Raw genomic sequence first — 72,089 nt, 5'->3', positions numbered from 1 at the left:
CCTATCCCCTTTCGTGGTATGTGCCATAGTATCGAAGTCATCATCCAAATCAACATGCATACACGCTGCTTGACCGATCCCCTACACTGGCAGCCAGTGTAGTTGCAATATTTTGCTATAACTTCAGTTGAGCTGAGTGTATGACTTTATTATTACTAGTTTTCATGCTGAAGTGTTGCGCAGTGTTCACTAGTCATTACTAGTCATGTTTTGTTAACATAAATGGGTCAGACTAGTCAGACAGTTTAGTTTTGTACTGTATGTCATAACTGTGTTGTTGTTATAATGAAAATATTTTGCGACTGGTTTGTAGTGAGCTTATTTAAATAAAAACTGTTTCTACTTAAAATTTAATTAAGCCTGTGCCAATATTCAGTACTAATATTTGTGCATTGAGTATTGTTTTACTCTTTACTTTGCTTTTTAATAATAAAATGTCATTATGTACCCATTTCTCTTAAAGAAAACAATAAAAATTTCTTTTCTGATACTTTGTTGCAAATTTTACAATCATTTTGTTCAGGCAGGTAACCTGGGGCCAGCTGACTTGTTCTGATAGCTTAACTGAACTATGCCTGTAGGATATTCAGTGCAAGCACAGGGCTAAAAGTAAACCATATTATTGGGTATAAGTAGGTCACCGGCCTGAAATGGAGCATGCAGAAATTAGAGGAAATAGTGTGCGTTTATATTGAAATAGCATGCACAAATAGATACACAGTTTTGTTTGTACATGCTGAAACATCCGGCGCAGAAGCACTTTTGTGCACTTTATTATTTGGCTTTCAGCATTACCTTTAAGTCATCGTAGATTTGTACGTACTCGTGGAAGCATCCAGTGGAGGCAATAGATAGAATTTATTGACAGGAAAGATGGAGAGGTCGACCTGAGCTAGTGCGCTCTAGTGTGCTACTCTAATGAGTAGAGCTATGAGAGTTGTGCTTAAAACACTGCAATGACTGTCTGCTTGACAGATAACTCTAAGCTTCTGTGGTACTGCATTGGTTACTGTGACCAATCCATGCATTGCTTATGCTCTGTGGCATTGAATATGAGCTACAACAGGTGAGCTGCGGGTGGATTTCTCTCCTGGTGGAGCTGGTGTTGCTGCGAGAATTTTTTCGCACAAAAAGTGGAGAGCAATGCTTGTAATGTCATGCTTTTGGTTGTGTGCTTTCTCCATGGAGTGAAAAATACATGTGTGCCAAGCAGCGGGACATCCTGTGTCCTTAGTGCAGAATGCTTTGTTATTACGCTGTGCTGCCTGGTGGCAGGGAACTATCACTGCAGAGGAAGATGATGAAAAGCATGAGGTGTGTGCCTTGCTGCTATAGTGAAACCTTGAATTCTTTGTGTGAAAGGGACTCGCATTAAATATATTACTACATGCTCCAGGGGAGCAATGTGGCCACACCTCTCACATTCTGTCTCATACTGAACAAGAGAGTTGCATAGCTAAGGCTAGGCAGCATTTATAATGCCTAGGTGGTTTATTAACTACACAGCTGTAGTGAACGCTGAAATACTTGCAGGGATAACGCCTTTTTGGAAGGGTGGTGTCCATGCTGCACCCATATTAAAAGGATGGTGACTGTGTTACACCCGTATGTGAAGGGTGTAGTTTGCTTTACACCCATGTTTTAAAGGGTGCTTTTAATGTAACACCCATAGGCACAGTGACGTCATTTTAACACCCTTTGGTTTGTGGGGTGTAACTTAGCACCCTGTGCTTGGGGTGCAGCAATACACCCAAAAGGGTGTCACCCATGGGACAAGTCATTTACACCCTTAAGGGTGTTAAAATTTTTAGAGTGCAGGTGAACACAAGCCTGCACCAATGGGCACGCACTCTAGACTGATGTCGTGCCGCCGGACGCACTAATACGCGCTCGTTGGAGAGGGACTATTTCTTTAGACGTGGAAGCAATCGACTGCTGCACTTTGGTCATCCTGCCTTCTGAAGTTGTATCCGACTGTAGAGGATGCCGCTTTTCATACAACACACAAGGACAAAGTGTACAATTATTTGGCCTATGAAATGATACATCAGAAGTGAGCTGTGCAAGGGCTTAAGCTGTGTGAAAATTAGTATATGCAAATATATGACATTGTTAAAGAATATGTGGTATCGAATATGCATGTAGTGGCACGTTTGAATTGGGGAGTGTTGCAATCATATGCACAGTCTATAGGTGATAGCATTATTAAGCTCGTGCTGTTTCTTGTCTTTTCATTGTGAATTACGCACACAGTTCATCTTGTGGCTAATCAACACGCACTGTATTCTTGCACATAGAACGAACAAACAGCAAAATGACGTGTACGCTGAATTAGTGTATTTTTCATTTACATGGTCCGAGAGTGGCACAGGTTGTCTTACGTTTTTGCCTATGTTGAAGAGACACCAGGTGCATGTTACAAGTGTCCTAATATGCACATCACAATGTTTACTGCAATAATTTTATTCATGTTCTTGAATAAATAAACGAAATAATAAACTGAAAGCTCCTTTATAAGGTGTCTTCTGGGGGCTCGACTGTAGAGCAGTGAGGGCACCGATACTACTGCTGCAGAGCAGTCCTCTGCCACCAGGCGGTTGTGTGCCTCCAGCAGCAGAATGTTTTGCTGCAAAAAAGTGGATTGTTAGAATAAATCAACCGCATGTAAACCATTACAAAGAAAAATGCTCGTTGCACTATTGGTACTAAGTGCCATTAACTGTGGAAGCATTTAGTGTATTATGCATAATAAAACAATTTGTTGGGGCAACGTTACTTTATTTTTCATAACTGGGGTTGTCTTTTTCAGAGCCAATTGTGTTGATTAGTGTGCCAGCAGCTGAAGTGTCCCCGCACCTTCACGAGTCTCTACTGTGAGCACCACAAACATATTTTTGTTCACTGCAAAACAAATGCCTCTCCCTACAATCCCGTCTTATACGAGCTGATTGCATCCTATGCCTACAAACATATTTTTGTCCCATTGCGCAATTTTCTGCCATCCTCGGCTGCAGTTCTCTCTCCTTGACATCCATTCTGCCACGCTTATGTAATCACCTGTTATGAATTGGCAACAAGTGATTGAAGACGTGCATGGCCTGCCTGCCGATTCCATTTTTTTTCTTTATCTCAACTAGCATATCAGTTGCCACGGTTTACTACGCCACTGTCTTCTTGCCTTAATGCTATCTCCAACAATTTTTGTTTCTTCGCTTTCTTCATAGTCCTCGACTTCTCAAGTTTCTTTGTTAACCTCCACGTTTATGTCCCATATTGCATAACCGGTAGAATGCAATGATTCTAAACTTCTTCAAGGATATTGGTAACGTCGCGATCACCCGCCGTGGTTGCTCAGTGGCTATGGTGTTAGGCTGGTGAGCACGAGGTCGCGGGATCGAATCCCGGCCACGGCGGCCGCATTTCGATGGGGGCGAAATGCGAAAACACCCGTGTACTTAGATTTAGGTGCACGTTAAAGAACCCCAGGTGGTCGAAATTTCCGGAGTCCCCCACTACGGCGTGCCTCATAATCAGTAAGTGGTTTTGGCACGTAAAACCCCATAATTTAATTTTTAACGTCGCGATCACGATTCGGTAATGCTTTCGATGTGCTGTTCAACCCATGAAATGTTTGTATAAGTTTCCTGCTTTATATCAGTACCTGCTATTGATATTTCACCTGGATAAATATACTCTTCCATAGATTCTGCGGGCTTAATGTCACTCACGAATTTCGGTTATCTCACGAAGTTAGTGAAGCTTACCTTAATATTTTCCATATTTTTGCGGACCCACGTGCATGTAAAAGCACGAACACTCATTGGTTCTCAATGCCTTTTTTAAACTTCTGGACATTCAGTTCGTCACTACGAAAGTGATTAATCCGTGGACTATTATTATGCAAAATGTGAAACAGTAGAAATATACTTATCTGCAGTTTGTCGATGTCTTTTCGGCACTGTTTTAGAATATATTTAAGCGGAGTGCATGCGGTGTTAGCGATGCTACGAAAATAGGAGTTCATTGCAGGGATCGTTCGCGTCTTGCACGCTTGACGCGGGTACACGTGTACGCGTTTGTTGCTCAACACACGCGGTTATTCCGTGCTCGTGGCACGCGAAGGCACACTTGTCGCGCGAGAATTCCGCGTCCTCACGTGCACCAGGTACTCGCATGATTTCACCGCGCACGGGAGTCGAGTCACTCGACTCCTATGGCACTTGTCTTTCGCAGATCGTGACGATCGCAGTCAATAAAAACATGGTCAATACGAGGCCCATGATACTTCCTTTTTACCACTTATCCTTTGCTCATTTATACATACGCATTACGAGCTTGAAACCAATGGCCAGGTGATATTCACAACACATGCTTAAAATTTTGAGCTTGTAAGCCAAGCACATGCAATGAACTGAGGTCAGCATACATATTATGTTTTATGTTGAAATGCTACGGTGCATACCCAAATAATGTTGTGCTTGATGCATAACAAGAAATACAGTACAACAGAACACCCAGTAGCTTTAGTTTCACTCTGTCACTATGCCTGTTACATAAACCGCTCTAAAATCACAAGAATTTTATACATCGCCTATGTAACTTAGAAAAAAAAAGTGCTGCGTCACCAGCAAGGGTTCCTGCTGTTTTTTTTTTTTTTTACACAGGCAGCAAATCTTGGCAGTCTAAGAAAACAGTCATAAATAAGTTGAGAGGAGTAGCCGCTCATGGAACGCACTAGACAGCCGCATTCATATATCGCAATGTAGCAAACTCTCGCTCATTATCAATGTACAGAAGTATATGTACGTTGCTGTAATCACGCAAATGGCTCATATTGGCCTTCCACAAGATTTAGTGCGCAAAATGGTCATCGAAGTTGGTTTTTACGCCTGCTGCGCACAGATCGTCTCACGATCACGGCCAAACACCGGTGCGCACACGGCAGTCGCAGTGTGTTGTGCGTATACGGCGGACGAAGTCACCCGGCAGGATCGAGAACGCGCGGTATCCGTTCACAAGCTATTTACATTTTTTTTACTTTATTACCCACAGCGCCTTAACAGGCATTAGAGTGGGGGAGGATATACACAAAAAAGATAAAGAAATACATATAGTGTCAGTCACACAAATAATAAAAATAACCACTAATCACAAGCAGTCACGAAATACACGTCATTGGCACAAACTTAAATGCGGTTATGCTAACATAGAAAACTAAATTAAATGTATCCGATTTAGCTTGTGAAATTATACAATGAACGTACGTGCCTGTGACACAGTTAGGTGTTAGTTTCGTCCTGCTTGGAAACATTCAATATAGAAGCCGACGGCGGTCCACGATGTTCATGCCCAAGAGCACAAGCTTGCTCATTCCGGCTCGAAGTGACGAAATGTTTCCTTCGTAGCTCGCTCCGCGGAAGGGGAAAAAAAAAAACGAGTGCATAAGCTCCCGATAGCAGCGCTAAGCTGCTGCCCACAGCCGTAACAGTTCCAGCAGTAAACACGATCGGCGTGCAAAACAACCACCGGCTGCATTACTTCGCACAAAATAAAATTTTATTTTCGTTCTTAGCAACCATTATCTCCGGGCACAAAGTATTTGTACTTCAGTAAACACTCAACCCGATGTGTCACTGAATATCAAGCTCTTCCAACACGGCGGTCTTCCCGCGACGCAGTCGGCTTGGAAGGTATATGGCGGAGGACGCTCAGTGTTGCCAGTCAAATCCCGACCTTTGCGGTACTCTGAATTTTTTTCCAGTGACTAGTGATGACGCCACCACAGCGTTCCCTCGTGGCATAATGCGAAGCGTACTAAATTACAAATTAGTGTAATACACATTCAGTGTACATCTTGTAAGCTTTAAAATGCTTCTAAACCACGTTAAAGTAACTAATAATATTGTACTAAATGCATTTGTTTTATAACTTGCTTGTGCATATAATGCACTCGGTGGAACAACAAACAAGTGAAAGAAACTCGTTAAAACAGACGTTTGGGCGAGTTGTTAAGACATATTTGAAACAGAACAGCGCGGTATTCACGGGGACAAGCAGGGAGAAACGACAGTACTCGCTCGTCCGTGTCGCTCGACAGTACAGCGCTCGACAGTACAGCGCTCGTCCGTGTCGTTTCTCCCTGCTTGTCCCCGTGAATACCGCGCTGTTCTGTTTCAAGTGAAAGAAGGCACGACCATGCACCGATGGTATGATCACGTGAGCCCCAGTTTGTCGACCGCCCAGAAGGCAACGCCCAAGGAATGATAGCCACCCAGAGTGAATCTAGACAAACCAATGAAACTGGAGGCTTGTCGAAGGATAAACTGTGTCTCGGTACCATTTGTGCTTTTATCTTGGGGTGTCGCCAGAGCTCGTGAAGATCCCAAGTTTCGCCAAACTCGGCGCATCCTGCATAGCACCCGAGGGCTTTTTCGAAATCTGTCCCAGACCTAGTCCTTATTCCGCGCAGTTTCGGTCATTGTTCCACATTTGTTGATTGTGGTATCTCGGATCACTACATTGTCAACGTTTTCTTACCCATTTTTGCTTGTAACGCGCAGAAGCAGAAAACAGCGGCTCAGTGCTTTAAAGATTATTGCCGGGCCGATGACGCATCCGTACCTGAACACTCAGAAACGTGTATTGCGGACTTTGATGGCTCAGGCACCTTTTCTCTCTGGTATCGTTCTGAGAACATATGCCGTTATGTACTGACAATTTTATACCCGACCCGAAAAAAAAAAAAAAAGTCGCACTTTCGCCGAAAAGGGAAGCATCGATTGCGATAGCAAATTAGTGGACAGCTGTACAAGATCAGGATAAAAGTTTTATCGGCCGTATAAACTTGTAGCAAGCAAGCATACATACTAACTAAATTAACAAGCATGGTATCACGCGCGCACAAGAAAACGAGCACATTTCATTCATTGAACGCGGAAAGTCGCTGTCAAAACGCTGGCGTAGGGAAACACCGCAGCAGCTACTCCACGCCACGACCCCCCCCCCCCCCCCTCCATTCATTCCCCACCCCTTCGCAAACGCACTCCACCAATTTTACGCCCTTCCATATCGCAACTGGAGCCGCTCAGTCAGGACTCAAGGCCACGACTGCCCATCTCCTCCGTGTATCTTCACTGCAGGCAGGTTTGCAAGACGAGTGGGGGAAGGCTCGCTGCGAAGCGCGATCACTGTAGCGCGATACATCCAGGCATATGTGAGCAGTGTTTTCGCCCACCAGGTTCGGTGGCGCGTGGATGGAGGGGCTTTAGTGTGTGCCTGTGTATGATCACCCTTTGACCTTTGCGGCTGAGTTGAGACATGGCTAGACAAACGCTACGGCGCTGTGGGCAGGTAAGGTCGACGCTTTCCGTGTTTCTTGAGTCTGGTAGGTTTTTGTCTGCTGCGCTTGCTCTACGCCCCGCCGGACGCACCGCTGTACTCCCGGCCTCGGCGGTCGGGCGCACTCTTCCGTCGTCTCGATGTCCCGAGGCAGCGCCTTCCGATCGGGTCCCCTTCTGTTCCTCTGTTTGTTTCTCTTTCCAAATTCTCTGGTGTGGACGTGCGCGACGGCAGGCGCCGGCTGAAGGATAGGCGGCCTCCATGGACTGGGTTCCTTGTCCTTTCTTCTCTCTGTCGCGGTGCACCGTTAGCGGCCACCTGCAACCATTTGGCCACGTTCTATAGCAATTAGATTCGCACTCGGTCGTGTTTCTTTACCTTGCGTTTTGTATGTGTTCCTTTCCGGCGAGCGCCTACGGTCTGGCCTTCGCCTAGCTGGGACCGGCGGGTCGGCGCACCGAGCGGACGGAGCAGGCACGGACGCGGTGCCCCGTACGCGAGGCGGCTCGTGGGGCTCGAACCCGCGGTGGTCCTTCGGCGCGCGTGATCGGTGCCTTGGAGCCGTTAGTGTAGTGAGAGACCACGGCGCTTAAGACTCTTATGCATACTTTTTCCTAAATATTTAGCGTTTGTAGTCCCTCTGCCTCTCCTATATATTAATATCGCTTCGAAGTATTTTAATCATCGATGTGTTAAGCTCACGAGAAAGCCTGAGTTTGTTTTATGTTTGTGGGCCAGAGAATGCATCTTTGAATACCGCGTAAGAGAAGAGTACAGTATGTATCACTGATCTGAAGCTGACAAAGTTTTAAAGCGTCGCGAAGGAACGCCTGCGGTTCTGTCGCGACGTCAGAACTTATGTCGTTGCAATAGAATGTGGCACACCTCTAACGCCGCGGCAGAAAGCTTACGGCACGTCGCGACAGAATTTTTCTGCTGCGACGTAACAATTTCCGTCGCAACTACGCTAACCTCAAAAACATCTGCCGTACGACAAAAATTTTCTGTAGTCGCGACAGAAACTTCTGTTGTCTTTTTAATGCGCCTTTGCTCTCTGATCCACACAGCTCTCTACCTGTCTCCTAACGTTACGCAGAACATTTTTCCTTGCATTGGTCTTTGCGCGGTCCTCAACTTAATCTCAACCTTAACTGGGTGGTTACGCTGTTTCGAGACGCGTAAACGTACAGGGCGTGACGGAACGTCCAGTTGACCCTGTATACGCTGGACTCTGCTAATTTTTGTAATATTATTTAAGGAGCGGGTGGTGTATAAATGTGGTGACAACTACTCCTCTTCTCTGGCATGTAAGTTGTGCTCATCATGTCCATAAGAAAAAAAAAGTGCTCGATTTGGTCATAAAACGAAAGTGAAACGTTTATATTAAGAAGCAGTGGGCAACCTCGTTGAGCATACAGAAAGTCCATAAATTTGCATAGTCCTTTGTTAATTACAGTTTCGCTCGAAAGGCGAAGCTGTGATTGCGATACCTATGCTGTTGTACCTGTGCGAGACCTGTGCTGCTGCGCAGCGTAAACAGCACCCCGGACGACTTTCCAACGGTCTGTCGCCCTACAAGCTTTTAACACACCGCGTAGAGCCTGTAATGGCATCCTATACGGGCGCCACTAAACTTGAATCGCTTTAAGATGGTGGGCACTAATGTTGTTTCGCACTTTTTAATTGTCTCGGGGAGAAGATTTAAAATAAAAAAGCATACGCTGAGAATGAAATTTTTCACGACTGTTGTTTGCGAGCGGCAAGTGTCAACAATTTTGAGGAATAATTCTGCCAGGACCATGAAACGTGATTTGAGCAACTGCCTGGTTTGAATTGTATAGCACCTCTATATCATATGCGCCGTAGACAAACTTGTAGCATTGTTATATACATATGTATGCACCACGGAGTAACATTAGCGGGAGCGTCGGCTCCGCACGTCTGGAAGGGGCACATTCTGAAACGCCAGTTCCTGCTTCATGGCGTGTTGGCCAGACAGTGCTACGGATGAGGAAAAACGGTGGACGGGAGAAACAGGTCCTCCAACAAACCGCAGGCGAAGAGGCGCGGGCGGGCCAAGCTCGGGTCTCTCTGTCGTTGCTATAACAACGGCGCACAGTCGTGCTTGTCCGTGTTTCTGCGCCTGCTTGCCAATCCGTTTTGTCGTCTGCTCAGCGCACGCACTGACGCCTGTAACGCGTACAGCTCTTGCGGTTCACGGACTGACGTTAGAAGAAGAAAGAAGTCTTTGTAACATTTTATTCTAACGTTCTTATTCTCGTGATCTATAAGTTATTTCGTAATATTGCACATACAGATGGCTTTGTTATTGAAACTTTTGTAAGTACTAACACTACTAGGTTCTCTGAACTCGATAATCGTCTTTTACCTAAAGTGCGCGCAAACTGTGGTAAGTTCACTACCACATTTGCGGGAATCAAACTGTGGAATTCTATTCCACATACTATTAAATAATCCCCCACAGAGCATATATTGAAGAACTAAGTTAAGAATTATTTTATGCAGCAACTCTCTTCATCCTGACAACTGCCTATTGTGATTGTAAAAATTATTGACTTAGCTATAATACTACATGTTATATTACTCCTATTTTCATTGTATTGTAAACTTGCATTGCTTGTTCACTACAGATGCTTTCTTTGCAATTTTCGTCTTATTAAACAGCGTTATATTTTCTTGTTTTTTCGCACTGCTCCTTATTTTTTATCAAATTGTCTGTAAAGTCACCGTAACCTATGCTTGACCTGTATAGCTTTCTTTTCATTTTGTTCCTGTATGGGAGTCCCCCTTGGCAGTTTCTAACCTTGGGGCTCCCTGTGTAGTGCTAATTTTGTGTACAATTCTTTGTAAAACTGACATCGTTGATGAATAAACTTGAACTTGAACATTAATAGCTTCTTGTCGGGTTTCTTGTTTCGACTGTTGCAATAAGGCCGGGAACCGCTCAACAAAGAAACGAACATTTTTAAATTACATCGTATAGCCGCAACTCGTGCGTTAATCAGTGCATGATTTCCAAGAGGAAATTTGCGGCGCATGTAGTCGCAGACAGTAACCACGTATTTTCAATGTCTCAAAACATTCGTCTTTCTCACTTGAGTTGGGCAACAAGCTAGGAGCACACAAATTACCATGTCTTTGTCGTCCTTCTGTGCATCTGTGCTCTGGTAGTCAATCAAACTGATGTCCACAAATCTTGAAAGGATGTCCTGCAGAAGAGCCAGAAGTATGGCCTGAACCTTGTGTACTTAATGTTCGTGTTCCTGCAGGCGGCAGTTTATTTTCTCGAAAGCAGGAATAATGTTATTTAAAAAAAATGGCAGTTTCGCCAGAAAAGCGAAGCATCGACTGCGATAGCAAACTGGCAGACAGCCATACTAAGTAAGGATAACACTTTTATTGGCCATATTAACTTGCAAACGTTCGCTTGCTAACTAAATTAACAAGAATGATGGCGGCGCGCACAGAAAACATGAACACATCGCAGTCGATGACCGCGGAAACTCGCTGTCGAAACGCTGGCGTGAGCAAGCGCGGCAGCAGCAGCGAGCGAAGGGACCTTCGTGCTGTCTATCGTTTCAACGCAAACTTAGCGCCGAGAACATACAGCACGCACAAATCTACGAGTTATCGACTCCCCTAGACTTCCCCCAATGCAGATCGCTCTCGAGACACAGCCGGGCCACCGCGCGCAGCCGCCACATAGGCAGCTGCAGCCGGAGTAAAACGCCGCCCACCTCCTTCCTCTCTCCCCAGTGCCTCGCAATGTTCGTTCCCCCCATGGAGGAAAAAAAAAAAAAGAACCAAGGAGGGGCCCTACGTCACCCTCTGTGAAGCTAAGTGAGGCCGGAAGTTATCGTTCCTCCGCCATCATGTCGGGCCAGTTCTCCTGTCTTGTTTACATTTCTCGCGAAACCACGCCGCGCTGCGCGCAACCGGGCTGCTCGGACGCGCGTGCGCCGCAACAACACTAAACAAAAGGATGCAATCGCGATGTCTCATTGCATTACCGTTGCCGAAGTCATGTTTAAAGAAGTTCATAATGAAATCGCAAATTAGGCCGTGAGGTCGAATCGGCTGCTTTTACCGGCTTTCATGAAAATAAACATGCTTCATAAGGTCAGCCAACTGCACTGTTCTCATCAACTGCAGATACCGGCCGCTTCCCAGCTCTTGCGTGTTTTTAAAAAAGGTCACCTTTATCGCCCCCTTCTACTTGCTTTTCTCTGCTTGGACTTCCTGGGGCTCTCATACGGACTTGCGAGTAAGGCGTCTGGCGATACGAAAAAAATGTACGCATTCTCACGGCACTGCAAGAATGCACAGGAGACACGTACGACACACCGATCCATTTGCGATCCATCTGGAGTTTATGTGCACAAATACGTACTGTCGCTGTGGCTTCAGGAATCGTCGTGCTTCATTGAAAAAATTTCGGGTGGCCGCGCATCACTACCACAGCGCACCGGCCAGGAGACAGAATATCATTTCTGCCAAGGGAAATGCACATATTCTGCGTAACGCTTTATCAGCACGTGTATTGTGGTACACCTGCGCAGGTGTGTATGAACCTCGAATGCGCTCTGCTTAAAAGATTTCGTGCTGTCGCGAGTACTGGAAGAAACAAGCAACTTGTGTTTTAATATGCACAAAAGCAACTTGTTACAGAACACGTAGTTCTAAAACCAGGATTATGCATTCTTGCATAACGTACGTTCTACGTGCCGCAAATGCACCATCCGCTGTCAAAAGCAGGAATCACTGACCTACAAGGCGTTTATACAGATTCTGGAACGCATTGGTTTCGGCCTGCGATGGCACGTTAGCATGATTCCGCCGAAGAGGGCAACATTTCCCGCAGATATTCATTCGTCCGTTGCCATTGTCGTGGCGTGGTACATTGCGCACAGCGTTGCGTGCGCGTTCATTTCACGAGCTCCTCCTGTTCCACCTGGCCACAGCAACATACGGGAGAGCACGGTCCCGATAACAAAGGGCTACAAAACACAGAGGCTAACGCAAACTTGCCCACACGACGCCTTTGCCACGGTACGAAACCTACGGAGCGACACGTGTGAGCGCATAGAACCATAACAATGCTGCCACTGTGGCCCGAAAGCATGGCCGCTGCACCAAAAGAAAGAAAGAAGAGGAGAACATAACACGTGTCACTTCCACACTTTTCTCCTAGCCCGGCCAGTGCCTCGCGTGCGACGAAAGACGGCGCTCTTCCTACCCGCTCTCCTCCCTTTCGGGCGGACGAGATTACATTTAGTACAGCGTAAGTGGCACCACACTAAACGCTGAAATATAGGGAGGCCACACTGCGCACGCACAGAACGTTATAGAAGCTTTGCGCATAGCGTACCTCCGGCAGATCGACTGCCGCGTCAACTTCTATGCGGCCGTCTCCCACATCTGCAAGCAATCAAGGAAAGTCGCCAGCGCCGCGCGCTCTCTTCTCGCGCGTGGACACGGATGCACGCCGCAACCCGCACTGCGCGTGTACAACTCTGTGGCCACATCGAGGGCACTCTACGCCCTCCCCACCACCAACGCTCGAGCGGCGAATTGGAATGCTGTTGACATGGCGCACCGTACTGCGCTGCGAGAACTATACGGCCTCCCTCGTTCCTCCCAAGTACACTCTTAGGCAAAGTTACACCCTTTGGCTTGCCCCTTCTGCCACACAACAACAATTGTTATCTGCCTTGATGCGTTTCCTTTCTTTAACGCTGCGAGCCCGGAACTTTCCAGTAACGAACGGCACGCGCGTTATCAGCATAGAACAGTTTACACCCTTTGGAGTGCCCCTTCTGATAACGCGCGTGCCGTTCGTTAATGGAAAGCTCCGGGCTCGCAGCGTTAAAGAAAGGAAACGCATCAAGGCAGATAACGATTATTGTTGTGTGGCAGAAGGGGCATGCCAAAGGGTGTAACTTTGCCTAAGAATGTAGGGGCGACACTCGCGGAAGTGGGCAACTGGCCGCCATCCCTTCGTGCTCGAAAGCAGGCGCTCCACCACATTGAGCGCCTGCAACGCTCACCACAGGGCCAGCGGCTCGTCTGCAGACTCCACTCCCTGCCGAACTCGGGTATGGGCCAGCGCGCCACCGAGTTCTCAAAGTTCATCGGGTCGTCGCCACAGTTCGTCTCCCTGCCGTATTACTCCAGTCTGCTCGACGTGAACATCGCGGTGCCTGGCGTCGCATCAAAGCGCCGAACGGCGGCGTGCGCCATGAGACAGGAGACCGCCTCCCTACTGCACGAGCGACTGGCAGGACGACTACTCGTCTACACAGATGGCTCGGTGACGCCGGACGGGTCCGGTGCTGCGGCTTGCACGGCACCGGGCATCTCGGAAACGCGCCAGTGCCGACTGCGCTTTGCCGCGTCGTCGACAGTGGCCGAACTTGCCGCCATCGATCTCGCTGCCGACCTCTTTTGGAACATCCGAACATTGTGTCAGCGGCCATTCTCACTGACTCTCGTGCGGCGCTTTGCATGTTGGCCAGGGACTACGCCGGAGTGCCCCTTGTTGTTCGAGTTGGCTGCAAGCTGCGACACATCGTCAATCAAGGCTGGGACCTGGCGCTCCAATGGATACCCGCACACATCGGATTGCCCGGCAACGAGGAGGCAGACTCCCTCGCCAAGGCGGCGCACGGTGAGCGCTTTCCCCTCACCCACTTGGTGACGAGCTTCGACGCGGCCAAGACAGCGGTTCTGCGCAGCCTCACTGCGCAGCATCCCGATCGGCGCGTCGCGGCGGGAACGCTCCCGCGCCTGCTCCCGCGTTCGGGCCTCTCTCGAGCTGACTGCGCCTTCCTTCTCCGCCTGCGCATCGGCTGCTACAAAACAGCGGCGCGCACACACAGACTCAAGGGAACCGACAGCCCCGTGTGCGGTAGCTGCGACGGCGTGGAGACACTGGAGCATCTTCTGCGTCACTGCCCGGCCTTCGGGACCGAGAGGGAGGCTCTGTACGCCTCCTACCGCCGATGTGGCTTGCCATCCACCACCCTGCAGTGCCTACTCTTCCCCAATGCTCACAGTTCCATCACCAAGCGTGCGTTTTCGGCACTGATCGAATTCTGTGAAGCAACACACCTCAGAGCGCGGCTGTACGCCCCGCAAACGCTTAGCTATATTGTCCTTTCTGTTTTTTTTTTACTATTCCGGTCTCTCTCTCCTTTTTACTGCCGGTCTCTATCTCCTTCATCTTTTTCTCCCCATACCCTTCCCCGTGCAGTGCTGTTGAGGTGTCCTCCTGTGAGAGACAGTTACGGCACTGCACTTATCTCCTCCATTTCTCTTTAAAAATCACTTCACACACACATTTTCGGGATTTAGCGGGAGACGCTAACGCTCGCAAAGCACGGACGCTAAGAAATAGCGTTTTTAAACATGGCGGCACCCATGACTCCCGCTTCACCGTGAATTCTCGTGATGGCTACGTACTCACTCTCGTTGATTGCCAGTAACTATTCAAATGAGCTTTCACTACCTCTAAACTCACCTGTAACGCTAGGTATGAGCGCGTAGCGCATCGTATTTGAGAGATCGTTAAGCGATTCTGGCGTCCGTAGGCCTAACGAGACGCGTCCGCATTGCAACAGAATGGTTGCTAATGGATTGTCTCGGCTTGGATACGTTTTTCACGATGCGCCAGACAGCGCGCTGTCTTTTAACGTAACTTCCCGGAAAGGTGCTTGCGTTTAACGTACGTAAAGCGACAAACGCTATTATAAAACGGTCTACTATAAAAAGAAAATGCTGATTTTACTACTATTAACTAGATGGCGAGCCAGTCAGCTTAAGAGCTTTGACTAGTCGCATGTAGATGGCGCGGTGAAGTTTTGCGCTTTGCGGCGCTTCGGTTGCTTTACGCTTACTATAAAGCTCTATCGAATAGCGTTCCGTAAAAGGTTTAGCGCGCGGAACACGCTGACGCTAACGCAAGCATTTTACGCTATACTAAAACTCTATATTTCGCCGCTCTTCGCGTTGAAGCGATAGACAGCGCGAAGATCACTTCGCTCGTTGCTGCTTCTGTACTCGCTCACACCAGCGTTTTGACAGCGAGTGTCCGCGGTCATCGAGTGTGATGTGTTCATATTTGCCTGTGCGCGCTGACACCATGCTTGTTGATTTACTTAGTAAGCGAATGTTTCGAAGTTTACACGGCCGATAAAACTACTATCCTTACTTCGTAAAGCTGTCTACTTATTTGCTATCGTAATCAATGCTTCGCCTTTCGGGCGAAACTGCGACCTTTTTTTTTACAGACGGGAGCAAATTATTTTTTGGGAAACCGGAACCGGTTATTGCGCTTTAGGCACTTGCGGAGCAACATATGTATTTCTTTAAAAATTGGAAGTGGTGAGCAGACACAAATGTTCCATTTTTCACTAAAACGCCCTAAATATATACGAGAAGAAAGGGGGTTAACCGAGGGGCCCGATTTTTATTGGTCATATCATAAGAAGCCAACAAACACTGACACGAAGGACAACACAGGGGAAATTACTTGTGCTTAATAAATGAAATAAACAAAACGATAAATTCATGGAAATGAAAGTGGATGAAAAAGCAGCTTGCCGCAGGTGGGAACAGAACCCACAACCTTCGCATTAGGCGTTGTTGGATCTGGAGGACAATCCCACCGCTGTACCCCAGGTATTGGATCTTGCCGTTGAGTGCGGCATTTGGCCGACGTTGAGGAGGACTTTGAGATTAAAACTGCAGGTTTATTTACATTATTTATAGTGAGAATACAAAGAAATTAACAGTAATAAAGTCATTGATGGCCGGCAGCAAGTCGGATGCTGCGGCCCGTGGCAAATATCCCCGAAAGAGATGAATGAAGGAATGCTTGCTCCCGGTCTCTGGCTTTTAACCCCTTAGGTGTCTCGAGGTCACGTCCTTTTCGGCCAATCGTGGAGCCCACTCAGGTGTCGTCATTTTCGGCCAATGGTAGGCGCTCGTGCGAGTGCAGTCACATTCGGCTCAGTGGGCCGCTCCATGGGCTTCACTGTCCGAGGGATGACTTGCCTCCGGTAGTGCCCTTCTGGTCTGCAACTGCTGTCACAATAGGCGGATGGGGGGGGGGTTGCTCCCAGGGCTTCACGGTGACTTACAGCCGTCGTTCCCTCCGGGTTTGCAACTCAGCGGAGGGGGGGGGGGCGGGTTGTTCTCGAGCGACCTTTCAGAGCCGCAAAGCAGCTTTGCTCGGGACCCAGGTTACCAGGAATCGTGCCAGGCTCTCGCTACACTTTCGGGAGGAGTCGAGCAGTAGGACAATAGCTCTACATGCGGTGCACGAGGTGGGCGACGCCAGCTTGTGTGGACGTGCTGTGCCTCGGGAACGTGGTAGATGCGCTTCTGCGCACCTTAATTAGGTGCGACGGCGATTCGATGTGGTCTGGTGAACTCGAAGGATGCCAGGAAAAGGGCCCGTATCTAACAGCGTGCGATTCTCTGATGTTCTACCAACTCAGCTACCGCGGCGCCGTTTCCCCAACCACTTTCTAGGGTACTTACGTTTCCTAGTAAAACCCTGAGAGTATTAGCCAGCTCCACCACTCACAGACCTTGACGGCGGATGTGAAACATCCTTTCTGCCACAGGCGTCACGAGAACGTGATCTTATTCGGTGAAGGTAACTGGCCAATAAACCCACACATGGTACCTTGAAGGCATCAATGATGCCGGATTCAACACCCTCATTATGTAATAAACGAGAAGAAGGGGGGTTAACCGAGGGGCCCGATTTTTATTAGTCATACCATAAGAAGCCAACAAACACTGACACCAAGGACAACATAGGGGAATTTACTTGTGCTTAATAAATGAAATAAAGGAACGATAAATTAATGGAAATGAAAGTGGATGAAAAAAACAACTTGCCGCAGGTGGGGAACGATCCCACAACCTTCGCACTTCTCGTAAGTGGAGAAAGTGGATGGGGAAAACGCGCCGCGGAAAAGGCAAGTTGTTTTTTCATCCACTTTTATTTCCACTAATTTATCGTTTCTTTATTTCATTTATTAAGTACAAGTAATTGCCTCTATGCTGTCCTCGGTGTCAGTGTTTGTTGGCTTCTTATGATATGACTAAAAATCGGGCCCCTCGGTCAAGCCCCTTTCTTCTCATTTATTACATAACGAGGGTCTCGAATCCGGCAACATTGATGCCTTCAAGGTAGCATGTGTTGGTTTATTGACCGGTTGCCTTCACTAAAAAGATCACGTTCTCGTGACGCCTGCGGCAGAAAGGACGTTCCACATTCGCCGCCAAGGTCTGTGAGTGGTGGCGCTGGCAAACACTCCCAGGGTTCTACTAGGAAACATAAATACCCAAGAAAGTGGATGGGCAAACGGCGCTGCGGTAGCTCAATTGGTAGAGCATCGCACTCGAAATGCGAAGGTTGTGGGATCGTTCCCCCACCAGCGGCAAGTTGCTTTCATCCCCTTTCATTTCCATTAATTTATCGTTTCTTTATTTCATTTATTAAGCACAAGTAATTTCCCGTATGCTGTCCTTGGTGTCAGTGCTTGTTGGCTTGTTATGACATGACTAAAAAAATACGGTATTAATTACGAAATGCGGCAATTACATACGCGCAGCATACGTGTTGTATATATTTCTTGTCTCCTGGCACCGTCAGCGACTACACCGAACAGTCTTTGAGGACAACTGCGCATTCCCCACAACCTGTAACCGCGGTCTCCCCACTAACCACTGGTATAGCAAAACCCGTGTCCTTTCTGAGTGGGGTGTATCGTGTATTGCAGGTAGACTTGGTCACGTTACAGAAAAAACGTAACCGATTTCAATTACGTCTTTCAAAAATTTAATTGAACAATGTTATTAACTATTGCGCCACGAGAGTAAGTGAACAATTACTTGAAAGTGATCAATTACTGCAACCTTACTTTCCCGGATTCTTTCATTAACGTTGCACAAATAAAGTAAATATAATGAGCCCCCCATGTTCTTTCAATGATCCCTCTGCCGCCCTTCACACGTTGTTTATCTTCACTGAGAATGGCTTTTCACATTTTTTTCAGTAATCTTTACTCGTTTTCGTGTAGAGACATCTAGCAGCGACACTAGAAACTCGCTCAATGTGCGCGCTTGAAAGTAGGGCAATTCGGTATCGTAGGGACACCTTTCTCAAATAATTGCGGTTACTCAATGCCGCAATGCCGCTCTGTGTTCTCTCTGAAGCGCAAAACTTCATTGATAATGGGGCTAGGCAAAAGCGCACCCGGTTTGGCCAGTGGAAAACTTAAAAATTGTATTAGGTGGTCCCCTGGAATGAACGCCTGAAGCCCCCATCGCTAACGTGGCATAAAAGCGCCGTTTAAATTTATAAGCCAGCACCTGGTGCACCTCCTATCGGTGCCATTCACTCGTTAGCCATTTCGACTTTGACAACTGATTGTAACCGACGCAAGCAAACACGCTCACTTGAAAAGGTGGCCAAATCCTGCAATGTACTTTCATATGTATACATATTATTCAGCCCTAGAAATATTGTTCGTCTGTTACAATCGCGAAAATAGTTATATCAGCATCGTCGTCATGGTCATCGTCAGTCTACTTTAATGTCCACTGCAGGACGAAGGCCTAGCCCAACGGTCTCCAGTTACACCTGTGTTGCGCTAGCTGATTCCAACTTCCGCCTGCCAAATTTCCTAATTTCAACACCCTGCCTAATTTTCAGCCATCCTCGACTGAGCTTTCCTTGCCTTGGCACCCAGTCTATAACTCTAATGGTCCACCTGTTATCTGCCTTACGCATTACATACGCTGCCCAGCTACATTTATTAAGGCTGAAGCCTTAAGTGGCGCGTTGCAATGGCTCATACCCCCTTAAGGCGTCGTCTAGCCGAGTGGTACAAAAATTATCATGATCAGCAATGGCTCATACCCCCGTAAGCCAGAAAAAATGCTATGGCTCATACACGCATGAAATCAACAATACAAGACACAGAACAGCATACGTTTCAATAACGAACAAGCTCAAATCAAGGATCCGAACCATCAATAAAGCATTGCATGCTCCCCTCGGAAGTACACGCTACGGCCGAGGATGCTCGCCAAGCGAGAAACGAGGTGCGACGTGCGAAGCGGCGGGAGCAAGGCGTTCGACCCCGTGTGCTGATTTTCGCTGCTGAGGGGATGCAATGTAGAGTCGAAGAGAAACGTCGTTAGCGCGAGTCTGACCACGCTATACGAGGGCGCGAAGCCGCAGCTCAGCGTCGAAAACGAGCCGAAAAAGCCGAACTGGGACAGCAGCAACGCGTCGATGCGAGATGCCAACGCAGGGAGGATGACGAAGCTCGCACACAGCGGATTGCCGCACGTGCATTGCATACTGGGACTCGTTATATCTTGCAAGACGTCTGACCCCTACGGTCGAATAACTTAATGCGTTAGCAAGTGTGCAGCAAGCTTTCGCCTTCACGTGTTACAGGAGTGTAACACGCTGCCAAACTTTTTTTCTCTTAATGTGAACTAGAATATTGGCTATCCCCGTTTGCTCTCTGATCCACACCGCTCTCTTCCAGTCTGTTAACTTTAGGCCTAACAGTTTTCGTTCCATGAATATTTGCGCTGTTCTGAAGTTTTTCTCTAGCTTATTTGTTAACCTCAAAGTTTCTGCGCCCTATGTTAAGACCGGTTTTATTTCAAACGACAGTGGTAAGCTTCCGGGCATGACTGAGCAATGCCTGCCGTATGCACGGCGATCCGTTTCTATTCTGCAAATTTTCTTTGCATTATCAGGGCCCCCTGTGAGTAATTGACGTAAATGAACTTACTCCGGCGAAGACTTTGAGGCTCAATGGTGATAAAAATTCTTGTTGCCTTGCCAGGCTATTGAAGATTACTTTTGCCTTCTGCATAATAATCTTCAACCCTACTCTTACAATTTCTTGGTTGAGGTGCTCAGTCATTTCTTTCAATTCATCCCCAGTGTTGCTGAACAGGACAATACCTTTGCAAACGGAAGGTTCGTCCCACAAAACGTCAGAAAACGACTTATAATCCCTGACTCAGTGGGTTGTGCAAATTCAGGCTGAAATGGAATTATTGGTTTCATGAGGGCTTCCCACCAACTTTGAAGAGAACATTACTAACGTGCAGAGCAACTTAGATGCACTACAGTCCAAGGTTGAAACTACATCATGGTACACAGAAGGCAGCAAGCAGTGTAAACACATAAAAAACGCAGGAGAACATTGATCACTTTGACAATTGATTCCGGCGAAATAATGCACTTATGGTGTGCCGAACACATAAAGAAATCAATCGTGGGAGACTTCAAAACAGTTGGTAGTAGAGTATTATACTAACGACCATCAAGTATGAGTTTCCTGGTTTTTTTAAGGCACATCAGTTGGGGCGCTTCGCACCGAGATAAGTGGGGCCCGTAACAGCTAAATTTTTGCAATAGCATAAAATAGAAGCCGTGTTAAACTGTGGGTGTAAAAAACATGGTTAAATACACAAATTTTGGTATATCACCTTATTACTCGGAAGGAAGCAGTACGGGATAAATGACCAAAGCCGTGGCAATTTTCAAAATGATAAAAAGAGAAAAACAAATATGGTGACCGCGTTTGCGTAATTCTTAAGAAGCTCTTGGTCATTCGGCACAGGGAAGCAAACTGTGCAGTGCGTGTGTCGCAGCAAGTTACGGAATGACCAGATAGACTTGAATCAATCCGGCTATTCGTTCTTTCTTTATTCATTTGCTTAGGACAATATTATGATTGTCTTAGCGAACGCGGCTAGAGGCAAACATTTGTTGGACTGTGCCGTGCCACCAGTGCGGTTGCAGCTGTATTCTGAAATGGCAGAAAGACACTCACAGAGCCCTCATGAAACTAAACTTAGTACACGTATATAATTCATAGAACGAAAAAGAAAAAAGAAGCTTGCCTTACACACTTTGGTGTCTCGAAGTACCAGAAAGGAGGTTCCTAGGGGTATTTTTCTAGAATATTGGAAAACCGTACTACCAAATTTCTATCTCCTCGTGTTCTGCAACGTCATTTAACTATCAGAATTTTTCTGGTCATAGCCAATCACTTTACCATTCGCCATCCTTTTTATTGCTGGAGAGATTAATAAAACTCTTCTTACTTAAGAGAGAGCTGGCTGAAATGGAATGAAAAAAAAAAAGTAATCGAAAAACAAAATTTTAGCGGCGCATAAGGTAGACGATGCCCAAAAAGTGGTCGCAGGGATCTAATTCTCGTTGGACATATTTTTAATTAATTAACTTATTTATTTATCTAGTTAATCATCTATTTCAGTATTATAAAGGCCCGAAGCTTTACATAGAAAAATGAGGTGTTCAATTTTTTTCATCTGCGCAAAAAGCTTCAAACGTGGCTTTCTTGAAGAACACAGCAAAGGAAGGAAGGACATGATCTTTGTGCGTCCTTTGAAGGAACTGGAAAAAAAAGTTGGCCCGGCATGGGGAAACTCTGACTGAATTTGTGGTCCCAGCGAGAAGAAATGTTGGTAGGTGGCACAGCAAGCTGTTTTTTAAGGACCAGTTCAATAGAATAAATGTTATTAAAAAAATAAGGGAGAGCACACACGACGTGATTCGAGTCTCGGTAGACCAAGTGTTGACTGTGTAGACTGCACTTGCTTAACATGAATAATTTGAAGCAAGAAAGCGGGCGGCATGGTTTTGGGCACTTTCGAGAACATGCGATAATGCAGTGGTTGGATCCCTGACACAACTGGCATTCTCGACTTTACCAGGGATTTATAAAATAAAAGCTTCACATGGTGAGGGGCGGAATGGAAATTTCGGCTAACGAAACATGCATATTCCAAGACAGTTCATGCGTGATGTGTATTACGAGGTATTTATCAGAGGAAACAGCTGCCAGAGGTGCGTCATTGACGGTGTAAGTGGGAGGCTGACTTAAATAAGAAATGCATGACACTCTCATTGTTTGGCACATTGAAATATTGAGGCTCGTCAGCCATTTATCACAAGTTGACAGCTTATTTGTGTCACCTTGCAAAGTAAAAACATCGTTAGGTTCCACGATTAGCTACTATAGGACGAAATCTTTGATTAATCTTGACAAGCGTTCCAATTAAAGTCCTCCGGCAGACAACGAGTTATTCCCGGCGTATATCACGTAACAAGCCGAGGAACCTCGCGCATGTGGCCAGGTGACCAGGGCGCCGCCGGCCACATGCCGCTGGCGCTTCTCTGGGTAAAGTTGTGTCACTGGCGCATGTCTGCGGCCGTTCCGGTGAAGGACCACCTCATTCTTAGCGTCGCGGAAAAGCTGCTCTCGCTGTAACAGCGCAGTTGAGAGCGCGTACTTGAGAAAAACACGGACAATAACATTGCCGTGATACCGTATACGTGTATACAAGGCGTCGCATTGCTTGAAACGAATCGCGTGACGAGTTGGAAGACGCGTTGTGTTTTCAGCTCCTCTCAAGCTGGGTCCTCTGTGTAACAAGGCGTCGGGTCGAGTCAGGCAGGCCTGCACAGTGGAACGCGGTTCATGCGACGACTTCTTTTCCGTGCTGCAGGGGAGTTGTGTACCAAGTGCCGCTGCGTAGCGATCGGTGCAGCTGTGTAGCGACCAGCTCAGAGAACACGCAGGCTCGCTGAAGTCCGCCCAAAGTAGCATCTTCGTATTGCACTGTCGCTTGTGTAGGTGCTGCACCGTATTAAATGGGTGCCGCATTTTGTTTCGACACCAAGACCAACGGACGTGGGAGATTTTCGAGACGTACGCGATTCTGTGTGAGAAGGACGCGTCTGTCACCAAGACAAATGTCTTCCTCTCGCAAAAAGATTTCCCCTACCTGAACAATTATCTTTATTTCTATTTAATATCTTTTTCTTGCTTTCTCTTTTATTTTATTTTCGAATCAGTAATTCATTGTATTTAGTAGCTCACAATTTTTATCCAGTAGCCTTCATTTTCTTTCTTTTCTATTCTGTTTTACTTGAATATTCTTTACCTGTTGCCCCGCTTATTGAACTCTAGTTCTAAACCTCTTGCGCGGGCCTTACTTAAATTCTGTGCAGGTCGCTAACGTCATCCCTTCCTACTGTCAAGCTTCCAAACGGTGCGGCGGGCCCCTAGCGTCCGTTTTTTTTTTCTTTTCTCTTCCAACGGAAGGCGTCTTGTGTACTTGTCGCAGTTCGTCTGACCAACCCTCTCCATCCCCTCTCCTATTCTCTGTTCTCAGCCTCTGTGCCTTCCCTCTCCTCTTCAGTGTATTTGTGTCGCGCAGAATATCCCTTCACTTGTAAGTCAGCGTTGCGTTTGTCTCAGTTTCTTGTATCGTTTTGCTCGCTGTTTTTGATTTTAGAGGTATAAGTACCAACTAGCCCAATAGCCCGACGGCAAGATCTCCAGCATGGCGCGTCTTTTTACGTTCGCGCTTCTTTCCGCGGGAAAGAATCTACGCCTACTGCGTCATTCGGTCTCCAAAAACCATTTAGCATGGAAAAAAAAAAAAACTGATCGGCAAACAGAGGCTTCGGAAGTATAATTAAGCGGGCAGTAGAGACATACTACACAGCGCGATGCACTCCTTATGCACACAATTAATGAAGGGCACCACCGTTGAAATTGACCTGCATTGTACGAGTAATAAAACTTTCATGTGAGAGCTACGCGAACAATTAGTTCCCCTTGGCAGGCTCCTTGAAGCCGAAACTGGCTGGAAAAAGAGCGTCTGCGCCGTCGATGTCGACGCCTCCCGCCTTTCGCCACGTCTCCCAGGTCGCAGCCGGTCCGGCCCCGCGAGCAGCTTGCGTTATCTCCCTGCTGTCTGCGGCGTTGGCCTAGCGCTTGAATGCCGGCGGGCCGCCAAACTTACTTCGTCATTCCGTTGGGCGCCACGTGCCCACTTCCACCGACTAAATGCCGTGTCACGCTTTTGGATGAGGACGACGTTTTGTCGAAGTTCACTTTTCCGGGAAATCCGTCTCTAACGGGCGCGTGGGACTTGTGTAAAAAAAAACAAAAAAACACGTATGATGCGACAAAAAAAAAATCGTTTTTTTTTTTAATGCGCTGGCCGAACACCGTGAAAAAAGTAGCATCAGATTAACTAGTGATGGGCTTTTATCGCTGCCAAAGAACTTGTCATGCCGGCTAGTATTAGAATCATTGCATATACAGGCCATTGCTCATGCCATAAAAAGAACAAAGGGCGCCCTTCTTGATATCTACTCAGAAACGTCACGTCGAGTGTATATAATCGCTGTTGCTGGGCGTTCGTTTTATGATCAAGTCATCCGCACGGATGCCGAAAAATCAATATAGTGTTTTATTTGAATTGACGATGTACCCTTCCTTGTGCTATGACCTTCTCTCGCCAGATAATGTTTCGTCAAACCCTTGGTTGCTAAATCCCCGGGGGATATGGGAGGAGCAACATGACGTCAGTCGCCACAGAATGTTCCCCGTCGATTTCCGTCGCAGGCGAGGTGTCGCGGTTTCTGCGCTTCTACTCTCGACACCGCATTTCACCACTAGCTGATAACAGCTGCAACAGCGCTCTTCGATCGTCTACGTGTCCTTTAGTCGACAGTCTGCAACCTAGCTTGGTCCAAGTAAAACAGAAGCCACCATGAGGAATCCGTATGCCGTGATGGTGGCTGTTCCGTTGGAAACAGGACGACTGTGACACCGACCTCAAGAGAACCCGTCATTCAGTTCCATTTGTTCGACGGGCTTTGGGAGCCACCCGACGAATACAAGACTGCTTCCGTTGCGGCAAGACACAGTTGACCAGCTTCTTGGCCTCTCTGCGACCCGGCATCGAACGACTGCGCACAAATATGGAGCCCGTGACAAGCGGAAGGACTCGTCGGCAAGTAACGCTTCGCTGCTTCCCGTGAGGTGCGTGCTAATTTTTATTCTAATTTGATAGTGCAATTTCATAAAAGAACTTCGTGCAGTAATCCGGTTTTCTTTTCACGGTGCACAGGCCAGCCTCGCGTAAACATTGCGGCAGCTTCGAGGTAAAGTTTTATATGCCGTGTGAGTGTTCGTCACTATTTAGAAATATATTGCTTCGACTTTTCACGACGTCTGAATGTACTGGTACACGCTGCCACAATGCAACGCAGTACCACCTTCGCCATCGTTCGTAGCCTTGAATAATTAAAGGTGTTTTAGTAAAGATAAGTTAGCCTGTGTTAAATATGAATCATATAAGCGTCACTTGTGCACCCTGCAACGGAGCGTATCGCCGAAATGGTCAAGCGCGCTGAAAGCGCAGCCCAGTGAAAGTGCTCCACGCTAGGCTGTTCTGCTAGGCGGAATAGCCCCTTCACTTTCTGCTGCGCTATCGTTTCCTCTTTTCGGTGCTTGAAATTATTATTGACGTTATACATGGCCACATCGAGCGCGTGAGCGTCACGGAAGTCGAGACACGCCCCCAGATGTGGTGGTTATCGCTCAGTTTGTCGCACAATTTCTTGTGTGCTTGTGTGTTTTGAAACCGTCTCTCCGGCCTTTATAAAACGATATACTGCGCCAGCTGCCACTCTGAAGAGTAGTTAGATAGCGGCAATGGGTATTTAAGATTGCCTTTACCGTCCGTATTGGCAGAGACTTGCGCGTCGTATAAAACGCCTACTGCAGGGCCGAAAGAAATGCGACTGCTTTAAATATGTAACTGTGCATACTTGTGTGCTTCAGTGCATGAAACGACGTTCTGTTAACAAATTAACTGGAACGTCAATGCATTTCTCCGCAAAGTTCGGGAATTTATACCTCGAAACTGGTGTCATCTTGAAAATTAGTTCCAAGTGGATACGCCTTGCGCACTACACGGCTAGAATTTGGAAATTGCAATATGGGTCACAATGTAATTAGTTAACTTTAGTCGATTTTGCATCCCAATTTTTTAAGTATTGTCCGCCGCTTCGAGTAGACCAGGTCATAACTAGAATTGTGATATCTGCCATAGGCAGCTTCTAAATATTTTTGAATGTGTTCGCGGAAACCCCTGTATACCTTACAGGCCTCAACAGAGGCATTGTGTATGGGGAGACAAATACAAAAGTTTATACCAGATTTGTCAACAGTAAAAAAAAAAAAAACATAACCGCAAGTACAGCAACATAGATGTAAGTACAACGCTAATGATCTGTGATATTAGATCTGAAGATATTGCAATTCGGAAGAAACGGTATGAAGTACAAGACGACACTTACACATAATAAAACACAATAAGGGAAATGCATAAAGTATTGTACACAGGCAAAAAGAGTATGAATCAGGTGAACAAAAGGACGTTCTGAGTGTTGTCAATGAAGTATTTGAGCAGATGTTTGTGAAACGTATACTTATTACGCTGCAGTGCGATGCAGTCCACAGGCGGGTGACGCGCTGGAGTGACGAGAAGGTAAAAGCATGTGTAGCGATTTAAATGCGAGTGTAGATGTAGTTCTGTTACGTATGCGATAAGAGGGACGCTTTACTTGCGATAAGGGTGACTGAGTGGCATTGGTATATTTATGAAATAGAGGTAAAAGACGGTTAACGGGTGGAGTGAAAGTTCGAGCTTCAACTAGGTTGCACTGAACTGGTAATTATAATTCCGCGAAATAAAACAAGCAGTTTTGGATCGCTTCTAACTTGTCTATTAAGCGTTTTTGATGAGATGACCAGATGGGTGAAGCGTATTTTAACTGCTGTCTGACAAATGTTACATAGGCTTGTTTACGCACCTGATTGGTAGTGGTTCGTAGGTTGCGGGGAAGAAACCTTAATCATGTGGGAGCATTAGCAGAAATGGTGGTTATATGATCAACCCAAGAAAAATTTAGTGAGGTGGACGCCTAGGTACTTATACCGTGTGGTTCTAGCCAATGTATTGTTATTAATGCTGGAACAAAACTGCGAACGAGCTGATTTTCGCGTAAAAGATTTTGTGATATTTGGAAATGTTGAGTCATTAGCCATGTCTTACACCATTCATTAATTCGATCCAGGTCACCTTGGAGTGAAAGGTAGTCATCAGTACTTTTTATACAACGGAAAACTATGCAGTCGTAAGCGAATACGCGTATGCAAGACGCAATGTTATTCGGCAGGTCACTGATGTAAATTAAGAAGCGTAGTGGATAGAGGGCGCTTCCTTGCGACACGCCTTAAGGGACGTCGGAGGGAGGAGAGCAGTAATTGTTAACAATGAACTGCTGGCGCTTAGAAAGTTGACTCATGACAAAGTTAGCCAATGTATTTTGAGCGCAGAAAGCCTAGATATTAGTCGGCAATGTGCTACTATATGAAATGCTTTGGCGAAGTCCAGGAAGATGCGACCGGTTTGTAAGTTAATGTTCATGTTTTAATATAGGTCAGTAGTCAATTCAAATAATTGCGGCTCACAAGAAAGTCCTTTCCTAAATTCATGCTGTTGGGGAAGAAAAAATTACATTCCAGGTGCTTGTCGATATGCGATACGATATTTTTAAGGATTGTGCAGCAGATGCATGTTAATGAGATGGGACGATAATTTTTGTGCTAATATTGACTGCCAGTTTTGAACACCGGTACCACTTTCCCTATTTTCCACTCAGTGGGGAGCTCACTTGTAGACCTATAGACATGATGGTGGAGACGAGACGAAAACGGTATTTTTGAGTATTTTTGAATAGATTTCGTCGACACCGGAGGATACAGGTACTTTTAGGCTAGTTATTAGGCGTACAATGTCATCAAATGCTGTCAACTGACGCCATGTAGCGGTAATTAAAATCAGGTACGTAAAGGGTGTTAGAATTGTCTTTGAGTACAGATGTGGAAAACTAGCCAAATGCTCTATCGGACTGTCAGCGTCGGAGTGTGGGGTGTTGGAGTTATGTATTCAAATATCATTAGTCACACTGTTCTGACCTATTGTTTTCCACAACTTACTTTGATTATTCCTCAGTAGTGCAGGAAGAGCAGAACTGTGTGATTTCAGGTAGCTTTTCCATTTGTCCCAGGTACATTGCATACTTTCGTGGTTATTTAGTCGTTTTTTTCTTCTCATACGTTGATTCTGTCTTTTAAAGAGAGTTCGTTTTAACATTATATATGGTGATAAGTGGGACGTGCTTGGATACTAATTCTGTGAGCTTGTCTCTAAAAACAGCCCAGAGTCTTTCTACTGGCCTGAGGTGAAAGACGGGCATCAGGATATTATCGGAAAACACTTGGAAGTTCAGCATTAATACGATCGTAATCAGATCTGTTAGTCTCGATCTGTTTCGTCATGGCACCAGTGAACGGAAGCGGAATGTTAATTGTCACTTGAAGTAAGTTATGATCGCTCAGTCGATCGAAGTAAGTTTATTTTACGGACTGTATCAGGTGCTGTTGTAAAGATGAGATCGAGTATATTGGGAGCACGGGTAGGTTGCGTAAGTACTTCAAACAGGCTGAAGCCTAAAGTTAAGTTATTAAAGCTTGCTGAAGTATAAGAGGGTGCGAGCTGTGCCCAGTCGATGTGTAACATCAGCTTGGAAGAGCTCAAATGCCTTCGCAATGCTTTCACGCAGTTTATCTGAATATGAGGGATCGGAGGCTGCTACGCAGTAACAGTTATCGATGAATAGTTTGGTAGATGTAATGCAAGCTGTCCAGATGGTTTCAAGCTCGGAATCCCTATTGATAGCGACTGATGTGAGCGGTTTTATAATGCTTAACAGTACGCCTGCCCCTCGCCTATGAATGCGATCACGCCTGTATATATTAAATGAGTTGCAGCCGGGGAAAGAACCCCCGCCGGGGCGTCTGCGTCAGCAGGCGTTTGGTGTGTTGCGACACCACGTACCCGAACACACGAGGGTTGGACCCTCCCGCGTGTAGCCGTGCGCGGCTTAGCCGTGTTTGGGAAAGGGGGATCCTGGAGGTTGAGCCGATGCTGGGTGCTTGGACCTTTAAGGGCCCCCTTCGGAGGCAACACACCTCTTTGGCCTCTGCTTCGCATAGACGGCACCCCTGGACTGACCCACCCGGGGGAAATCGGTAGTTGCCTTTTCCTGTCTCTCCCCTCCAGCCTTAGTCTTTCTCTCACTTTCCACCTTTCCTGTCTTCTTCTTCCAATTTTCCAGGCAGCAAGGGTTAACCTTGTGTGAATAGCCAACCTAGGTTATTTCATATTTGGTTATAGTGATGACGTACAGCTGGCGTTTACAGGACCTGTACATACAGTCCCTGTAGCGTCCCCTTGTAGGGCTCCATAATTAAGGATGGCGTTATTGCCGAAAATTCAATTCCTTTATGGCTAGCTCCTTCCCTCCGCTTCCTGATCGCCCGCACAAAAGAGGGCGCACCGATGAAGTTTTCCAGTTCCTTGGACGTCAAAGACCAAACTTCCCACGTTACCATGTGATCCACTCAGAAAAATCCGATAAACAAGTACGAAACATTTCCCCTTTTCTAGTTTCCAAGTCCTTAACTGATGTCCTTGGTCCAGGCTACAAGGTATCAAGGCTGGCAAGTGGTGATCTCCTGTTAGAGCTCCATGATCAGAAACAGCACGAAAAGTTGCCCAGTCTAGTATCATTTGGAGATGTTCCATTGACAGTAACTCCACACCGCACTCTCAACACCACCCGCGGCGTTGTCTTGGATGACGATTTGCTCCAGCTGACAGAGGCTGAGCTCCTGGAGGGCTTCAGTGATCACAATGTTCTCAATGTGAGAAGAATTAAGATGAGAAGGGATGGAAAAGAAATTCAAACGAAGCACCTAATACTCACATTTGCTTCAAGTATTCTGCCCGAGTCTGTAGAGGCCGGGTACATCAAGCTCCGTGTCAGACCATATGTGCCGAATCCCCTAAGATGTTTCAAATGCCCCCGTTTCGGCCACAGTTCGCAGAACTGCCGGGGCCGCCAAACGTGCGAAATATAGTGCCCTTGAACACGCCACTGAAGCTTGTAAGAACTCTCTTCACTGTGTAAACTGACGGGGATCACGCCGCGTACTCGCGGTCGTGCCCCTACTGGAAGAAGGAAACAGAAATTGAAACGATAAAAGTAAAAGAGAATGTATCGTTCAAATAGGCACGAAGGCGGGTAACATACCTGCCAAAGAAAAGCTTTGCCGAAGTGGCGCGTCAGGGGGCAGCGTCACAACGGCCTCCGGCGGCTGTCCGACCCACAAGCAGTGAGTCGGCAGTTACGCCATCTGCCCCCACGGTGGTCGCAGCTAGTGCTGTTCCACCAACCGAGCAGGAGGGAGTATCAACCCCGAAGGTGGGCGCAGCCGAGACTGCCCCAACCTCCCCGGCCTCTTCCAGCGTGGCAACAGCCGGCGCAGCCAAATCCCTCAGTGAGCCCCATCGACCTCCGGGCTGGTGGGTGCAGGGGTCTTGCCCTCCAAGGCGGGACTCTCTCGGGAAACTTCTCGCTCGCAAGAGCACGTGTCCGGCGCCTCACAAGAGGCAATGGACACTACACCTATCCTCAAGGCGCACCAAGCGCCTAAGGAGCGGCGAGGTTCCCTCCAACGCTTCAAAAAAAGCAAAACCCCGGTTACAGGGCCTCGAAAGAGCTCTGGAACCTAATCTCTGAAATCTCTAATTATTACTACTGTTTCCGTATACACAGCACCTATTTACTTCCAACATGGATACACCAATAATTCAATGGAACGTCAGAGGTCTTCTTAGGAATCTTGATGACGTGCAAGAACTTATCCAAAAACACAATCCAAAAGTGCTGTCTACAGGAAACACACTTAAAACCACAACACACAAACTTTCTCCGACCGTATGTAAAGTTTCGCAAAGATCGCGATGATGCTGTCGTATCATCAGGCGGTGTTGCCATTTTTATTCATAAAAGCATTTCGTGTCAGCGTTTACAGCTACAAACGCCCCTTGAAGCAGTGGCGGTTCGAGTGCTCCTAAACTCGTCACGATTTGCTCTATTTACGTACCCCCACACTACAAATTAAACAAACATGAATTTCAGTCATTTATAGACTAATTGCCAGAACCTTATGTTGTTCTTCGCAATTTCAATGCGCACAACTCCCTGTGGGGCGACTCGTATAGATGCGCGAGGTCGTCTTGTTGAACAGTTCCTTTTTTCTTGTGGTGCGTGCCTTCTGAATAAGAAGGAACCCACATATTACTCCCTAGCAAACAGAACCTTTTCTTCAATCGATCTCAGCATAGTTTCTCCTTCTATTCTGCCTGAACTCGAATGGGAAGTTAAAAAGAACCCTTACGGAAGCGATCACTTCCCCATACTACTACGAACACCTAAAGAAAACGAATATCCGCCACAGGCACCTCGGTGGAAGATTGAGACAGCTGATTGGGATAAATTTCGAACTCTTACTGGTATCTCACGGCATGACATCTCCTCGTTAGGAATCGATGCTGCTGTGGAATATTTTACAGCTTTCATAATAGATGCTGCAACTAAATGTATATCACAAGTAAATGGCTTGGCATGCAAACGGCGTGTCCCGTGGTGGGACGACTGTAGGATTGTAGGACGACTCGTAAGAAACAGAACAGAGCGTGGGGGTTGCTACGCGCCTCTCCCACTGCGGAGAATCTAACTTTAAGAAAGCGAAATCGCAAGGTAGGCGAACACGCCGACCGGCTAGAAGAGAGTTGGCAGAAGTTTTTATCCGGTATCAACTCGTATACAGATGAGGCCAAAGTCTGGAACAGGGTTAATAGGATAAAAGGGCGACATATTCCCTTCCTTTGGTGAACACACAAGGTGAAACCATGTTGAAATTTCTTTCTCTAAGAGCGGACACTCCCATAGAGCCCAGCGGCCGAATTGACTGTAGCGCACCAAGCGGATGTTCACTCCTTCCGGTTTCCGTTTTGGGCGCGCGCGTTTTGAACACCACTTCGTACATGCCGCGCCGGCTCCGCTGATCGGCCATTCCTATGCTTTCCTGTTCAGGCGCGCGCGTCTTTTTCGACGCGCGTCCACAAAACAGATGCTACAGAACGTTTCAATTGAATATTTATTTCGCTTCAATATACAAAAACATTGATACAGTACACCGTACACATAGCCCATGTTTGGCGCACTATAACAAAGCTGATACATACCGGCATAAAGTCAGGAAATGAGTGCAATACAGCGCACAGGGTAAACAAATTAATGTCATTTCATTTTATCAAAAAAATCTGAAGCTTAATACATTCGCGAATAACGCCATTTTGGAATGAACACATCCTGGTCAGAAAAAAATCGCATCTGCCAGCTTAAAAGGAAGCCGAGGAAGCAACTTAACACAAAATATGTTCTATGTTTAAGAAAAAATTTCACGAGTGGGCATATATGTGTACTTGTGCCTTGTGCCACTTCCTCCACAAGGCTATTTTTGTCTCGACACATTTGATGTTTCATGACCGCTACTGGTCCCTCGTTTTGAACCAATAACTCACGACGTCCATTTGATGACATCGCACTTTAAATCCGCAAGCCCCTACCCCCAATCCGTCATTCCGCAAGCTCCCCCCCCCCCCAAAAAAAAAAAACCGCATACTTTTGGCATTAAGTATCCGATTGTTAACACGCAGGAGCAAGCCTTCTCGAGGCCACCCAGAGTGATTTGCACTCAAAATCCCAGCACCCTCCCACCAATCCCTCATTCTGCAAGCTCCCCCCACCCCCCCAAGACGAAAACCCATGTATACTTTTGGCATTGAGTACCCAATTGTTAACAAGCACGCGCAAGCCTTCCCAAGACCGCGCACTGTGATTTGCACTTAAAATCCGCAAGCCCCTACCCCAGTCCCTCATTCCGCAAGCTCTCCCCCCCCCCCCCCCCCAAGAAAAAAACCCGTATACTTTTGGCATTAAGTATCCGATTGTTAACAGGCAGGAGCAAGCCTTCTCGAGGCCACCCAGAGTGATTTGCATTTACATCACTTTACATCCTTACCCACCCCCTTTTGCGTCAGCTGTCACGTGAGCAAAAATAACGCACACTAATCTAAGCCGGACCCAGGCTGAGTAACCTTCCAGAAATCACGTCGTATGCTTTTACCTCCTCCCTCTTTGGAACTCGGCGAATGACTGCGAAACCTGCTGCGGATGACTTGGTCGCAATTAATAGCATTTCGAAGGACCATGTCGCCCCCCTCCTCCGGAAGTGCTGTTGCACCTCCGGAGGGAGCCACCACCCACCACAGCCACCCCACCACCGCCACCACCCCCACCGCCCCCCTCTACCACACCACCACCACCCCACGTCACTGTTGTACGACTGACCCTTCCGAATTGCGATCCAGTGTGAACAAGCAAGCAGTAGCAGACCTGAAACAGCAATATTATGTTAGAAAAAATGTGTTCACTGGTTTAACGGAAGTCCTAATTCATTGAAATTTGCATTTTTCAACCTTTGAATTTTTCAAGCTGCACGCCAGAAACAGATGACTGAAAGCGAATTTTATCTAAATTACGGTTGACAAATCGGATATGCCAGCACAAACGGATCTGGCAATACATTTTGACACCTCTGCCCACACTCAACGGAACAAAATTCAATGTCCCCAACGCGAGACAGGTACTGAAACAAAACATCAGACAGATGCAAGATGCGCTGTAGCCTCGATCATGGCAAGGAAGTGGGTCTCAAATTCCTGAACAAAAGTAAATACCCTTTGTGATGGCACAGTGAGATCGCCAAAAAGTTTGCTTGGTACGTGATATGCTTTTAACATTGTGAAATATTGGTGCGCTCCACTCAGTGCGTTTTCTTCACCCAGTAACAAGTGGCGACAAGTGCAATCTTTCACAGTCCTTGTAACAAATAATTTCACCAGGAAGCCAGCGACGTAATAAGCTGCGGATTCATCGATTATATGAGAGTCAATGTGGGCTGCCAGTTCTGAAATGTCCTCAAGACATGGAAAGTCGTCTGGCTTAACCCGTTCCACAATGTCAACCAGAGAACTGTTCAGGGAGAACGGCGACACTTCCTTAAGGAGTTCAGTTTCATCATCTTCTACATTTGCTTTCTCGGAGAGTTTAAAAGCTTTTTGAGTGCAAATATGTTTCAAACCAGAAATAAATTGTGCTACATTGGGGTTAGTGTTGCACCCTTGTTTCTGCCTGATGTGCCCAAACATATTTTCGAGGGGGTCCTGCTGCAGCCGACGAGTTAGCAATTAAATTCATAATTTCTTGAGAGGTCTTCCCAAAGATAGAGAATTGCCTGAATAGTGATCTGCCATCCAATGACTGTTCGTGGCTGACGCTTTGCAGAAAATTTCCATGATGGGAACCACAGAAGCTGTTCTTGAAGAAATTGAATCAATTCATTGTCACCCTTTTTAATTCCGTATCGACACTTTTGTGCATTTTTATTGGGGCTTGAACTGTTCAGAACATCAAAGATCTTATCTATACGCTCACAGAAATTTGCTGTAGCTATGGCTGATGCCGGGAGTTCATTCACATAAACTAATGCCATAATTGCTATGCTAACGGATGAACTAAGTACTTGTGCCGCTCGGCTAACTTTAATGTTGGAAAAAGGTTTCTGGTAGATGTGCCGCTCTGTCAGCTTCGGAGCCAATCGCAACCGCAGTTCATGCGTCGATTTGTAGAGGTGTTCAATGTACGACCAATCGACAGCCTCGTTCCGAATTAGTAGCTTATGAGCTTGGACATTGTTACGTGTGATTTTGACCAAATGAGGCACATCAAAAATGAAATACTCGCTCACCCAGAACCTTAAAAAACGGTTTTTCAACAGTAATGCCCAACTGCTTAGCTAGGCTTACATTAGATGTACCTTGATCACGAACTACTGCTTTCACAATAATTTGGACGGCTTTCAGTTGCATAATAGAGTTGAGTAATTTAGCCATAATGCTTGCTGATGTCAGTGTGTCCTACTGTAAATGCGACTGGTTGCACCCACCTCTTGGAAACACCAGCGAGAAGCACAACCAATGCCCTGTCAGCAATAGTCGATGACCGTTCCATGCCATCACCTACAGATCCGTGGACAACATCCTGACCCGCATCATAAGACAAGTTTTTTTTAAGGCTATTTCGTTAAAAATCAGGGTGCATACTCGACCGCGCGCATTCCAAGCCCGAGTGCTAGCTGAAACACTCTGTATTATTCCAGGAATTACACCTGGTGACATTCTAATGTTGCTCAACCACCGTCTCAGACCGTTGTGTAGGTAGAGAGAAAATTGGTGCCATAAAACGGTACGCTCGTGGTCCCCGAAAGTTTAAATGTAATGCAAATTTATTAAGCCAAACAGGGAAGCGCTTGCCTTTGCCCCTCTGCTGCAACCGCACGTGTGTACATAACAGTTTATAAACCTCCTCTGTCACATGTGGATGTATAATGCCTAGTGCCTTTGAAATGGACGGTGGTAGCTTGCGCTGGTTCTTCCGCAACCGTCAGATAGTCCGCTGGCAGCTTGCTACCTTAGACTGCAGTCGTCGGATGGTCCTCCTAAATTTCTTCGACGGAGAGCCCTTTGCTGCACTGTTGCAAGCAACTGTAACAGACAAACAGTATACATGTATTAAGTTATGGGTACTAGTCCTTGATACAATCCTAATTTATTGGTTGCCTCATTTTGCAAGAGTGCATAAGACTAAAGCAGAAACAGACATTTAAGCAATTATTTTAATTCACAAACAGTATTCCTAAATAGAGGCACTATGACCACAATCAGAACTAGATCAAAATTTCTTTGTCAAAGCCGTACATATTAACTCGTGATAATACTTGACTACGCAGCAAGAATATCAAATGATTGGTTTGACTGTTCTTCAAACTTTCCATTAACAAAATGAGCCAAATAACAGCCACTACCTTACAGAGACAGACAGACAGACAAAAGTTTAATGATACGCAATACAAATAGGTCGGCCTGGTGTACATTCCTCTAGCCGGCTACTCTACAAATCTATTTACTAGCATTACACGAACCTAACACTTACCAGGGAAGCCTCCTACTGAGCTTGAGGCTGAATCAAGAAAGCTGCTGGCACTTGGGACATGCTTGGGGAGACCTTGGACGCAAGGAAGCTGCTGGCACTTGGGACATGCTTGGAGACCTTGGACGCAAGGAAGCTGCTGGCACTTGGGACATGCTTGGAGACCTTGGACTCAAGGAAGCTGCTGGCACTTGGGACATGCTTGGAGACCTTGGACGCAAGGAAGCTGCTGGCACTTGGGACATGCTTGGAGACCTTGGACGCAAGGAAGCTGCTGGCACTTGGGACATGCTTGGAGACCTTGGACGCAAGGAAGCTGCTGGCACTTGGGACATGCTTGGAGACCTTGGACGCAAGGAAGCTGCTGGCACTTGGGACATGCTTGGAGACCTTGGACGCAAGGAAGCTGCTGGCACTTGGGACATGCTTGGAGACCTTGGACGCAAGGAAGCTGCTGGCACTTGGGACATGCTTGGAGACCTTGGACGCAAGGAAGCTGCTGGCACTTGGGGAGACCTCAGAGGCAAGAAAGCTGCTGGCACTTGGGGAGACCTCAGAGGCAAGAAAGCTGCTGGCACTTGGGGAGACCTCAGAGGCAAGAAAGCTGCTGGCACTTGGAGAGACCTCAGAGGCAAGAAAGCTGCTGGCACTTGGGGAGACCTCAGAGGCAAGAAAGCTGCTGGCACTTGGGGAGACCTCAGAGGCAAGAAAGCTGCTGGCACTTGGGGAGACCTCAGAGGCAAGAAAGCTGCTTTGTACTCGGAGAGACCTCAGAGGCAAGAAAGCTGCTTTGTACTCGGAGAGACCTCGGATGCAAGAAAGCTGCTTTGTACTCGGAGAGACCTCGGATGCAAGAAAGCTGCTGGCACTTGGGGAGACCTCGGACGCATCATCTGCACGAACACAAAGAACAAGATAATTTGCCCCGCTGACAGACAACTTGAATATCCTACAGGTAATATACTGCAGTGCAAGCGTTCTACCGAAAATCTTATGCGTCACATGCATTCCACGGTCTACAACGCTAACAAGAACATCTCCGGCACAATGTTACGGTACTTCACTCCCACTGCCTATATATGCGACAGTACAAAGCAACGGTAGCTCACTTGTTGGCAAATATTTTCTAACTTGTTGCACAAGATAACCAAATCCAAAGCATTAACAGTTACCATCATGGTCTTCAAACGAAGTATACATTGCGTCATTTTATAGATTGTAGGCCATGTGGTTATACAATTCGTTAAACAGAAATCGCCCTATACATTTACAAAGGTGATGGTCCTGCACGAATTCATGCTATAAAGCTACGTCAATTGGTGATACGAGGAGTAGTGCTAAAAATTGTGCAGCCGCTCCTTTCAACCACATGAAGCCTTAACGTATAGATACATTAATAGGAAACTATATATCAATAAAAAATTATGTCGCATCAAGAATTGCCCTAAAATATATTGGTCTTTTCGAGGCTACCATAAAGTTATCAGCACATCTAATTAGGTATAGCATTGCGTAATGATTGCACCTTGACCTTCCGGTTACCGCACGTGTCGCCTTGTGTAGAGCCTGGGAACGACGTTCCCGCGCTTTACGCAAGGGTGTCGTGCACTGTAGTGTCTACACAAAGCTTGAGAGTGACGATGTGATAGTTACCATGACGAGCACAAAGCTCAGCTGCAGTCGAACTGCTGCCAGAGATGTCCATTTGGGAGTCTGCAGCATCTAGCTCGCTCACGGGAGCAACGTAGCCTGGTAGGTTTCCTCGAAAATGACTCGTCATTGCCAATTTAAGTAAAGCTTGATGCCAAACTCACCTTCGGCAACACAGCTTGCCGTCACGATCAATCCTTTCTTGTCCTCCTGCACGACACATTCGCCAGCTTGCCCCTCAGTTACAGGATGGAAGTAACCTGCATGGGTTTAAAAATTTGCATGTTGGTGAGGTTGCCATTAGCAAACACTAGGTACTGCTAGCACCTAGCACGGCAGGACCTTCAGACTACATGCTGATGCATAAAGCTTCTACCGGATAGTCCTCTGGTGCATTGTTTTCAGGTGAATTAAATACAAAAGCTTCGGCAGGTGCCACACGAGCAGAATATAAAATATTTAAATAGAAATAAATGTCCACGTGATGCTGGTTTATGCTGCAATTAATGCTACAAAAACTGCTATTGCTAACTATTTTATGAAGACATTGTCACATACGTTAACCACGGCGAAGGTGCATTAAGATAGCGCTAGTGCTGCAACTGTTCCATTGCGCACCTGAGTTAACTGTTGGCACGGCCATTTTAGTGAGCCGTGTGTGCCCTGGGTCCATGAAGTCTTGCGCAGTAAAATGGTCACTGCAAATCTTGTATGCTGTGTACAATAGATTGACTGGCTTTTCCATAAGGTCAGCCCTTCGGGTGTATGTCACCCATTCCGTCGACCTGCGCACGTTTTAAAAACGGTGCGTTGTATCACTCAATCAGTAAGCATTCAATATTTCATGACAGCCCAACACGAGTGCGTACACGCATGATGCATCAGGCATTTAAGAAACGATACATTATTCTGAAAAAAAAAACAAGTGTACACTGCTTTTGTAATTACCGAACAGATGTAGGGGCTTGCACCATGTCTAGCTTGGAACGATACAATATTTCATATTGCAAATTTTCCATAACCACAAAAAATGCCGACAAGGCGGCACAACATGTGACGTGCAAGGATATAATGGTTATACTGCTCGTACCACAAAAAAATAACATGCATTTGCTGCAACAATCAAATGCACACCACTTTTAAGACTCCCAAACTGATCCGTTATGCCTCTCACCGGCGCAACGCGGGTTATAACCGTGCGAAAGTACTTCAAAACGCTAGATATCTTCATTTAAATAAGGAGAAACAGAGCTGATAACTCTTAACGCAGCAAACCTGTGGTCCCGTGGGATTCGAAAAAAGTGGTTTCCGGGCTTCTTTCGCGTTCTTCCGTTTGTGCACCACGGTACACAACAGTAGCTGCCGTACGAGGCTTTGCAGGAGGCCATCTGTTGAAAAACGTAAATTACAACATGTATAATACTTACATAAACAGCTTGGGAAGGCAATACGTGCGAAAGTGGTGAACGGCCAAAATTACGCTCAAGGGCAATTAGCTTTAAGCAACTTCTGGTACTTAGGCATTTAAGTGTAAAAAAATAAATTACAATATTGGGGCCTGAGAAATGACGAACTTGTCCCATTAAGATTCAGTACACCCGCAACTGCTTCAATAAGCCGGGCGCGGCAACCGTGCTTCTAAACTACCCCAAATATAACGACGTTAGTTACAATAACGCTGGGGGCCACAGAATGCGCGAAAACTTGCCTTTCTTAGGCGCTACGACGTAGTACACGCATGTACACGCGCAAATGCGTCACACGGCGGAGCCGGTTTTCGCTTACTGCGTCAATAAGCCGGGCGCGGCAAACGTGCTTCTAAACTACCCCAAATATAACGACCTTAGTTACAATAACGTTGGGGGCCACAGAATGCGCGAAAACTTGCCTTTCTTAGGCGCTACGACGTAGTACACGCATGTACACGCGCAAATGCGTCACACGGCGGAGCCGGTTTTCGCTTACTGAGTCAATAAGGCGGGCGCGGCAACCGTGCTTCTAAACTACCCCAAATATAACGACGTTAGTTACAATAACGTTGGGGGCCACAGAATGCGCGAAAACTTGCCTTTCTTAGGCGCTACGACGTAGTACACGCATGTACACGCGCAAATGCGTCACACGGCGGAGCCGGTTTTCGCTTACTGCGTCAATAAGCCGGGCGCGGCAACCGTGCTTCTAAACTACCCCAAATATAACGACGTTAGTTACAATAACGTTGGGGGCCACAGAATGCGCGAAAACTTGCCTTTCTTAGGCGCTACGACGTAGTACACGCATGTACACGCGCAAATGCGTCACACGGCGGAGCCGGTTTTCGCTTACTGCGTCAATAAGCCGGGCGCGGCAACCGTGCTTCTAAACTACCCCAAATATAACGACGTTAGTTACAATAACGTTGGGGGCCACAGAATGCGCGAAAACTTGCCTTTCTTAGGCGCTACGACGTAGTACACGCATGTACACGCGCAAATGCGTCACACGGTGGAGCCGGTTTTCGCTTACTGCGTCAATAAGCCGGGCGCGGCAACCGTGCTTCTAAACTACCCCAAATATAACGACGTTAGTTACAATAACGTTGGGGGCCACAGAATGCGCGAAAACTTGCCTTTCTTAGGCGCTACGACGTAGTACACGCATGTACACGCGCAAATGCGTCACACGGCGGAGCCGGTTTTCGCTTACTGCGTCAATAAGCCGGGCGCGGCAAACGTGCTTCTAAACTACCCCAAATATAACGACCTTAGTTACAATAACGTTGGGGGCCACAGAATGCGCGAAAACTTGCCTTTCTTAGGCGCTACGACGTAGTACACGCATGTACACGCGCAAATGCGTCACACGGCGGAGCCGGTTTTCGCTTACTGCGTCAATAAGCCGGGCGCGGCAACCGTGCTTCTAAACTACCCCAAATATAACGACGTTAGTTACAATAACGTTGGGGGCCACAGAATGCGCGAAAACTTGCCTTTCTTAGGCGCTACGACGTAGTACACGCATGTACACGCGCAAATGCGTCACACGGCGGAGCCGGTTTTCGCTTACTGCGTCAATAAGCCGGGCGCGGCAACCGTGCTTCTAAACTACCCCAAATGTAACGACGTTAGTTACAATAACGTTGGGGGCCACAGAATGCGCGAAAACTTGCCTTTCTTAGGCGCTACGACGTAGTACACGCATGTACACGCGCAAATGCGTCACACGGCGGAGCAGGTTTTCGCTTACTGCGTCAATAAGCCGGGCGCGGCAACCGTGCTTCTAAACTACCCCAAATATAACGACGTTAGTTACCATAACGTTGGGGGCCACAGAATGCGCGAAAACTTGCCTTTCTTAGGCGCTACGACGTAGTACACGCATGTACACGCGCAAATGCGTCACACGGCGGAGCCGGTTTTCGCTTACTGCGTCAATAAGCCGGGCGCGGCAACCGTGCTTCTAAACTACCCCAAATATAACGACGTTAGTTACAATAACGTTGGGGGCCACAGAATGCGCGAAAACTTGCCTTTCTTAGGCGCTACGACGTAGTACACGCATGTACACGCGCAAATGCGTCACACGGCGGAGCCGGTTTTCGCTTACTGCGTCAATAAGCCGGGCGCGGCAACCGTGCTTCTAAACTACCCCAAATATAACGACGTTAGTTACAATAACGTTGGGGGCCACAGAATGCGCGAAAACTTGCCTTTCTTAGGCGCTACGACGTAGTACACGCATGTACACGCGCAAATGCGTCACACGGCGGAGCCGGTTTTCGCTTACTGCGTCAATAAGCCGGGCGCGGCAACCGTGCTTCTAAACTACCCCAAATATAACAACGTTAGTTACAATAACGTTGTGGGCCACAGAATGCGCGAAAACTTGCCTTTCTTAGGCGCTACGACGTAGTACACGCATGTACACGCGCAAATGCGTCACACGGCGGAGCCGGTTTTCGCTTACTGCGTCAATAAGCCGGGCGCGGCAACCGTGCTTCTAAACTACCCCAAATATAACGACGTTATTTACAATAACGTTGGGGGCCACAGAATGCGCGAAAACTTGCCTTTCTTAGGCGCTACGACGTAGTACACGCATGTACACGCGCAAATGCGTCACACGGCGGAGCCGGTTTTCGCTTACTGCGTCAATAAGCCGGGCGCGGCAACCGTGCTTCTAAACTACCCCAAATATAACGACGTTAGTTACAATAACGTTGGGGGCTACAGAATGCGCGAAAACTTGCCTTTCTTAGGCGCTACGACGTAGTACACGCATGTACACGCGCAAATGCGTCACACGGCGGAGCCGGTTTTCGCTTACTGCGTCAATAAGCCGGGCGCGGCAAACGTGCTTCTAAACTACCCCAAATATAACGACCTTAGTTACAATAACGTTGGGGGCCACAGAATGCGCGAAAAGTTGCCTTTCTTAGGCGCTACGACGTAGTACACGCATGTACACGCGCAAATGCGTCACACGGCGGAGCCGGTTTTCGCTTACTGCGTCAATAAGCCGGGCGCGGCAACCGTGCTTCTAAACTACCCCAAATATAACGACGTTAGTTACAATAACGTTGGGGGCCACAGAATGCGCGAAAACTTTGCTTTCTTAGGCGCTACGACGTAGTACACGCATGTACACGCGCAAATGCGTCACACGGCGGAGCCGGTTTTCGCTTACTGCGTCAATAAGCCGGGCGCGGCAACCGTGCTTCTAAACTACCCCAAATATAACGACGTTAGTTACAATAACGTTGGGGGCCACAGAATGCGCGAAAACTTGCCTTTCTTAGGCGCTACGACGTAGTACACGCATGTACACGCGCAAATGCGTCACACGGCGGAGCCGGTTTTCGCTTACTGCGTCAATAAGCCGGGCGCGGCAACCGTGCTTCTAAAGTACCCCAAATATAACGACGTTAGTTACAATAACGTTGGGGGCCACAGAATGCGCGAAAACTTGCCTTTCTTAGGCGCTACGACGTAGTACACGCATGTACACGCGCAAATGCGTCACACGGCGGAGCCGGTTTTCGCTTACTGCGTCAATAAGCCGGGCGCGGCAAACGTGCTTCTAAACTACCCCAAATATAACGACGTTAGTTACAATAACGTTGGGGGCCACAGAATGCGCGAAAACTTGCCTTTCTTAGGCGCTACGACGTAGTACACGCATGTACACGCGCAAATGCGTCACACGGCGGAGCCGGTTTTCGCTTACTGCGTCAATAAGCCGGGCGCGGCAAACGTGCTTCTAAACTACCCCAAATATAACGACCTTAGTTACAATAACGTTGGGGGCCACAGAATGCGCGAAAACTTGCCTTTCTTAGGCGCTACGACGTAGTACACGCATGTACACGCGCAAATGCGTCACACGGCGGAGCCGGTTTTCGCTTACTGAGTCAATAAGGCGGGCGCGGCAACCGTGCTTCTAAACTACCCCAAATATAACGACGTTAGTTACAATAACGTTGGGGGCCACAGAATGCGCGAAAACTTGCCTTTCTTAGGCGCTACGACGTAGTACACGCATGTACACGCGCAAATGCGTCACACGGCGGAGCCGGTTTTCGCTTACTGCGTCAATAAGCCGGGCGCGGCAACCGTGCTTCTAAACTACCCCAAATATAACGACGTTAGTTACAATAACGTTGGGGGCCACAGAATGCGCGAAAACTTGCCTTTCTTAGGCGCTACGACGTAGTACACGCATGTACACGCGCAAATGCGTCACACGGCGGAGTCGGTTTTCGCTTACTGCGTCAATAAGCCGGGCGCGGCAACCGTGCTTCTAAAGTACCCCAAATATAACGACGTTAGTTACAATAACGTTGGGGGCCACAGAATGCGCGAAAACTTGCCTTTCTTAGGCGCTACGACGTAGTACACGCATGTACACGCGCAAATGCGTCACACGGCGGAGCCGGTTTTCGCTTACTGCGTCAATAAGCCGGGCGCGGCAAACGTGCTTCTAAACTACCCCAAATATAACGACGTTAGTTACAATAACGTTGGGGGCCACAGAATGCGCGAAAACTTGCCTTTCTTAGGCGCTACGACGTAGTACACGCATGTACACGCGCAAATGCGTCACACGGCGGAGCCGGTTTTCGCTTACTGCGTCAATAAGCCGGGCGCGGCAAACGTGCTTCTAAACTACCCCAAATATAACGACCTTAGTTACAATAACGTTGGGGGCCACAGAATGCGCGAAAACTTGCCTTTCTTAGGCGCTACGACGTAGTACACGCATGTACACGCGCAAATGCGTCACACGGCGGAGCCGGTTTTCGCTTACTGCGTCAATAAGCCGGGCGCGGCAAACGTGCTTCTAAACTACCCCAAATATAACGACCTTAGTTACAATAACGTTGGGGGCCACAGAATGCGCGAAAACTTGCCTTTCTTAGGCGCTACGACGTAGTACACGCATGTACACGCGCAAATGCGTCACACGGCCGAGCTGGTTTTCGCTTACTGCGTCAATAAGCCGGGCGCGGCAACCGTGCTTCTAAACTACCCCAAATATAACGACGTTAGTTACAATAACGTTGGGGGCCACAGAATGCGCGAAAACTTGTCTGTCTTAGGCGCTACGACGTAGTACACGCATGTACACGCTCAAATGCGTCACACGGCCGAGCCGGTTTTCGCTTACTGCGTCAATAAGCCGGGCGCGGCAACCGTGCTTCTAAACTACCCCAAATATAACGACGTTAGTTACAATAACGTTGGGGGCCACAGAATGCGCGAAAACTTGTCTGTCTTAGGCGCTACGACGTAGTACACGCATGTACACGCTCAAATGCGTCACACGGCCGAGCCGGTTTTCGCTTACTGGGTCAATAAGCCGGGCGCGGCAACCGTGCCCAAAAACTATCGGAATAAGTTACAGTAATGTTGGCGCTCATAGAAAGCGTCGCAAACATCTCCCAGGACGAGGCATTAACTCAAATTAACTGCGCCAGGACGGCTGTGCTGTTTTTCGCTAACTGCGCCACTCGAACTAAGCCCTAAATGTGAGTAAAATGCGCAGCACACTGTCAAACACAATTTCTCACCTTGCCGTAGTCCAGTAGTGCAGTGGTGCCGTGTCGAAATGCAGACGACACGCAAGAGAAGCATAGAGAAGGCCGGGAACCCAATAAAATCGGCTAAATGCAAAACAGACGGGTCGCCGAGCACGCGAGCTTCGCACGTACGGCCGTCCTCGCTCACTCCTGCAGCTTGTCTGGCGTGCCGCTAGCTTGTTGCTAGGCAACGCAACAAAAAGTTGCGAAGTATAAGTTTATTTACATGCAAAACTTTTCCACTTTTAGTGGGAGGGAATAAAAAAAATAAAACGTTGTCTGGAAGTTTATCTCATTCTTTTTTTCTGATGCTCGCGTCAACTAACGGATGTTGTTGAAACTAGGCGTGACGTGTTTCCTGTTGCCAGTTTTTGAAGAGTTTCCCCTCTTGTTGAATTTCTTTCTCTATGGTGAAACACTGAAAGATCAGGCAGGCTCACTTGGGGAACACTTTGAGAGCGTGTCGAGTTCAAACCATTATTCGCAATCCTTTTTCAAATACAAACAAATGCAAGAATGTAAGCAAATAATACGAAAATCCAGACAGAATGAACCTTATAACCGGCCTTTCAGTATTGCGGAGTTGAGAGCTGCCTTGAACACATGCAAAAGCTCTGCACCGGGACCTGATAGTCATGTACGAAATGATCAGAAACTTACACACTGACACCAAGCTTACACTACTCACTTTTCAACGCTATTTGGCCTACGGGATACCTCCCACGTACATGGAAAGAAGCGATTGTGGTCCCTGTTCTTAAGCAGGGTGAAGACCCTTCCTTGGCGGCAAGTTACAAATTGTCTTTGTAAGCTTTTTGAAAAAATGGTTAACCGCAGACTTGTACATTTCCTTGAACTCAACAATATGCTCGATCCGTTTCAGTGTAGCTTCAGAGAAGGGCGGTCCACAACCGATCACCTTGTGCGCATTGAGGGAAACATTCGCGACGCCTTTCTACATAAACAATATTTCCTATCCGTATTCCTCGATATGGAGAAGGCGTACGACACTACGTGGCGCTATGGAATCTTGAGACTTGCCGGGAATTGGCATCCGTGGCAATATGCTCGTCCTAATAGAAAGCTATTTGTCCAACCGTACATTCCGCGTGAAAGCCGGCAATGTATTGTCGCGACCTTTTATGCAGGAAACTGGTGTACCTCAAGGAGGTGTACTTAGCTGCACGCTCTTCATCGTGAAGATGAACACCCTTCGTGCTTCATTACCGCCAGCCATTTTTTATTCTGTTTACGTAGACGACATACAGATGGGTTTCAAATCCTGCAACCTTACAGTATGTGAGAGGCAAGTACAACAGGACTTGAACAAAGTGTCCAAATGGGCAGAAGAAAACGGATTTAAAGTGAACCCCAACAAAAGTTCTTGTGTGCTTTTCACAAGAGAGGGCTCATTGCAGAACCCAGTATCATCATCATCATCATCATCGCCGCCCTCCCATTCACAACCCGCCACTTCACAGGAAAACCGTCGCGAGGAGGATAACGATCTGGCACGTATGGCGCCACGCGATATTCTTGCCCACCAGCGCGGCATGCGGCAAAGATACGGCGCCCCCCACACATCTTTGCAAGAGGAAGACGCAATAGATCTCCGCAGGATTCAAAGGGGGTATACCCAAATTTATTAAGATTGAGCCAAATTTTCCCAACAATGTACGGGCGTGCCTGTCCGTGGTGTAGCGACTCTCCACCGTCTTTGTGCCACATCTCATGGGGATGCCAAAGTAGACCGCCGAATTTGAATGCCTACTTAGGTATAATTTAACCAACACACTGGAGCAATGGGAGGCACTACTCGCCAGCTGAGATCCGAAGGTGCAGAAGGCTCTTCTTGGTCACGTTCGGCTAGCGGCAGAAGCCAGTGGACCCCTGGACTTGGGGCGCCACCCATCAAGCTCCTGATCACCTGTCCCCCTTTCCCAAATTCAATAAAGTTATTCTCTCTCGCTTTGTCGCGGCGCACTTCCGCTGACGGCGTCGCCCGCAGGCTGTTGTGCTTGCCCCCTTTCGCGCAGCGCACGATTTTGCGCGCTGTGCACGAAGACAATTGACTAGCGGTTAAAAAAAATCAAATTATGGGCTCTTACGTGCCAAAACCACTTTCTGATTATGAGGCACGCCGTAGTGGTGGACTCCGTAAATTTCGACTACCTGGGGTTCTTTAACGTGGACGTAAATCTAAGCACACGGGTGTTTTCGCATTTCGCCCCCATCGAAGTGCGGCCGCCGTGGCCGGGATTCGATCCCGCGACCTCGTGCTCAGCAGCCCAACACCATAGCCACTGAGTAGCCACGGTGGGCAACTGACTAGCGGTGTAAGTCAGTGCTACACTAATACTGAGGCAGACAGAAGTGGATGACAGAGCATGATCCCGCGCCGGACACGGCAGAAAATCACATAGTTTCGGTGTCTGCGCGAGCGACTGCACGCCGTGGGAATATGCAGAGGAAATTGAAGTACATCTCTCTTGCTGCCGTGCGAAATGAAACAAAAAGACATTCGGTTTGTGTGTTATTATTTCTCTAAGCTCTAATTCGTCGAGTCAAGCAACAAATTACAGAAATAACAGATCTTGCCTTGAATAATTCTCGAAGTTACGTGTCACCACGAGCGACATCAGTGAAAACACGTGTATGTCATCCTCCAGCTTGGAGCGTGGCGGCCGCGAGAAGGAGAAACGGCGTTCGGTTGGAAATTCAAGCTCTTTCCGTGGCACGTAGCGATGTAATACCTTGCACACTCGATCGTTATCGCGCAGTGTATGCTCTGCGCTTGTCGGCTCAATATGGCCAAACCTGGTGAGGGGCACTTTAAGTGGAACGCGATAGCATTCAATGATCCCCGACTACTTTTTACGCTTCCCAGCAACTGCAGCTTATGTAACCGTAATGTTTACCGGGAAACGCCGGTGACAAACTCTATGCACGAAGGTGAGCTTTCCGGTAGAAACGCGGCCTCTTCGCTCAGCCGATCCCCTGTTATTGTTTCGCACTTATATTACTTCAGTCTGAGAACATCTGTCATAAATAGTATGTGCTGTCAGTATTTTTTTTTTGCATGACATTTGTTTGTGGGCTGTAATTTCCGAAATTCCGAGGAATAACTTTGCGCGAGGAATAGGAGACAAAGCATGGGCAACTTTGGCGATAGATGAGTGGTTGGGTATGTGTGGTTCGAAATTCCTCTTGTGGTAAGGGGTCCTTACCGGATTTCTTACCGGACGCCCTTACCGGATTTCGGACGCCCTGCCGGATTTCTGCGACAGGGGGCACTTAACGCTTTCGCGTTAAAGCCTACTTTCCTTTAGCGTGCCGACAACAGTCCTATCCAATGTTTCTAAGCATACAACCGTATTATGAAAGCAAATGTTCAGATTTTTACGTCATGTTGGTACGTTGCAAATTACCATTCCAAGAGATACATAACACACCCTAGTATTAGTGTGGTGCTGCTATTGTCGTCAGTGTTGTCGTCTTTCACATGGGACATCAATGGTAGCCGAGCTCCGTGCAATACTACTGCCCGCGGAATTCGTTCAAGTGCAGGAGAAACCTTCTGTATGGTCAGTGGTCGCAGACTCAAAGTCGGTTCTTCAATCCTTGCGGCGCTTTTGTACGTGTGGTCCACATGCAATTATTTGTTAATTTCCTCTAATATAGCTATACCTGTCTCGCAAAGACATCAAATGAAGCTGCAATGGATTACTTGACCCGTCGCTATAGCAGGAAACACCAAAGCCAACAAAATGGCTAGAGAAGCACGTCATTCCACTCCGGTCGCAGTAACTGAATTCACGAAGGTTGATGCTAACTTTAGAACAAGTCACGTAAGTCGATAATACAAGTTCACCGATTTGACGCCAATTCCACGAACAGTGTTTTCTATAACGTTAACCGCCATCTATAGCTTCCAATCCCTGCTAGCGCTGGCCGTGAGAAATACTCTCTCATATCATCATGTTTCAAGGGGCGTACACAGGTAGATTTTTGTATCGTATGCGTCGTTTAGACATACTTTGTTGCACGTGGCGCCATTCATGGGAAAACGTAGAATACTTACAATTAAGCTGCGTTAAGATTGAACAGCAAAGATGTGCGTTGAAGGACAGTGATCGCCCATGGTGATCGTGCGTTCAACATATGGAAAGTTGCTTGGGCCACGGGATAACGCACCATTACCAGCTCTGAAAGCTTTATTAACCTTCTTTACTGAAAAAGAATGTTTCTATGTACGAGCACTTTGTAGTACTTGTGTATCATTGTTATGTCGTAGCAGTTTGTTAATTGTAGATAAATTTTTGTTCTGTTTTGTTTTCGTTTAAAGTTGGCTGTTGTTGCTTCAACATGTTTATGAAATTGGCTTTATTTCCGGACCGTTGATTTGTTTTTCACATCTAATATTATGATACTTTCCTCATTGCACAATTTATTGTTTGTGGAGAAGCCGCTGACAGAAAATTTCTAAACATTTCCAATGTCATCATAACAAATTTATTTATATATTCAATCGCTTTATGGCCCTGAGAGTATTAGCGAGGGAGTGGATACAATGTTAATAAATGCAATACAACAGCAGCAACATTGCACAAAATACAAATCAATTGAAGACCATAAAGGAACGATGCAACTGTTGGGTAGCTATTGACGAAGGAGGATTGTAGCAGCATTTCTAAAAGCATTATCTCAAATGACAACACCGTAGTGTGCAAGACGATTACAACTCAAAAATGTACTGGCTATAAATTAGCCATAGGAATTTAGTATTTGACAATGGAATACCTACATTACGATGGTAATCAATGCATGTGGAACTGTAGGATGACTTTGTTAGTAACCTATCCTTAAGTGGCCCCTCACCAGGCCACACAGCAAACTTCGGTTATATGCTGGAAGCTGTTACATGTCCTCTAGGGAGCGTTCTGCCGCAAAAAAGTCAAATTGGCTCATTAATAGCCGAGGTAGAAATATTTCCGTGCCGTACGTGAACCCATGATTTCAGGAGGCGAGCTCCACTGCCAAGCGAGACACACTCTCCACTTGCCCCGCCTAGCCTCCGAAACTGGTTTCGTACATCAGTAGTCTAAAGTTCCAGCGTATTGGCTGGTGCACGCGCGCCTTCTAGAAACTGCAACACAATTCTTGTCCCGTGTTCAATCAGATTATACAGGGTCCTTCGACAACAGACAACCGACACAACCATCGATATCATTAGCGAAATTTCCGATAAGTGCAGGCGCATCCTGCGTCGAGAGATAACGCTTAACATTTTGCTTAACTGTTGCGTCATGAACAAATGCATATGAACAAGAAGCTTCGGGAAATGCATAATGTCGTGAACCACCTTATACAGGAACAAAGTCTTTAATCTAGAGGTCCGAGTTGTGGTATATTTGTGAAGGCTCAACTGTGGCCGCCAGAATGCGAAAAGTGGTGCTTGAAGATGGATATAAGTTTATTCTGGCATTCAATGAGGTCAGAATTAGATTTGCACGTTGCACCCACTCCTACAGAGGCAGTCTAGTAGTGGAATGCACAGCGAAGAAGTCAATTTCAGAAACACATGTGAATGGAAATCATGCAATATACAGCATGTGAATCGAAGAGCGTGGAGGTGATGTGTAATTATCTGGGTGAAGAGAAGCTTAGCATTTTGTCGAAGTACACACCAAGATCCTCCATTTCATCGACCCTCGGCAGTGGAGCATCCCGTAGGGTGTATGAAAATTTCACATGGTGTATTTTCCGCGTATAACTTAATGCCATAGTATTGGAAGCATTTAAGAGGACCTTATTGTTTCTGCACCAGTTTGAGAGTGAAAAAATGTCTTTTTGGAAGGCAGGGGAATGCGATGGGGAACACTGTTGACAGCCTCAAATAGTGTTGAGTCGTCGGCACACAAAGCCATGCTGTTCGATTATTAAAATGCTCTTAGCACTAACACAAAGCAAGGAATGCAATACCGATTCAAACACTTTTGACGCACTGCAGATGATAGATATAAGCTGGCAGTTAGGAACAGCACATCTAGCACCAGATTTGTACACGGGAAATGTCCATGCTACCTTCCGAGTGCTAGAAAACGTACTACACCATAGGGAACTATTGAAGGTGCTTGTAAAAACAGGGAAAAAGTGTGCTTACATACGTCTTAACCTTTTCAGACGCCACTTTATCCCGCGTATCCAGCTTTTCTGGACACGAGGGTTTAGTTCGCACGAGTGCCACCACGCAGCGTACTGACCTTAAACTTGTCCTCACCGCGTCACCGCAGGAAGTGAAGTCAACAAAACAAAAAATAATTATTTAAAAATATCCTTGTGCATTGCACTTCGTTACAAAGCTTGTCCCGCCAGCGTTATCAGTGTCCTTGTTAGAGCGCAGCCGCTCGTCGCCTGGAAATGGCTCACCATTCTAAGAGCGGTTAGTCGCGAAGAACGATGATTGATTCTGGGTTGGTACAGTTCGATGATTGAGACAGTTCTTTTCATCTTTTTTTCCTTTTTCTTTTTTCCTTCTGATACTATGGTATAAACAAGCTAGGCTAACCGTCAGCACTCCGTGGCAGCCTTTCTTCAATCACCACACATTCTTAACGTCCGAACATCGCATAGCGTCTACGAAAGACGCCGTCGTGGACGGCATTTGATTTTGACCTATCGATTTGGTTAAAGGGACCCTGAAACGATTTTGTCTATTTCCTACAAACGTGCCGAGTCGTTAGAGTAGGTCCTTTTGATCATTAATTGATGCATCTAAGTGCTCCACGTAAAGCGTGTAATTATAAGGTCTTAAAAGTGTACATCACTGCCGATCTCAGCACACTGCTCGGCAGAATTTTAAGCCGCCCTACCCATATGACGTAATTCACCCAATTGACGTCAATGGGGCGAGCTATCCGATTGCCTGCCCAAGGCCCGTGATCGATAATTTTTCCAACTTTATGGTAAACAAATGATGCTCGTAATAGTTGGAATGTTAGTTAGTTTGTTTTTATAAAAGAAAGTAACATAAAGAGAACACACAATTTTTCAGTACATTTAAGCACTTCTGGCTCACAGGAAGTGTCGTCTGCTTGTGTTACGTGTTCCGTCTTTGACGAGAGCTCCGCGGTCAGTGTCGGTCTTTCTTTTCGTGAGTGCGATGAATCACCATTGTTGCGTTGTGGGCTGCAGACGTAGCGACTGGAAATGTCAAGTTGCGACATCGTGTCCCTCTGCAAGGCAGCAGACGAGCGGAGTGGCTGCAGCGCATCGGACTATCGGTATCTGATCAGCGCCAGGATTTGAATAGTAAAAAGAGCACACCCTACAACTTGAAGGTTTTTGTTTTGTTTTTCCTGTTACAAGCTTGACAGCTCCGAGAAGACAGACATGTATCGAATAGAAAGTGAATTTCCGTATTTACGCTTACCGGTGATCGTCGTTGTCGTCGGGGCCGTCAGGGGAGTTCGGTGAGTCTGGTGGTGGCGAATCGTCGCGGCCGTCGTCAGCGTGGAGGGGATTGCGAAAAGGTGCGTCGCTATATGGGTCAAAAGCCATCTCCTCGCTCATCCGGCGCAACCGCTCCTCAAGCTCCGGGTCCCTGACGCAAATGACCATCAACAGAACGACTGCAACGCACACTGCTGGGATAGCTCTCGCTGGTTATCGACGGCCAAGCGGCCTGCGGAGAGGTTTCGCGCGGCGGGGGAGGGCTTCAAAATAACCGGAAGTGGATGATCTGACGTCGCATCGTGACGCAGAATAAGTGAAGGCGGAGCTTAGCCCCGATCACTCGGCGAACCAGTTGAAGAAAAGCATGGCTAGGAAGGAGGGTAACTTGTAATCGCTTGTAGCTCCCTTAATACGTAACGCTTCACTTAAATTGTGGTGCGAATATTCTACTTAAGCTGCACCTATACGCGCCTACAAAATTTGTCCGAACAGTTTCAGGGGTCCTTTAAGGTGCCCCCAATTATTTCTCTAGCGACTTTGCTATCCGTACTCATGGGCTACTGCAGCAGCTGCAAATCGAGATGTGCTTAAGTATTAAAACATACACATGGAGCTGTTGGTTTTTCACCTTGAGACAAAATCACGACACAAAAATTGAGCAAACTGTCTGTCGTCGTCCGTTAGCACGCTATGGCCGAAGCTGCTCGCAATATTACGGCACATTTACTGGCCACCAGGCTAGGTTTGGGCATGACGTATACAGTAGTTGCAGTTAGTTCCCAAAGTAGTCTCCTGTCACGGTTATCCACGTGCGTGAAGGAAGGCCGCTATTTAAAATTATTGTGCAGTAATATATGGAGGATTTGTCTGTTGTCCATATTGTCTACCACGTTGCCGTTCCGCCTTTATAACATAGCCGCAATGTAGACTAGCAGGTATCGAACGCCATAAGGGCAACCCACATACTGAAGGACCTCGCGCACAACTCCTGACATTCAAGAGTTGTGCGACTGCGAAGGGCATCCTTAACGAATGTTACATAATACATTATGTGGTTTTACGCGCCAAAATTACAATCTCATCATGAGGCATGCCGTAGTGAGGGATTCCGGAATAATTTTGACCCCTTGGGATTCTTTAATGTGCGCCTAACTCTAAGTAAACAGGTGTTTTCGCGCTTCACAAACATAGGAATACGGCTGCCGTGGCTGGGATTCGATCCCGCGACCTCGTGATTAGCAGCCGAACCCAATAAAAACTAAGCAACTACCGAAGGGGAGGAATGTTGGCAGGTCGAGGAAGGTGACCAGTCGGCACGTGAGACGATTTGTTCTCATCCTCATTATACATGAATCGGTACCAACCGTAGAAGAATGACACCGTAATGTGCACTGTATTGTGTTCGAGTGCGCGTCCAATATTTCAGACCCGAATAACCATGTAACGACTACCGACCAGGCAGGTCGCTTTTACGTGCAGTTGCCTGACAGCTGCCGGGCGCTCGCGTCGGCCACAGGGCGTACGTGCTTGGCCTCTTCAACACTTGCCGACATTCTCGCCTTATTTCGCACCATCGAGTTTCACCTGAACTGCTTCTACAGCTAATTTATTTCTGCCGAAATTTGGCCACCCTGTCAACGTTATGGCTTCTTTTTAGGTCATCTTTCATATTTAGACTTATGCTGTCCTGAGGTTTCCAGTGGTTCCACCTTTCCCAAGATGCCCACATTTTTGTCGAGCTCTATTCATATTTTGGAAGATATTTAATAGACGTTGAAACCATAGCACGGCCCCCTGACCACGCTGATAAAAAATTCGTTTAATTTCCATGAGGTCTTGTGCAGGCTTCTGCCTTCTTGCCGTTCATCAACCTCCTGATTTCCCCTGTCACTTGTATTCAATCTTTACGGCTACAATCCCATGGAAGTTGGCAATGATATAATGACCATAGGATTGAAGCTGTTCAAACGAACTCTACCGTGAACACGACAGCCGCTTTTGCCCACTGTGAATGCAAATGTTGCAATAATGAGCGCAATTCTTAAGCATATAAATTCAGTCTAAAAAATTATGCCGATACTACGCACTGTGCGAATCGATGTAAGCGAAGCTTAGTGTGTTTGTTTTGATTGATGTTAATGAGCGGTAATGCTGACTGCGAATGTATGATTTCTTCAGCGTAGTGCAATACGAGATCAGTGAGTTGATGGCAAATGTTACCTTGCGTGCACTACTGCTCTTTGTCTGCGTAGTACGCAACATACAGCGAGCCGCGTTTGCTTGGGGCGTTGTTGTGCGCCATTGTTTGTAACCTGTGAGAGGGTTGAGCGTTGTCATTGCTTCACATGGCACATCGCATTGAGGCAGACGTGCTGGCAGAATTGTTATGCTCCACGTGCCAAAACTCCATCGGATTATGAGGCGCGCCGTAATGGCGTACTCCGGATTAACTGCGATACCCTGGTGTTCTTTAACATGCTCAGAAATCAAAGTGCACGACCATTCTTGCATTTCGTTCCCGTAGAAGCCCGGCTCCCGCGGCGGGATTCGAACCCGCGACCTCGAGCACTACCATAGCCTCAAGCTACCGTGGCGGGCACATGTGTTGATTTAAGGCGCGACCACTTCCGTAGTGTCACCTATACCCTGCGGTAATTAATTGCGGCTTTGCGTCTGCACACCCTCCGTCTGCACGCCCTGCGTCAGTTGTAAATTTGACAAATGTGCATGCTCTTCATTTTTTAGAAATAGCAGAAACGTACAGTACCGTGCCTTCAGTTTACCCGCAACTGCTGTAGTGTCTATGTAGTAGAGTTTCGTTATCTCCTCACGTCGTCTTTTCTTTGGCCCATCCTTCCCCCCTGTATGAGAACGGTCACCGAAGGTGAAGGCAAGGGTGAATGACAAGTTGGGTTGGCATATGCTATTTTGTGCGTCACACTTTGCCCCATTCATTTTTCAAACTATGCCAGAGCTCGAAAAGGCCGGCCAACTCACTAGGCCCCTTTCCTCTGTTTACTTCCAAGTGTGCGTCTATCGCTGTGGTTACCAAATACGCCCAGCGGTATACTACCACTCAAGCCTATCCTCAAGCAACTGAAGTCGCAGGCTTTCTTCAACATGGCGTTCATGTTCAATTTGGCTATCCTCAAGTACTTTTCGCTGAGTTCGCTCATCGCTTGCTCTCCAGTGTCATCTCTTACACTACTCGCTCCAGCGAGACAACACAAACACGCAACTACCTTAATGAAGTATCAATTACACGCTAGTTGACATGCGACGTTAGTTGACATGTTAACGTTTCTCTAGAGTAAGCACCCAGGGATGCCAAATTCAACGCCTGAACCAGAACTAATTCTATTCTATGGCACAGTTACCGTCAACAGTCTGTAGGTGCGCGGGACTACCAGATCATAGACTGCCAGACCTTTGATAGGCTTGCTTTCCACTTGCGCACGAACACAAGCCACTTGGGTCCCCACGAATATTATTTGGCAGACATTCCTCTTCCACCTCCTAAAGCCATTGCTGCACGTCGTATTTGAGTGAAAGTGAAGAAGCAAAAACTGCAAGAAGTGGAAGAATCCGACTTTGTTGGTGAAATTGTGCCCAGGAAGACAGGCAAAACTCGCAGCGGTGAGCACAATCTTCGACTAATTTTGCGAGTGAAGTCCGTCAGCTATTTACGCACGCATCTTAGTACATGGCAGAGTAATTACGAGGTGCTCGTGTACACTCGAAAATGTAGAACAGGCACCGCGTTGCACTCATAACCTGATTAGACAAGATTCGCTATGAAAAAGGCGACTAAAAATTTTCTAATACAGTAGACGTGTCATTCGCTGAGCAATGAGTAATAACAGTGATAAAACGGTGAATGTCAGTACATAAAATAAAATGCGGCTAAAACAATGTACGTTCAACTGTACATAGAAGTCTTGGGCTAAAAAAGGTACACGTGGTTTAAGCATGCTCACGAGGAACAAGGCAGTCCTATTGGCTCATAACATTATGCGCAGTATCAGTTATTTGGTGTTATCATTGGTATATGCTGGAAATGTTCAACTCATAATCTGGCGATGTAACCAACTCATCACCACCCCTTTTTGTCGCGATATCTACCAGTCCTGCTGTAATATAATGTATTCCCATGATCTAGCATTTTAAATGGCATCCCAAGGACAGGTCCAGCAGCAGTGAGGGTAAAAGACTGTACAACCATTACAATACAGATTCTAATGTTTTTCAAAATTATACACGTGCGGGAACACCATATGCAAGAAGTTGCTAGACTTGTCTTGGAACAGAACAAGGCTGTGGCACTGTACACGGCATGGCGAAAACGATACAACAGCATGGGCTGGTGTATGAAGATGCAGCAGTAGTGAGTGAAAATTGCTTACGGTTATCGCACAGCATACGAGCACATATTTCCCAGATGCCGTCAGCATACGCGCAATTAGCAAACACCTATATCAGTGATTTCCTCAATCGCAGTAACTTAATGTAGCTACTGTCAAGAAACACATGGGGCTAAGAAATTAGAATTGTTGAATAATGATAGTAGATGCTGATCATCAGTGTCCTTTCTATGTTAGGTTATATTTCCAATAAACGAGCCTACGTGACGCCCATGAGGACATGTGAACACGGTCATCGTCTGACACGCCTGTATGTGTATGTTCCATATTTAAGCAAAGCTATCCAGATACACGACAAAGAGAGCCGAATATATGGCGGCTGTATTTACAATGATCACAGAAAGTTGGAGCAGACTTCAGTGGTACATGGCCTCAGGTCCATCTCCGATAATGATCTTCTGCAGGGTGCGGAACCAGTGCACCGGCAGGCGCCATTGGTATAGGTATTAAAGACATGTCTATGTAGCCAAAATGGTTAAAATTATGTTAAAAACAGCCATCCCTTAGTTTCAATTTCTATAAGCTGCCCGCAGGAACAGCAAGCAATAAATAGTAGGCATCCACTGCCGAAAGGACAGTTATGTAACGTCGATTTCAGCAGGAAGTACCTCGTCACGGAGTGTTTTGCACGTGCCGGCAGCCACACTGCACAGAGAATGCAAACCTGATTCTTATTCAAGAACAGAATAAAAAGGAAATAAAGGACCATAACACTTGTATTTTGAAGTGTCCGGATGTCGACATTGACTTCAAATGCCAGAAAACAAAATTGGCCTACAATTTCTTATTGAATGAAATAATAAAGACGAATGAAAAATTACTTGTGGAATTTTTCTTCACGCAACAAAGGATGAGTTGGTTAACGAATCACCGAGACATTACCTAGTGCACATTGATTTAACATTACACTGTTGTGTTCGGCAATGTTTCATTTGTCTTTTCCCTTTTCCATGTCACAAACTATTCAATGCTTGCAACTGGGCTAGTTTTTGATTTGCCAAAAGCACAATGTAAAACACTGTCAAAAGAAAAAAAAGGCAACCTGCAGGTCTGTATACTGACCGAGAAAACACAATTTTTGCTCGGCCATTGCCCAATCTTCATAGGAATCGTCTTCTATTCCGAAAAATAGAACATCGTATCTTCTGCATCGTCAAATCTTGACGCAATGGAAGTCAACTGATCCGACATGCGCACAACTTCATTTTCTTCCTCCTGTGCAGAGGTACGTCAGGCGATAGCAGCTTCTAAGGTCGCGACCTTAGCACTAAGTACAATAGCTTCGTTTTCACATGCTTCCTTTTCTTTGGCACATTTTATCTCTTCCGGTATGGAAGCGTGTCCTTCAAGTTTGTCGACAGTTTCTAATGCCGCAGCAAAAGCGTCAGTCTTACCTTTTCACATGGGACCTGGGTTTGACTCCAAATCACCAGCGAGCATGAGAAAAATGTTGTACAAGCCAAAATAAAGGCGAGATGAAAACGCAAACATTCGCTTCAACATCTCAAGAGCACGTGCGCACGACAGCGCAAAACAACAATTACTACTCTTAACACATGCCGCGTTACTCAGGTAATTAACCTGAAACGTCAAGCAGCATGAGGGCATCTTCCTTGGTATGTCGTGGCTCACGCGCTTGCTTGCTGGGTGCTTTTTATACTGCGGGCCGGCCGCCTCAAACGGTGGTGTCGTAGATCCGGGTTCCCAGACAAACAGGGCGGCTCCCCCGATAACCGGCGCACGATGGGTAGAATTCGGCATAGTAACCGGCACACTGACGGGAGTTGGCCGGGAAAGACAATTAGGTGCCTCTCAGCAGCAGCAGAAGTCGTCACTTGGCAGATATTTCTTGGATTGTCCAATGTGTCACACGTGGGACGCGTGGCTGGGTTATTTAAGAATAATGTGGCATGGATTTCACGCCTACTCGCGAATACATTGTCCCTTCTGAGCCTTCCAGCCAAGATAGTGGTCGGAAAAAGTGAACTCGTTGACGAACCGCTTGGTCAAGTCATCCTAAATCAGCACTGTTTTGTCGGTGAACATTAACAGAGGTCCGCCTCCAACATCGGCTAGCAGGTTAGTGCGATGCAGCATTCCGCACATGGTGAGGCTGCCCTCCTGAAGCCTATCCAAGTCTGCCGTCTCGACCAATGGGTCGTCATTAAACATGCGCAGTCTCGTATAAATGAAACATGAGAAAATACCATTAGACAGTCCTTTTCCAGCCGGATACTACTGGCTTCAGCAAGACTTTTCGTTCGTCTACACATAGTGCGAATGCTTTTAGATTGTTCGCCACTAGGGGCAAGTAAGAATGTAATTAACAATATTTAGGGTATCGTGAAATGCAACATGTGGAGAATCGAGCTCCATTGGGAGTGTTGTGCTAAAATGTGGGCTGTGACTTATACAGAGTGCGATTCCCTGAAAATAATGCATGACATCGTTTCAGCATACTGGGACTCGCTGCTCAGGTAGTCCAATCTTCTGGACGTTTTTGTTTCTATTAAATGATCATCTCGTGTGTCCCAGCTACGTTTATCCAAGCTTTTTGCAGAAAGACATAATAGACGACGCAAGATTAGATATTTTTGAGCCTGAAGTGGGTCTTGGGTGACGACTAACATATACAGGCGATCATATTTCACGCAGCCATTCAGTAATAACCCCCATAGTTGAGGGCACGCCAGAATAACATTTTCCGTGTTTTAGCAGTAAAATCTAGCTGGATCGGCTCTTCTCAGATTCACCACCAGGTTGCGTTTGAATGCATCGGACATGAATAAATGTGCCCCTTTGTGACGGAGTGGCAAGCACGGTGCTCTCCTGGTTCAGCGGGATGTACGCAATGTCACCTTAGGGGGCTGAGAAACTCGCTGCAGACAGCAAGATGCTTGGTAACGTCGCGGATCTGTCCATAAGGTTTCCGCCGCCATCTTTGGCCTGGAAAGCTGATCGGGTGCCTCTCAGCCGCAGCATAAGTCATCATTTGGCAGATATCTCTTGGATTGTCCCATGTGTCACACGTGAGAAGCGTGGCTTGGTTATTTAAAGATGACATGACATCGATCTGACGCCTAGTGAAAACATTGTTCCTTCCGATACTCTTAGCGAAGATAGTGGTCGAAAAAGTGAACTCGATGACGAACCGCTTGGTCAAGTCATCCTAAATCAGCACTTCTGTCGGTGAACTTTGACGAAGGTCCGCCTCCAACATCGGCTAGCAGGTTAGCGCGATGCAGCATTCCGCAGATGGTAAGGCTGCCCTCCTGAAGCCTATCTAAGTGTGCCTTCTCGGCCAATGGGTCGTCATTAAACATGCGCAGTGCGATTTCAATGCAACATTCGAAAACACCATGATCTTGGGTGAACTGAAGGCTCTGCCTTCTACGTAAGGTATTTATTGATTTATTTCATACATACTCCGGACACGAAGTCCATGCAGGGTGGATAATACAATATTAGGTCACAAGAAGTAAAAAAAAATGTCAATACAACAAAATCCGGAAACAATGCAATAATGCTGATACAGAAGGCAAACAATCGTGATACAAGTTTTATAAAGGCAAGTCATTCCAGTAAATGGTGCGGGGAAAGAGTATTTAAGTATGTTGGTTCGGGCAAAATAGGGGGTTAGTGCATTTTAGTGATGTTGGCGAGTAGGTCTCGTTACTAGTGGACTTGCATACATTGCCGGGTTGAGTGCGAATTCATTAACTGAGAAAGTCAAGCCGTAATGTTTTTTGACGTGATTGAAGTGTAGGAATATTATTAGACCGCATTAGTTAAGTTGCTGAGTGGAATGTCGGAAATTTGTTGTAAACAAGCCGAACAGCCTGTCGTTGGATTCGTTCAAGTTTCTTTGTTAGATTGAATGTAGGGATCCCAGATAATACAGGCATACTTGAGCTTCGGTCGAATTTAGTAGTAATAAGCATAGTAATAAGAAAGCAGTTTAACAGAGGATGGTGCGTGTTGTATTTCAAAAGCAGTTTACGGAAGGCAGAGAAAGATGTATTTTGCACGTGCATGTTCCAGGACAAGTTGCTGCAAAGGGTGACACCTAAATATTTAGAGTAACTTAAGTGTAGAAGAGCCTAGCACATAACTATGATATATGTTTTCTTGCGGAAAACGGGTAGAAAAACGTTTTTATACATTCAAGGTCATCCCCCATTGAATGCAGCAATAGAAAATGTTACTGAGGCTATCATTTAGGTCATCTTGGTCACTAGTGTGGGTAATTTCTTTAAACAATACGCAATCGTCCGCAAATAGCCTTATTTGAACATTCGGCTTTACAACGTCAACAATGTCATTCAGGTATAGGAGGAACAACAGAGGACCCGCCGTGGTTGCTCAGTGGCTATGGTGTTAGGCTGCTGAGCACAAGGTCGCGGGATCGAATCCCGGCCACGGCGGCCGCATTTCGATGGAGGCGAAATGCGAAAACACCCGTGTACTTAGATTTAGGTGCACGTTAAAGAACCCCAGGTGGTCGAAATTTCCAGAGTCCTCCACTACGGCGTGCCTCATAATCAGAAAGTGGTTTTGGCACGTAAAACCCCATAAATATTATTATTATATATAACAGAGGGCCCAGTACACTTCCCTGTGGTACTCCAGATGTCACTGGAAGACAGGCCGAGTGATGCCCACCTACATCCACGAACTGTTCGCGATCGCTTAGGTATTCAGCGTTCCAAGAAACGAGTACTTCTGGTATGCAGTAGTTTTTTAGCTTAAATATTAGTTTGGAATGAGGTACATTATCGAAAGCTTTACTAAAATCCAGAAGACATTTAACCAATCCGGTTAATTTCAATGCAAGAAACAAGACTGTGAATGACCGTGATTAGTTGTTACTGTTGGATATCCCTTTCTGAAACCATGTTGAGAGTTGGTTAGAATTTTGTTCTCATCAAGAAATTCATGGATGGGTTTTGCAATAATATGCTCAATTAGTTTACCGCAACTTGACGTTAGTGAGATCGGGCGATAGTTTTCTAAATGTAGTCGGTCGCCTTTTTTAAAAATGGGCAGCACACGGGCTGTCCTCAAGTTCTTCGGCAACCTCGAACACAAGGAAGCATGAAATATGATGACAAGGTACTTTGCGAGAGGTTCAGCATATCGGCGAAGAAAAACATTTGGTATGTTATCGGGTCCAGAAGTCTTAGTTTTCATGTTAAGTAGCATTGAGAGCACTCCAGGATAACTAATAATGTTTGAAAAATTTGTAATTGCAGTGTCTGTGGCAGCGGCAAGGCCATCAGTTGCAGCAGAAAATACGCTGTTGAAGTATATATTGAATTGTTCAGCAATGCCTCTTTGTTCGTTAATAACGCCGTTAGCAGAAATATGTGAAACTGGTTTCTTTTTCTCTCAAGTAGTTCCAAAATATAGCTGGGTCGGTTTCAATAAAGCTTGGTAGCACTGTACTGAAATGTTCCTTTGAACAATGCAGTGCTCTGGCAAGACCCGTTGGATTCTGCTATGATGTCGAGTGGTACGCGGTTCTTTTTAATCTTTTCACTTTGCGTTTTAAACGGATGTCTCGTGTCATCCACTGCGTTTCCTTGTGTACTTTCTTTCGTTTGTTCGGGAGAAACTTATCAAGGCAATATATGCACATGCTGTTAAAACGTTCCCATAAAACACCATCACCGCTATCAAAACCGGTAAGACATGCTTCCAAGTGATCAATAATTGACGCATCATCTGCACGCGAGTAATCTTTGTAGTAATGTACAGCAGTTTCTTTTTGCACTTTATGGCCAGAAATCGGCATAGAAACATCGAATAGTTTGTGATCAGACAGCCCGTGTTCTATATGTACAGTGTAATCAACAATAGAGTGCGGAAGGAACACTAAATCTAAAACAAAACTGCAAGAGCCATGCAGCCTAGTCGGCTGGTTTACGACTTGTATAAGATTACGCTCTAACATTATGTCAAAGGTAACATTTGCGTCATTTCCGGCATCAAGCCTATCCCAATTAATACCAGGGTGATTAAAATCGCCAGCCAAAATTATTTTTTTTATACTGGTGCATGTGAATCTGTAGTTTGGCTAAGAATTCTGGAGTGGCGTCGGGAGGCCTGTATAAAGCGTAGAGAATAAACGTCTGCCTACAAAGAGAAAGTTTGATGCACAAGCATTCGAGTTCGGCAATGTCTTTTAGTACAATAGCATCTATTTCATTTCTAATGAGTACCGCTACTCCGCCTCCCCCAATTAAGCGGTCCCTGCGGAAAACAGTAAGGAGGAAACAGATCGTCATTAGATATTTCAGTATGAAGCCACGTTTCTGTTATAATAGTAATGTGCGGATCGTGCTGCACTAGGAGTAATTCCAGTAACTCAGTTTTAATTTTAATGCTGCGGGCATTCATATTTAACAGGTGAATCATTTTCCGTGCTAGGGCAGTATCACGTCATGCTTCTGACTGATCATTTCGGCGATCTGCCATTTTACTCTTATCTATTGATTGTCATCCCAGATATATAGGTCTGTCAAGTTTTTCGTGAATCAAGCTTACTTCCTTGTTGCTTGTCTTGCTTCGGGCTGTTCCAAAGCAGTTTGCGTTTCTTTAAAGTTGACTGCGAATAATCATTATGAATTAAGATACGGGACCCCTTAAGTTTTCGCATTTTCCAGTATTATCTTCTTTTCGTTATAGTCTCGCAAATAAAATATGATAGGCCTTTTGCCCTTTTGTTTACCAAGCCGGTGAATACGCCCAATCGAATCGCATTTTACTAACATTTTATCTCGGCACACTTCAATTAACTGTTTCCTTGAGTAATGCTTCTCGTGCATTTAGGCCCTCCGGTATACCATGTATAACAAGGTTAGACCACCTGCTTTGACCCTCAAGGTCAAAGTCTGAAAGCTTAAAGAATGTTCTATCGACCGGAGTGAAGAATGCATTTGACTTTCCTGGTCTGGCATAGTTGGTTTCAGAGAGCTTTTTTTCAAACTGACCAAACATACGATGCAATTCGCTGATCGCATTCACGGTTTCTACAAGTTGCCATTTTAGTTTTTGCATCTCATTACGAAGGGTGGCTTGCCCATCTAGCAGTTTTTCAAACAATTCCTTCTAAGTGGGGCCTGGCTTTTGCTCAACGTCGCCCCGCAATAGAAGTCTACTGACGTTGACAAGGCTGTACGCAATTTTAACACTGTGCGGGGCACGGCAGGACCACAATGAAACGGTTGTCACCGTGAAATGAAATACCAATATAACTGGCCTGCACGACGCAAAGTAATTGCTTGCTTAGCGCTATGGAAGGGATGTATCCGCCGTACCCACAGAAGTCAAATAGGTGCGTTGCTTCTTTTATACCGGCAGCCTCAGATGACACACCACGAGGGCCATAAGGTGTTGCCAGCAGCGTAGGGCTGTGGAATGGTGACGACCTCGTGCGGTTGAACGCAAGATTATCGAGAATGGGCTGTAACCCTGTATATAACCTTGTATGTACATCGCAACCTGTTAACAGAATCCAAATGCGTTAATTGTACTCAGCTGTCAATATGACTTAACTGCAATAATTACTTTAATCAGCTGCAGAGCCAGACTGCCAGAGATCAAGTTATGTAAACTGCAGCGATACACGAAGTAAAACCAGTTCATATAATCAGGGTGCCGTGCCCTGGTAGGAGTAAAACGTGGGAATTCATGAAGTGGGAAGGGCCCTTGACCTCCTGTACAGCGGTGCCAGTACGGCATGCAGCCTTCATGTTTGCCAAAACTCCTTCGTCGGTTTTGTCAGGGCAGGGTTGAGCTAGGCACACGTACTTGACTATAGTTAAGAAATTAAGTGTACGCAAACTACTTATAATCGTGACCTTTATTATTGAAGAGCAGACAACTTAACACCGCTTGTCTCTAAACTTACTTTTGTGTACGTAGTCACAATTGATCTCAGACATACCGTGACGTGTTGTCGCAGTCAGGATATGAAACCAAACTCGCCTGCTTTCTATAGATTGAACGCCACAAGACCAGCTGAGACTAACATTGGTAAATATTGTGGAACTTGCCTTATTTATTGGTTCCTGGGTGGTAGCACCAGTTATAATTTGTTAAATATTATGCTCCGAAAAAGAAGAGAAGACGAACTTAGAAACGAGCGTGGAGCCGAGCGCGCACCTGCATTTTTTTGTTTTTTTGACAAGCGTCGAATAAAGGCGTTCTCTACTTCGGCTCTGCTTCCTGGTTTTCAACATATGGTGCCGTGACCAGGATATCAGATGTACAGTTGAAGACCCCTGACGATGAAGCGAGCTACCTGAAGAGGACGACCGACCGACGCGATCAACGCGACGACGCTGCGACAGAATCGAAGAACGATCCACGTCATCACGACGCCACCGATTCCCGACGTGTCGACATGGAAAGACTACGGCGGAAGCGTGCTACCGTTCAAACGGCAGTCACCAGGGTCATCAATGACATGACAACTCTATTGCACGGGGAACCAACACCATCTGGTGAGCTGTCCGACCATCTTAACCTATTGAAGATAAAGGAAACTATGCTTACGGACCTTGATAACCAAGTAGAAGAGCATGTTACCGATGATAACCTTGATGAGCTTCAAAGCGTTGGGCAGCATCAAGAATCTATCGTCCTAGCGAAATCGCGCGCGGAACGGATTTTATCTGCTGAGCAAACGACTACGCACGCATCTCACGATGACTTTCATCTATCACAACGCACACGTTAAGCTGCCGAAGCTCGATGTGCCGAAGATTCATGGTGGCCCCATTAAATGGCTAGAATTTTGCGATCAATTTGAGTCTACTGTTCACCAGAACCGGTATATCACAGACGTAGACAAATTCAAATATCTTCGGAGCTACTTCATGGGTAAAGCGGCACGTGTCATCAGCGGCCTGTCGACTACTAACGAAAGCTATAGCATAGCTATAGAACTTCCCAAAGAAAGATTCGGTCAGAAGTCACTGATTGTTAACGACCACATGTGTCGTCTTCTAAACTTACGTAAAGTTCGTTCTTGCGAAGATTTTGAAGGGCTTCAAAGGTTGCATGAAGTGCAGACTCGCGTGAGATCCCTGCATAACCTTGGCGTCGAAGAAAAAGAATATGGATTGCTTCTGAAAACTGCTATAATACAAAATCTTCCGCAAGAAATGGTACTCCGTTATACTCAGCGCCTCTTGTCTTCGACAAATACAGGCGTTACTAGTGACAGGCTAAATGAAATGTCTGTTCTTCTAGACTTCTTGAGCCTTGAAGTAAGAATCCGGGAACAGACTATAATGATCACTTCTGACAAGAGAGAACAAGCCTCAACCGCAAAACAATCTAATGAGCATTTCCAAGGTTCTGAATCTATGTTAACCGTGAAACTGACTTCAGAGATTTGTATATTATGCGGAGACAAGGATAACTCGGTGGATGTCTGCCCAACGGAACTAACATTAGATGAGAAAAAAGAGAAACTACGCAAATTAGGATGCTGTTTCCGCTGCGCTAAACAATTTCACAAAGCTAAGGAATGACGAAGCTGGAAGAGACTAAGCTGTGCGAAATGCAAGAGGCGACATATCACCACGATGTGTGACCCAATATGGAAGCATAAGAATACAGAAACGCTGACAACTGTTTCCAGCTCCTCAACGGACTCGCTAAAGTACACAGTTCTTCTGCAGACCGCCCAAGTTTGGGTTCTGGGCACTAGAAGCAAATGCTTTGTTAGAATGTTGATTGATGGTGGCAGTCAGCGCAGCTTCATCACAGAATTGTCTAGGAAGCTGAAAGCCACTGTGTTAGCCGAAGAGCAGCTCACCATCTCGGCATTTCGAAACGTTTTAGCACCGCGGAACTATTATAGGAGAGTACGAGTCACGCTGCATAGCCAGTACGACTCAAACTCACTTGAAGTAGACGCTATAGAAGTTCCCGAAATATGCAATGACTTGTTTGCATTGACAGAGGCAAATGTACTTGCAAAGTTGAAAAGCAAGAACTTACGTTTGGCTGACGTCAGCGCCGTTCAGGCCTCGCCTGAGCCTGGAATAAGCGTCCTTATAGGTGGAGACTATTACTGGCAGCTTGTCAGCGGAAGAATTCATCGACTGGACGACTCCTTGACCGCCATCGAAACTATCATCGGATGGACACTTCATGGAGCTACCAGAAGTCTACCTAAGTTCTACAAGCCGAAACCGTAAGGAACTTCAACACATGCCTAACGGAAGCCAATGTTTCCCAACAACTGAGGTCTTCCTGGAAGTAGAACATCTAGGACTGACTAACGAAGACACTTTCGAAAGATGACGAACACGTCCTGGAGAACTTCGTGGAAACAACTGTTAAAAACAATGGTCGCTATCAAGTTGAACTGCCGTGGCGCAGCAATTGTTCCCAGCTTAAAAATAACCGGGATGCCGCGTTAAAGAGGCTGTAGTCCTTGCAGAGAACGCTACACTGAGAACCAGAGTTTCAGAAGGAATATGACGCTGCCATTAGGAGCTACTACAACAGACTTCGCTGAGAAGGTCACAATGGGCAGTACGAGTGAACAAATCACACACTATATTCCACACCGTGCAGTAGTGCCACGCGACAGAACTAGGAATAAAGTACGGGTGGTATTCGATGCCTCTTCTCATGCTTCAGACTCAACTTCACTCAGCGACGTCTTGTGGACAGGGCCGAATTTGAACATCAACATCCTCGACTTACTGCAGAAGTTGAATTTCTGCCGACATCGAAAAAGCGTTTCTTCAAATATCGCTGGCTGAACAAGAGCGAGACGCGTTTCATTACTTCTGGTTTGAAGAAGGGTCTTCCAATATTGAAGAATTGCGCATGACAAGAATTCCTTTTGGCGCCTGCAGCAGTTCCTCTCTCCTTGCTGCAACTCTGTGACACCACTTCCAACTGGTAGAAGAGAAATACCCTTCTACTGCCAAACTATTGAAAGATCTTCACAGAATGGCGGCTACTAATAGTGTGTCGGCTACTGAAGGACGGTCACGGAATTCTTGGGCCGAAACTATCTGCTTCAGGAGTCAAGAAAACAAAGCCGATACAGAGGCAGAGAGCGAAAAGAGAAAGCAATGCCATGAAATTACGAAAAGAGGATATGGAACTTTTCGGATTTTGTCTAGCGTGGGATTATTGCTATTTAGTTGTGTGTGAAATATGTAACAAAGTCGCAAAACCACAGGCTCTGCGAAATCACTTGGAGCAGCGGCATGGGAGAATTCACACCTTTGGTCGGGGTGACCACAATGCTGGCACGTCCGTGCTCCACCCGGCGGGTGGAGGGAAGTCGTCGGGGCACACCTTCTTATCGTAGTCTTCAACGTCATCGTCTTCCGCCCCGCGACACTCGAGCGGGCCTGCCGGACGCCCGTCGTCAACAGCAAAGGCTCCATCTGAGTCTTCACTGTCAGGGAGGCACAGCAGTGTGGTGGAAAGGCTAAAACGTAACGACTACACGCTGGCCCCGGTTGTCCGGGTGGAGGGAATTCCACTTCCACGACAGCCTGAAGCCATGGCTGCCCGCAACAGCTCGCCGGGCCTTGAAAAGGAATTACCTTCACCCCAGCAGCCACCAACTTTAACCCCTGGAGGTTCAGGACTGCTGTCTGGGCCGGGGCCAGCGCAGGCCAATCACATAACACCCGATGCATGCACCAGCAGCACGTCAGCAATGGTGGCTGCGACGGCTCCCGCTGCGGCACCTGCTCCCATCAGGAAGATATCTTCCAGCAATGGTTCCACCACGAGCACAACATCAAAAGACACCGTCGTCACGCGAATTACTTCAACGAAGATGGACACACAAAGAACATGTGGTAAACAATTTCTGGAACCGGTGGCGGCGAGAGTACCTCCAAGAACTTTGTTCAGCTCACATTAATGAAAATACAGTCAGAATCAGTGAAGCTTGGAGACAGTACTGATAAAATAAACTCGCCAAGAAAATTGTGGAAGATGGGACAAATGACTCATTTCCGGGGAGCGACGGCAAAGTTCGCTCATGCGAAGTACGCACTTCTAGTGGCAACATGTTGCGGAGACCGGTACAGATGCTGTACCACCTAGAATCTGCTGGACAAAATCAGTCTCGAAAAGAAACAAGCACACGCTAATTGTTCGGCTGGGAGCTGTTAAATATTATGCTCCGAAAAAGAAAAGTGAGAAACGAGCGCGCGCCTGCATATTTTTTATTTTTTTTTGACAAGCGTCGAATAAAGACGTTCCCTACTTCGGCTCCGCTTCCTGGTTTTCAACATAATTGAAGTAGCCATTCAACTGGAGAAGTTGCTTCAGGGCAGTTGCCGCGGGTGTATCCGCGCAACACCACACGCGCAAAACTTTCACAATCATAGAAAACACTGAATGTGCAGGAGCGGTATGCGGCGTGTTCAACTATCCTGCAGCAGATGTATTTACCTTGCAGTATGCTTGTGCTCCGGTAGTGTTCACGTGATGCCACTTGCATTTAGCTGCTCCAGTGGACGCACAAGTGCTTGCGACAGCATTGGAATATAGTTGAGTGCTTGTGCCGATACCGCGAAAACGATGCCTTGACAGTGCTTAATGCAGGATGGGTGGTAGTTTGCTTAGAATGACTTCTACAGCTCTAATATCTTTCGAGGACTTGTAGACGGCTCGCTGTACATGGTCAGTGTAAACTCGAATGCACGCGTGACAACCTTACCATGCGCATTGCGCAAATACTGGCCGTCCTTGATGTCAGTCGTTAGGTCGTTGTTGCACTGTGGGCCGGCTCAGCTTTGCTGCTAACGCAGTGCTGACCGTCTTGCTCGACAGAGCTGATGCCAGCTGCTTCTCAATAGGCGCACTTATGAGAAACCGCCTGTGCGCACCAGATCACAGCCTACGCATTTTCCGCTTCAGAATGCAGTTCACTTCGCTGCTCTAAGCTACTTGTGTAGGTGAGCAGGTGCTTGAAAACTGCTCTGCAACAATGGAAAATGACATCCGTCATATCAACGCCACAACAATTCTTAGAGGCATTTGCTTTAACTAAAAGCATTCATTTCCAAAAGATTATCAAAAAGCCTCTCAATCAAGTCTGTTGCAGTCCAATATGGATCGAATTTAAGGGTCCCATTTAATATTGTCACGTGGTAGTGACAGTGAAGAAAACAGCAATACGGTGGAATAAAAAACTAGCTTTTATTGGGCGAACCTGTGCCCACAAAACCAGGCTACATTTATAGCACAACGATAGCGGCGAACACGGTCGGCGATCGTCGGAAATCTGATCTTCGGGTCAAGCGCGTCGGCTTTTATACAAGCGTCGCCGAATGTTCCGGAGTAATTGCTGGGACCTGCGTGCCTTCCACAAAGTTCTACACCATTCGCGTCACGCGATGAAATCAGATAACACATAGTTCGGCGACAACAGACAGCGGATAGAAGCATCGATAACTTTCCAGAAACTTCGGATACATGCAGGCGCGTCCCGCGCTGTGCGCTAACATTTGTCAAGCGACGAAACGTGGTCGCCCGATAGATAAATACGTGTCAATATCATATGGTCGTTGCCTAGGGTGACTGTCCTTCTATCGATTACTTGACCGGAAAGTTCAGTTGCATCTGACCTTTCAAATGACGGCTCGAACATGCACCACTGTTATTTGGAGGGAAATTTTCGTCTGCTGAAAATGGCAACACTGGAAGCGTAAACGATGTTTCTGATAGAGCCTGCTTACGAAGTACGCAGCACATACACGAGTGAGCATCAGAGGGAAAAAACTTTAGAATGCTGATAATAAATGCAGCGTCACAATATATCTTACGCCACTTTCGTGGAGTCATTTGGTGTCTATTTTTTTAAACCTTTGAGTGGCTGAGTATCGTCAGCCCTTGTAAAAGGGATCCAGTAACTGCCAACCGAGAGCTTTCCAATGACAAGCACCACTTAAAGAACTGAGCACTGATTAAGGGCAGTGCTAGTTACAAAACTTTCCCTGTATCTACAGAGTTGAAATGGTGTCCCCAATAAGCGCCCCCCCCCCCCCCCCCCCCCGTTGCTCGGGTCTTGACGTCAGCACTCGGGTGGGACCGAAGCCATTCCTCTGTCGGATTCAATACCCTTATGCGACACGCCAAGTAGCTAACGCTTAAAAGACACCTCGTGTGGTTGGATGAAATATTACGCACTGTGGTAAAAGCAAATGGGGAAAGTTCGTTAGAATTAGTTATCGACACTGCGTATACATGAGAAAAGAAAAAAGAAATACAATAGAGGTTAGCGAACCAATGTAGAAAATCTCAACACACTGCTTCCTAGTAAGGTTCGAACACACAGCCGCCCGACGTCCCTCTTCGACAATCCCAGGCATTGCCCGGCTTTCATCGTTTCCCGGCAGAGCATAGATCTGGCTCGAATGCCCATCCCATAGATGCCTACAGTCTTTCCTGGAAAGAGTTCCCTTAGCGCCACATGCTTCCTTTTCGTGGCGGCACACATGCGAAGCAGTATGCCCTCATATGCGTCCCAGGTGACAACGAAATCCACAGTCGTCACCCGATTGCCATCTTCAACCACAAGGTCAGGTGTCAGGCGTACGTTATCCTTTGTTACAAGAAGTCTTTCCGTTTGGGCAATGGCTTGAGGGTTTCGTTCCTTTATCATGCGAACCACATTTTTGGTGAAGTTATGGCGCTCGACTCTGGGAAGATGGACGCTGGAACACTCCTGAAGAATGTGACAAGCTGTCTCCGGTCTTTGGTTACATCGGCGACATAGACGTGTACTTGGGTCGTTGGCGTGTCTGTTGGACAAGGTTCGGGTCGGAAATAAGTTCGTGCTTCTGTCCCAATCTTTCAACTGGTTGGAGTCGTACGCTAACGAAGAGTTCGCGGTGAACTGCGCCGTGTGAGCAAACAAGTCCTGGTTGGCATATTTGGCTGTCTGCTTCTTCCACCATGAAATGGAGCCTTTCTTCAAGGCGGATTTCACTTGGGTGGCTTCAGTTATGTCGGTGGAAGTTTCAAAAATTACTCCTATGCGTTCCCTGCATGCGGCCAGAATTTCCTTAGAGTCCATAACGAATTCGTCTCCAAGGCGAACGAGTCGACAAAGTGCCTTGTAGTGTGTAACCAAGGCAACTCTTTGTAGTTGCAACATCCCCAGACCACCACA

General features: G+C 46.7%; 1 pseudogene; it reads right to left on the bottom strand.

Moving 5' to 3' along the window:
- Window positions 1–33,754: 33,754 nt before the first annotated feature.
- LOC129385604 (uncharacterized) lies at window positions 33,755–52,658 on the bottom strand (annotated as a pseudogene).
- Window positions 52,659–72,089: the final 19,431 nt, after the last annotated feature.

This window comes from Dermacentor andersoni, chromosome 1 (assembly GCF_023375885.2).
Source record: "Dermacentor andersoni chromosome 1, qqDerAnde1_hic_scaffold, whole genome shotgun sequence".
NCBI lineage: Eukaryota > Metazoa > Arthropoda > Arachnida > Ixodida > Ixodidae > Dermacentor > Dermacentor andersoni.
The sequence above is the reverse complement of the archived record's forward strand: the minus strand, read 5'-3'. Positions and strand labels throughout refer to the sequence as shown.